At 35.3% G+C, this 72,089-nt stretch overlaps 1 protein-coding gene, 2 long non-coding RNA genes and 2 pseudogenes across 6 annotated transcripts; 4 read left to right on the top strand and 1 right to left on the bottom strand.

The window, feature by feature from the left end:
- The first annotated feature begins 2,157 nt into the window (after positions 1 to 2,157).
- LOC146916279 (F-box/kelch-repeat protein At3g06240-like) lies at positions 2,158 to 4,723 on the top strand (annotated as a pseudogene). Its single transcript, XR_015014953.1, has 3 exons — positions 2,158 to 3,128; positions 3,318 to 3,736; positions 4,330 to 4,723. The product of XR_015014953.1 is annotated as an F-box/kelch-repeat protein At3g06240-like (transcript).
- Positions 4,724 to 23,187: 18,464 nt separating this feature from the next.
- On the bottom strand, positions 23,188 to 24,142 carry LOC146916278 (protein FAR1-RELATED SEQUENCE 2-like; annotated as a pseudogene).
- A 7,571-nt stretch (positions 24,143 to 31,713) lies between these two features.
- LOC146916277 (uncharacterized) lies at positions 31,714 to 33,896 on the top strand. Of its 3 annotated transcripts, none has more exons than XM_085718372.1 (5): positions 31,714 to 32,173; positions 32,519 to 32,633; positions 32,733 to 32,796; positions 32,921 to 33,310; positions 33,811 to 33,896. In XM_085718372.1, the coding sequence occupies exons 3-5, from the start codon at positions 32,773 to 32,775 to the stop codon at positions 33,829 to 33,831; spliced, it is 435 nt and encodes a 144-aa protein (XP_085574498.1). In that variant the 5' UTR covers positions 31,714 to 32,173; positions 32,519 to 32,633; positions 32,733 to 32,772; the 3' UTR covers positions 33,832 to 33,896. The 3 variants fall into 3 exon arrangements, with proteins under 3 accessions (XP_085574498.1, XP_085574497.1, XP_085574495.1); XM_085718371.1 differs by having other exon boundaries at positions 31,716 to 32,173; positions 32,915 to 33,310; XM_085718369.1 differs by having other exon boundaries at positions 31,807 to 32,173; positions 32,915 to 33,306.
- A 13,394-nt stretch (positions 33,897 to 47,290) lies between these two features.
- Positions 47,291 to 49,399, top strand: LOC146916276 (uncharacterized). Its single transcript, XR_015014951.1, has 2 exons — positions 47,291 to 47,423; positions 49,175 to 49,399. It is a non-coding gene; the product is annotated as an uncharacterized LOC146916276 (long non-coding RNA).
- Positions 49,400 to 57,162: 7,763 nt separating this feature from the next.
- LOC146916275 (uncharacterized) lies at positions 57,163 to 59,271 on the top strand. The gene is made up of 2 exons (XR_015014952.1): positions 57,163 to 57,291; positions 59,045 to 59,271. It is a non-coding gene; the product is annotated as an uncharacterized LOC146916275 (long non-coding RNA).
- Positions 59,272 to 72,089: the final 12,818 nt, after the last annotated feature.

The following is a 72,089-nucleotide window of genomic DNA, read 5'->3' as shown; positions in this document are numbered from 1 at the left end:
TGCATGCTCAAAAATTGATCACTCATATCTTTGAATTTTTATTTGCTCATATTCAATAAATCATATTTCTTAAATATTACCATTCATTTGTCAAAAAAATATAAAACTATGAAAATTCGCTCACTCATTGCATTCATACTAATCCTAGCCAGAAACGTGAAGCTTTGAATTGTTTATCTTTCATCGACTTCGCAAATGATTTCTGAGTTTCCAATGAAGGTGGCATAAAGATGTCATTGGTCTTGTCAGATTCACGGATATCCAATTTCCCAGTTGCCCATTGGGATATATGTGCCTACATTTCCTTTTGAATCTGATCCATCCAAAGTTAGAACAGACACCACATTACGAGAGGCAAACCATGAACAACCTTAACCGATGCATTCCAGCTGAACAAGCAGAGAAACACTCAAACTGAAGTCATAAAAAGTGTAGGAGTAAAGCATTAATATGCAAACCATATATCGGTCAACATGTCCTGCACAGATAATATCCATTACACCAATTTGTTTCTCATTGCAAATTTTGCAGCGAGCGTCTGTCATCTGTTTCACCAGTAGAAAATCTAACATTCAGTAGATAATATTCACACAATTTAACAGATAACATAAGATTGTTGGTGTGGAGCAAAAAGTGACCTGCATCTGTTGTCGCTGATCGGGCTCATTCTTGGATATTTCATTGGCAGTCAAACCCTTCTGTAGTTCAAATATTCATTAAATAACCACAAAATAACCAGATTAATCTTTCAAACATTACTAGAAAGAACTTGTTTGTTGAAGCAATAACTATTTCATGATATGGTTCAGTTAAAAACCAAACAACACATGAGGTTTTCAATTTCAAAAAATCCTTTGCCCATTTTCCAAAGCACAAGCAATTTTATAAAAGAGCATTCTGATAAACTTATCTAACCCTCAAATCATTTTAAGATGTAACCACTATTCATTTACTAAGTTGATCTTCACAATACAATCGACCTTCAAAATATTCCAAAAAATAATAAATAAATATTTGACAAAGAATTGCAGCTAGAGTAGTTCATTTTCAATTAATTGTAGTACAATTTTATCGTCAATTGATCACATACGGCCAACAAATTATCGTACTGTTGATTTAACCAAAAAATGATGTATCCAAGAAAATTCAAGAAAAACAAATGGAAAATAAAATTTGTGTTTGTTTGTTGTAATAAAAAACACGTAGGGATATTGCATATTGTATGCAGGGGCCGGGGTTCGAACCCCGGATACTCCATTTCTCCACAATTTAATTGTGTGAGCTCGCCACTAGACTACTTGACCAAAAAAAAATATCACATTTAAAAAAAAATTAATTTGTTTGAACACGAATATATAAAAAAATTGCTATGAAATTATCTTAATATTCCGACATTTATTTTCTCTCCCTATAAAAGACATAGAAAATCTTTCAAAAAAAAAAAAACGAAAAAAACAGAAAAATATATCTTGAGATATTTACGTCAAATAAGAAAAACATTCTATCATTTTAAAAATAGCACTCCTCTTTTTTTTTTGCTCAAAAAAGAGGAGTGCTATTTGGTATGATAGGTTAGAGACGAAAACCGACAAATGAATACGTGTAAACGGTGGGAACAAATATACCTTTCGTCGGTTCTCGTCAGTGTATTGCTCGTAACATTGAGCATTTCTCTTTTAAAAAAAGAAAAGTGTATGTTAAGATAACTATGCCTGATTTAAAAACAATTTTAAAAAAATAAAAATAAATGTGCAAGGTTTTTTACTCGGTCTCTCACCTCAACAGATTTTTCCGCCGCTTAAGCCTCTTTACTCGGTCTCTCGTTCTCTCTCTCACATGGTAATAACACAACTTAATTTTCCTTAATTAATAAATTATATTCTGATGAGTCTCTCTTTACCAACGCACACTCCCATATGCTTTTGTAGTTCTTCAATTTCGACCTTACCCAAGGTACTTTCCTCTTTTCTATCATCACTTTTCCGATTTTATTTTTCAATAATTCTCAGATTTTCTTACGGTTAGCTTTTAATTAGTCTTTAATATGAATTGAATATGTTTTCCTTTTAGTTTCTCGTTTGGCCTCTATGGTAACTATATCAAATATGAATCCCTTTGTGTGTTTTGATTTACTTCTTTTGTTTATGTTCCTTTTTGAAATTTGGTGTAGCCATGAAAAGAAAAAAGGGTTCAATCACCCCTGTTAGGGCTAGCCAAAGATGCAATAAAGGAAAAGGGACAGTTTAGGAGGCAGAAAGTCATGAATGTTGCCATTATTTTGATATTCTTCCACCCCACCTCACCGCCCACATTCTGCTTCAACTTCCCATCAAGTCTCTTCTCATTTGTAAATGTGTGTGCAAAATTTGGAAAGGAATGATTTCAGAACCACATTTTGCTAAATTACACTTTGAGCGATCACCAATTAGTCTCATGATTCGAACAAGATATTATAGACGAGTGTCAAGAACCCTCTACCTTCTAGAGTGTGATCCAGAAAAGTTTGAGATTGGAGGCAACAATCATGTGAATCTTGAGCCTATATTCAGGCTTCCTCTTCGTGGTGATGTCAAATCACTTGGGATGAAAAGTGACAAGATAAAGAATAAATCCAAGCACCCTTATATAGCTGGCAACAGTGATCGTGATAAGTTTAATATTGTGAATTCATGTAATGGCTTGCTATGTTTGTCTGAACCAACTACCGGAAACCCTTTAGTGATCTGCAACCCATTCATGGGGGAATTCATAAGACTTCCTGAAGCTACTACAGTTCGTATGCCGAATGACACAGTTCGTTTAATAGGACAAGAAGCTGGTTTTGGTTTCTATCCTAAAACTAATGAATATAAAGTGATACATATTTGGAGGAGAAGTGTTATATGTGTCAGTTCCTCGGACTTTGAGCATGTGTTCCTTGTTGAGATACACACACTCGGAACACCAACATGGAGAAATATCAATGTGGATCCTCAAATTTCATTTTCATGTCTTATGAATCCCACTTGTGTGAATGGTGCACTTCATTGGATCAGATTTGAGGGAAAGGAAATGTCTATATTGTGTTTTTGTTTTGAAAGTGAGAAGTTACAGTCATTTCCCTCTCCCCCAGTTGCGATTGGCAGTCATCTCCGGGACCAAATTGATAAATATGGCTATTTGTCTGGTAACATACATTTAGCACACTACTAGAAAAAGCAAAATTAGAGAGGGAAACTAGTGACGGAAAAAATAAAATTTCTCACAAATTATTTGGTCGCAAAACTTAGTGACGGAATTAGAGAGGGATTTCATGTTTTCCCTCTCAAAATTTCCCTCACTAATTTTTGCTTTTTTAGTAGTGGCATGGGAGAATTAAAGGGATTTCTATACATTTCTGACTCAAACTTCTTCGAATATGTTACAATGTGGGTTATGAATGAATATAGCATTGGAGAATCATGGACTAAGATTTACCACATTGATGCTTTGTACAGTCCTTTACCGTGGGGTCATGTTTTGTGTTTTCCGGTAAAACACTTTGAAGAGGGTGCTGCCGTATTGTTATATCATTCAAGTGATTGTTTTACTTACTATGAGCCTAATAAATATGGAGTCAAGGGTTTTCAAATTCATGGGTATATTCTGCAAAGTATTTTAAAGGATATTTTGAAGTAATTCCACATATTCCAAGTCTAATCTCATTGAAGGATGCCGTGAAAGGAGAGAATATTGAGGTGTTGAATATCCATTCAAGGTAAGAATCTAATTTATAACTTAATTTTTCTGATTCGGCAATTGAATATGATGGTTGACAGTCCCATAAAAATCATAGTAATTAATTTTAATTATAAAACGAATATTCAATGGCATTATATTTGGAGAAAGGAAGACTTGTTAGGTATAGGTTTTCTCACTTAAGCTTATGGCATTTCCTCAATCATTTGCTTTTACAACTGATATATATATATATATATATATATATATATATATATATATATATATATATATATATATATATATATATATATATATATGGTGGTTATTTATGTTATAATTTTAGTTCTTTTTCGTTATCTAATAACTACTGCCTTTAATCACATATTGGCACTGACAATTAATGGAAATAAATTTATGTGGGGACAATTTTTAGTTATTAACTGCATGTAAATTTCATTCTATGTTGATGGAGGAGGAAAAAATGGACAGTTTACGTAATGTCAATTTTCGAATCTTCCTTAGCTACCAAGTAGTAAATTGTTTCTTGAGCTTATTCCACCCCCCTACAAATTGCAATTTTAGCTAATATTACTTAGTCATCGTTCCCTAATATTGTTTTCTTTTATATAGGTGTGGAAAGTTTAAATTGCTGGAAGAAAAAATTGTTATCTCGTTGTCTCAACAGATTGTTTGACTTGACAAACACGGATTCTTCATTATCTTATGTTGACTTGATAAATATATCTTCCTCTTCATCCGACGGTGAAGAATCGATGAAGAGTGTGTTTTCCAAGAATAGTATGTTTTCTTTCGCATTTATGGGTTATTTGGGTGATTTAGTTTTGATTTTTAGATTTTAGACAGTCCTTAACTTTTGAAAACAATGTTTACGGTGATGATCGTAGGGATATTCTTCTAGAATATACTACAGAAAGCAGGTTCTCAAGAAGACGCGTAACAGTTTCTTGCATAAATATCATGTCATTTTGGATTATGGAATATTTAGTACTTATTTAAAGGATAAGGATAATGTTGTTGAGAATAATGAAAGATGCAATATGATTCGTACAAAACCAAAACCATCATTATCTGATGAAGTTACTCATTCAATTATGAGGGGCACTGCAAAACTTTACCTTGTTGATTGATGGTTTCCAAATTATATCTCAAGTATCTTGTTTTTTCTTGTCTTTCTCGGAAAAAACGGAAACAAGAGCGAAAACTACATTGTTTCTTTTGTTTTCTCTCATGACATGTTTACAATCTGTTGTTTCTATTCAAAGAGACAATGGCATGTTTGATTCTAACTAATAAAAAATTGATGAACTGTTCTAACTTGTTTTGGTCTTTAATATGATACTTGTTACTAAATTTTTTCTACCTGATAGTACTATATTACTAGTTAATTTTTTCCAAACAATATTCTGCATCAATAACAGAAGATATATAGTATCATATTTTTCTAACTGATTGGGATTATCTGAAATCTGATTTTCGATATAAATCGTATCATAGATATCACTTAGCTTCCAAGCCTAGCATATGAATATTGTTTGCATTTCTATGAGTTTTTGTGAATAGTTATAGTTATTATTTTACTTAATATATTTGGTCCTGCCACCTTCCTACACTGCGTTCACTTATCTGGATCAACAGATTGTTTTTATGTTCATTTTATTATTATAATGGCATTAATGGTTGATTTTTTTGTCTTGACATTGTTATCTTTGCAATGTACTGTTGATCAACTTCATTTACTTTTAAGGAATTTTCATTCATTGCTCATATTTAGTGAGCCAGATCACAAACCAATGTAAGAAGGTAAGAGCTTTGAAAGTTGTTGTTCTTGTATATGGTGGTGTTTTATTTGATTTATTGAGCTTTGAAATCAAGCAGTAACTATATATACAAGTTTGCACATACAGTGTGATATAACGATTTGATCCAAATCTTCGCACTAGATCCAGATCTTCAATATAACGACCAAATCCAATCGCCAACAAGGTAACAAATCCAAACCAATTGCAGTCTACTGTCAAACAATGGAAAACTCCAAAATTTATAGCCTATCAGTCCAATACATTGAAAACACATTAGGTTAAGCATAGGAACAGTAACTAAAGCAAACACACTGACGGGTTTTAGGGACAACAAACCAGTGACAGTGATAGACCCTTTTGGGGTTTAAGACAAGCATCATGTCGGGTAAGATCCAAGTCCACCATAGCAACATGGCCGCCGAAAACTCAGCCATGCCGTCCTTGAAAGCACTAGATCAACCACGTACAACAGGCAACAGAACCCAAAAAGTTGATTCCATGAAGATGAGGGGCCGAAGCGTGACCGTGAATACATGCAACCTCTTCATAATAGAGTAATACTTAGCATTCAACATTCCTTCATATATGATGTTATTTGGTCTGCTATATCTATGTTGCAGCTGCATAATGTCTAAATCAGTGAATCTTTTTTTTTAATAAATGAAACATCAGTATCTGAAGAATCAATAGCATAATTGATGATTATTTTTTAGAGGAAAATGTTAATAGTTAACATGTTAGGGGGATAGGGACTTGTTATCAAAAGCCAAAAAAATGAGGACGACCCGACATGCTAAATACACCATATGCACATTCAGTATTTAAAGATGTGATAACATAGTAATTTATTATCATTCACATTTACAATTTTGATATTCAATACCTCTTGATATATTTTTAGGTAGTATTATCCTACCATTTCAAGGCAACTACCTGGCACTGCCACCTTATCTCATCTCCAATTGATCTTTTGTATAAAAAGGTGGCGAACACTCATCTTTCAGCATGATAATGAAATATAACTAGTAGCTCTTGTTTTTATTTGGGCATTACGATGCTACTAGTCCTTCTTGGAGTTTTATTTTTTCACGATAATTCAATTGATAAAATACCAAGTATGAAAATATAAATTAAATTTGCATATTATATTTTGAACCTGAAACTGTAAAAAGACTAGTGAATCAAACACATACATCACCCAATAAAAGGTGGCAACATGCCTGTTTGCTCATGGACAGTCTTAAACAGAGGTTGCGAGGTCTTGTAGACACTAACAACTTCTTTCATACCCATGGAACCATCATTACTCTTTGCAGTCTATTGAAACATGCCACCATTTATCTTTGCAGTCCACATACTAATCTTAGCCTCAAGTACACATATTGCTTCAACATTAATCTTTGCAGTCATTGCCTCCAAGTGCATTGAGAAGTGTACTTACACCTCTTAATCATTCCCAAGTGTCACAGTCCCCCCTGCCTCCTTTCTCTTTGCGTACTGCTCTTCTTCAGCAGCTTGTTTATGAGCATTAATGTAGAATCTGCCAATTCTATCTTCTTCACCCCTTCAGAATTTCTTCTGCCTCTTTTGGTTTCTTGTACAGCTTCAGGATTGCGTCTGGTGAATATTCGGCCACAACATCTCTACAAATACCCAATTATACTTCAGCAAAAACAAAAGGGTCCACTTCTGAAAATTATCACAAACACTTCATCTGACGGGGTCCTCTAGGTGGATTAAACAAAGTCGACAGAACAAAAAGCAAATTGCACCGAAAAAATTCAACGATGACCGGCAGCTCACGAACTGAACTAAACTAGTTAGGTTCCATTAATTTTGTGAACTATCTGCCATCGTCTAGTTCTTTTTTATTTTGTTTAACAGCTAGGTTTGGATTTTAGTAACAAATGTGATAAAATGTTTTCTTTTCAATTATAAATAGTAATCAGTAGAAAAATGGCCAACTTGCACTGTATATACATTGATGGTTTAAAGTAAGAGTTTGGACAATTTTTTTTAGAATGATGCTACATTTTTGAAAAAGAAAGCTACATGTTTTGTCTCGTTGTATTAAATAATTTAAGTTAATTTCTATTTTTTCTGATGCATAGACTAAGGGTTATCTTGATGGTGAAAGGAACAACCTATTAGAATATAAACCAAGTACAAGACCAAGAATATCTCTAAGAACATTATGGGTGTAATCCTTGACTATTTCATCACATATTACCTTGACATAAACATTGATGGCTCAATAATCATGTGCTTTTAAAATATGAAGATTAAAAGTGGATTTAAGTCTAAATTTTATTTTATTTTTGGTGCTAAAAAAAAAAATTCACGTAGTTTTAATCTTTATTAAAATTAAATTTGTTTAATCATTATTAAACTCTTAAAATTTGAAGAAATTTTTACATCAAAGCAAATGACATCCAAAAACTGATCATAATGTTAAGACTTCAAGGGTCTAAACTGGGTTGGATAATCACATTTTTTTTAAGCCAAAGATAAATATATTAAATAAAAACAAAAAGATACAGAGACTGGGGGACATTAAACCTGACCCAGGTACAACCCAATTGGGAATTCATCATGATAATACAGACCAAGTGGACTAACTCTAATCAATCCTAACAAACCAAACACTAATCACGGGAGCAACCCAGCGAACCCGCGTACGGGCGCGAAACCAGGTTACAAAAAAGATGAAAAGTGAACGTTGTAAACGGATCAAGAAGAGTTTTAAGTTGGTGAATGGATCGACCGTTAACACGGTATCAAAATCCACGTACTAGCAACCCCCTGAACAAAACAGTAGGTTTAGGAGCTCTTTCGAGCGTAACAATCCGAGATCAGCCATAAAACTGAGACGGATAAGAATACCGGAGAGTGGAGGTAGACCTGTCACCTTGAGACCTGCAGATCTCAACAGACCTGAAATAATCAGAGAATCAAGCACAAGAGTCCCAACATCACCAGTTTGACAAGAACAAACCCTTTCTGGTTAATAGAACCAGACCCTTTCGGGTTTATGAGAAAGAACCACTGCAAAAAGACACAAGTTTATAACCACCCAAACTCTGATCCAGCAAAACACAGTAAAAAAACAACACAAGGACAAACTGTTAGAGACACCAGCAAACGATGAATATTGTTGGAACAAAATGTGTTTGACAATGAACCTTAAAGAGTTTTGATGATAACAAGGTATTAAAAATTGTAAATTGGACTAGCTAATATTTGTTCAAGTGTACAAGACCATGGTTAAAAATTTATATCATAGAAAGGTTCTGAATGAGCAAATAAAGAGCAAAAGAAATCAACGAAATTGAAGCTTAGATGCTCCTGAAGGCAAAGTGCTCCTGAAGACTAAAGCGCTCCTGAAGGAAAAGTGCTCCTGAAGACTAAAGCGCTACTGAAGTCAAAGTGCTCCTGAAGACCAGAATTCCTGAAGCGTCACGTCATCAGAAGCTACATCATCAGAAGCTGCCTCATCAGAAGCTGTTTTTCACCAGAAGCTGAAGATCATCTGGATTTCCAAAATTCAAGGATTCAAGAGTTGTTTCATGGATCGAAATTCATCTAAAGACAGCAGAAGACTAGTGGAACTTTGCAATGGTCATTTCAAAGGTGTTTGAAGGCATTTGCTTGCAAAAGAAACAAAAACATTGACATTGTACTTTGTACGAACTGTACAACCCTTCTCCACTACTCTGCAGTTGTCCACGCTACAAGACAAGAAAACAGCTCCAGAATATGGCTATGCCTGCAAAGATGTTCCTTCACAATGGTAATGGATTTCAAATTGGTTCTTCATAGGACAACAACCAAATCAGACAAAAGATCATTGGTGAAAGATCAAGCTTCAACAACGACTCTTTTGATGTGCTGGCAATTTCACAACGTCTCTTTCACACCTCTATATAAAGGAGTGGAGACTTAGAGATTGATATACGACTCAACTACAATTTACAAGCGCCAAACCTCTGCTGAAATTGTTCTGCATTCACTTAGAATTTATGCTTCTCAAAGTTCATATCTTAGAAATTATTAAGTCTTAGAGTCTGTATCTGATTTGTTTTGTGAGCACCTCTGATTGTATATCAAGTGTTCAACCACAAACATTTTTCTTTGTAATTTTGTTTGTCATAGAAGTCTCTTGCAGTTGTGCTTGAGCATAGAAGTCTCTTGATTGTGTTCTTGAGCATAGGAAGACTCTTACAAAGTGTGCTTGAGCAAAGGAAGTCTCTTGCTGTGTGCTTGAGCAATTGTAATCAGATATTACATTCTAGTGAAATCTCCTTGGAAGTGCAAGGGGGACTGGACTACTTCCGGATTGTGGAAGGAACCAGTATAATTGCTTTGTGTCTTTCTTCTTTCCTTTCTCTCTGTTTTATTCTGCTGCATACGCTCCTGACCACTCTCTTCAGAAGCAGTTCTTCAAGCTTCTGAACTTAAGTGTTCTGAGTTTTAGAGAAAACGAAGAAACGTCTAACAAAATTCAACCCCCCTTTTCTTGTGTTTTTCTCACCTTCAATTGGTATCATAGCCTTGGTTCTGTTGATAACACCTAACAGTGTAACAGTCGAAGATCTGAGAAAAACATGTCTAGTGGTACTTCTACTTCTGGATTTGGACCTGATCATTCTGCTGCGGCTCATGATTACAATATTGACAACAAGAAATCCAGCGTAGGAAATATTCCTTGATTCAATGGAGACCATGAAGAGTTTTCTTGGTGGAAAACCAACTTCTATAGTTATGTCATGGGTTTAGACGAAGAACTTTGGGACATACTAGAAGAAGGTGTTGGTGATGACTTGGTTCTTGATGAAGAAGGAGCTGTTGTTGATAGAAAGAAACATACTCCTGCTTAGAAGAAGATTTACAAGAAGCATCATATCATCAGAGGAGCACTTGTCACTGCTATTCCTAAAGCAGAGTACATGAAGATGAGTGACAAGTCAACTGCTAAAGCAATGTTTGCTTCTCTTTGTGCTAACTATGAAGGCAGCAAGAAGGTCAGAGAAGCAAAGGCTCTTATGCTTGTACATCAGTATGAGTTGTTCAAGATGAAGGATGATGAAACTATTGAGGAGATGTAGTATGTGGACTTCAAATACTGAAGAAGAGTTATGTTGCTTCTCATCATGTGAGCAAGATACTCAGGAGTCTGCCTGCTAGATGGAGACCAAAGGTGACTGCCATTGAGGAAGCTAAAGATTTAAACACTTTAAGTGTCGAAGATCTTGTTACTTCGCTCAAAGTTCATGAGTTAAGTCTTAATGAACATGAGTCTACTAAGAAGAGTAAATCAATAGCTCTTCCATCCAAAGGCAATTCATCAAAAGCTCTCAAAGTGGTTGAATCTGAAGAAGAAGAACTATCAAGTTCAGATTCTGAACCAGACACTGCTGAGATCAGGGGCGGACCTGGCATCGGAATATCATTGGGGCACAATTTCTTTTATCAAATAATTAAATAATAGTAAATATAATAAGAAGTTATATTAAAAATAATTGTAGCAACTAAAATTACAAAGAAAATGCTCTATTTTCCAGTTGTTGAAAATGAGCTAAAATTACATCATTACTAATTGTTTTAAGAACATCTCTTTATATATATATGATACAAGAAGGTCATTTAACCATGGATCAACTTTAATTGAATGTAAGGTAAACATGTTTTTTGTCCTATATTTCTGAGTGTATATGTTAAACATATTCTAAGTCATGCACCATAGCACTTCAGAGACTCCTATATATATCTTCTGTCAATTTAACAAGTGCTAACAGACATAGGCGCATGCCAAAGGGAAGATCAACCAACTCAAAAGGCTTAATTTGGCATATAGAAATCTAAATTACAGTAATCCGAAAAGAAAAATTCACTAAGCAACTATCCAAAGGAGAACTTATTCGCAAACTTCAAATATAAGATATAAAATTGATTTTGAGATGTTTGGTAGCTCTTGGGTAGAATAAATTTTGTCTCCATAATTGATTCTAATTTAAATAACATTATGAATCAATCAATTATACACTACAGTCATTACCTAACCTAACCAACCTAATCTAACTTAAGCAATCAATTTAAGCTGTGTAAAATTAATCATAAACCCAATCAATATTCAAGACATAAATAATTTTCTACCATTTATGCATATGAAAAAGAAGGAAAAAGAGAAATTACCTAAAATTTAGATGACCTAGAATTGATTATACTGCTGCCTGCAGCTGGTGTGATGGAGGACTCATGAGGGGTGATGAATGGAATTGCATATAACCAGACCAGAGAAGGGAAGGGACGATATGGATTGATGGAATGAAAAGAAAACAAATCGCGTTTTTACAGATGAGAGACAGAATGGAAGGAATAGATGAGCGATGGAATGAAAAGAGGGAAGGTTTGGCAACGCGTTTTTACTTTTGTTTTCTGCATAATAAAAAAATAAATTGGGCCTGGGCTGGTGTGGCACTTGCCACAGCAGGCCCAGGCCAGGTCCGCCCCTGGCTGAGATGGCTATGCTCTCCAACAGACTTCAGTATCTGGCCAAGAAGAATAGGAAGTTTCTGACCAAAAGGGGTAACTCCAGAAGCTCAAGGAAAGAAGATCAGAAGGGATGCTTCAACTGTAAGAAGCCTGGACATTTCATTGCTGATTGCCCTGATCTTCAAAGAGAGAAATCAAAGGACAAGTCAAAGAAGTCATCTTTCAAACCAAGCAAATTCAAGAAGCAAATTAAGCAGAGTTTAATGGCAACCTGGGATGATTTGGGAAGTGAATCTGGATCTGATAAAGAGGAAGCTGATGAAGATGCAAAGATAGCTGTTGGGTTGGTAGCAACAGCAACTTCAGAAGCTGGATCAGATTCAGACTCAGAAGATGAAAACGAGGTATATTCCAAAATTCCCAGAAATAAACTTGTTGAGTCACTTAAAGAACTTCTTACACATTTTGAAGTAAGAACCAATGAGTTGAAGGATATAAAAGAAAAATATGTTGATTTAGTGAAACAACAAAAATCAACTCTATTGGATCTGAAAGCTTCTGAAGAAGGACTTAGGGGCTTTGACTTCATTTGTAAAACTTATGAAGACAAGCTCAGGTTCTTATGTCAGAAGCTACAAGAAAAGTGTAATGAAAAACATTTAAGTAACCATGAAATTGCTCTTGAGGATTTTATCTTGTCTGGTATTGACAGAAGCAGAGTTGCTTCAATGATTTACAGCATTTACAGAAACAATGGCAAAGGGATTGGTTTTTCAGGAGGGAAACCTAATGAAATCAGTCTCAAAACATGTTGTGAATGCATCAAGGAAGGATTGAAAACCTTCTTTGTACCTGAAGGTGCTGAGTTGGAAACTGTTGTTCAATCAGAACCTGAAGCTTCTGGCTCTAAGGCTAAGATTACTTCAAAGCCAAAGAACTCTAAGACAAAGGCTATGATCAACTCTGATTCCAAGACTTCAAAGATCAGGATTCTGAAGAGATCAGAACCTGTTCCTCAGAGTCTGATGAAACCAAAATATGAGGTTCTGAAGGCTAAGTCTCAGAAGAAGATAGTTACTGATCCTGAAGTACCAAAACCAAAGGTTGTAAAACCTAAGGTGATGGTTAATCATAAGCAACCCAACACACATCACAAGGTACAAGAAGTAAAGAGTAAAACTTCTAGTACTAACCTGAGAGGACCCATAAGACAATGGGTACCTAAATCTGAAAATGTCAATGTTGCAGGTATGTCTAAGAGCAAAGGAGAAACAAAGATCATGGTACCTAGACAGTGGTTGCTCAAGACACATGACAGGAGAGAAGTCTATGTTCCTCAGCCTAACAATGAAAGAAGGAGGAAGTGTGAAATTTGGAGGCAACCAGTCTGGAAAGATCATAGGTACAGGAACTAGTGGTAATTCATTTACCTCAATTAATAATGTATGGTTGGTAGATGGTCTTGAACATAACCTTTTGAGCATTAGTAAATTTTGGGACAACGGTTATGATGTGTTATTTGAGAAAGCCAACTGTACTGTAATCAACAAGGAAGACAAATCCATTGTGTTCAAGGGAAAGGGGGTAGAGAATGTTTACAAAACCAATTTTTCTGAATTGGCTGACCAGAAGGTAATTTGCCTTCTGTCAATGAATGATAAGAAATGGATGTGGCACAGAAGGTTGGGACATGCTAACGTGAGATTAATCTCTAAGCTTAGTAAGCTACAACTTGTCAAAGGCCTTCCAGACATTGACTATCATTCAGATGCACTTTGTGGTGCATGCCAGAAAGGGAAAATTGTGAAATCTTCTTTTAAATCTAAAGACATTGTTTCAACCTCTAGACCCTTGGAATTACTTCATATTGATTTATTTGGACCAGTTAGCACTGCATCCTTATATGGAAGTAAATATGGATTGGTTATTGTTGATGATTACAGCAGATGGACTTGGGTAAAATTCCTAAAGAGTAAAGATGTTGCTTGTGATGTATTCAGTAGTTTATGGACTCAAATTCAATCTGAAAAAGAAACAAAGATTTTGAAAATCAGAAGTGATCATGGTGGAGAGTTTGAAAATGAGCCATTTGAAGCTTTTTATGAAAAACATGGAATTGTCCATGAATTCCCTTCTCCTAGAACTCCACAACAAAATGGGGTTGTAGAAAGAAAGAATAGAACTTTACAAGAAATGGCCAGAACCATGATTCATGAAAACAATTTAGCAAAACATTTTTGGGCAGAAGCAGTGAATACAACATGTTATGTCCAAAATAGGATCTATATCAGACCTATCTTGGAGAAAACAGCATATGAACTCTTTAAAGGAAGTAAAGCCAATATCTCTTACTTTCATCAATTTGGATGTACATGTTACATTATGAATAACAAGCTCTACCTAAAGAAATTTGATGCCAAGGCCCAAAGAGGAATCTTCTTAGCTTACTCTGAAAGGTCAAAGGCATACAAAGTGTATAATTCAGAGACACTCTGTGTTGAAGAATCTATGCACGTTAAATTTGATGACAAAGAGCTTGAAGATAAAACTTCAAAGCAAGATGAAAGTTTTGTAGAGATACAGGTTCCTGAAGATACTCCAGAACCTGATAAGATAGCTGAATCTGAAGATTGTCCAGAAGCTGAAGCTCAAGATGAAGCTGCTTCTGATGAAGCACAAGACGGCTCACATCAAGCAGATCTTCCCAGAACCACATTCAAGCATAAGTTTTCACATCCGGAAGAGCTAATAATTGGAAACAAAGAAAGTCCAAGAAGAACAAGATCATACTTCAGACAAGGAGAGTCTATGATTGGACTGATATCAATGATTGAACCTACAACAGTTGATGAAGCACTTTCAGATGATGGATGGATCTTAGCTATGCAAGAAGAGTTGAATCAATTTCAAAGAAATGATGCGTGGGATCTGGTACCCAAACCTCAACATAAGAACATTATTGGAACAAAATGGGTATTCAGAAACAAGTTGAATGAGCAAGCAGAAGTAACAAGAAACAAAGCAAGACTTGTTGCACAAGGTTACAGTCAACAAGAAGGCATTGATTATACTGAAACATTTGCTCCAGTTGCAAGATTGGAAGCAATCAGGTTACTTCTTTCCTATGCAGTTAATCATGGCATAATATTATATCAAATGGATGTCAAGAGTGCATTTCTTAATGGTGTCATAGAAGAAGTGTATGTCAAACAACCTCCTGGTTTTGAGGATATTAAGTATCCCGATCATGTTTTTAAACTGAAGAATTCACTATATGGCTTGAAACAAGCTCCCAGAGCTTGGTATGATAGACTAAGTAATTTCTTAATCAAAAATGATTTTAAAAGAGGACAGACAACACTCTTCAGAAGGACCATTGGGAAAGATATTCTTATTGTACAAATATATGTTGATGATATAATATTTGGTTCTACTAATGCATCTCTTTGCAAGGAATTCTCTAAGTTAATGCAGGATGAATTTGAAATGAGCATGATGGGAGAGCTGAAGTTCTTCCTGGGCATTCAAATCAATCAATGTAAAGATGGAGTCTATGTTCATCAATCAAAATACACAAAGGAGCTTCTGAAGAAGTTCCAGCTTGAAGATTATAAAGTGATGAACACTCCAATGCATCCTACGTGCACCTTAAGCAAAGAAGATGAAGGAGCTAAAGTAGATCAGAAGTTGTACAGAGGTATGATTGGTTCTTTGTTATACCTCACTGCATCTAGGCCATATATTTTATTCAGTGTATGCTTGTGTGCAAGATTCCAGTCAGATCCTAGAGAATCTCATATGTCTGCTGTCAAGAGAATCTTCAGGTATTTGAAGGGAACAACTAATCTTGGACTCCTTTATAGGAAATCCTTAGATTATAAGCTAATTGGATTCTTTGATGCTGATTATGTTGGTGATAGGATTGAAAGAAAGTCAACCAGTGGCAATTGTCAATTTCTGGGTGATAATCTTATATCCTGGGCTAGCGAAAGACAAACAACTATTTCTATGTCTACAGCAGAAGCAGAATACATTTCAGCTGGAAGTTGTTGTACACAACTACTTTGGATGAAACATCAGTTGGAAGACTATCAGATAATTGCTAACAGTATTCCCATTTATTATGATAATACTGCTGCTATTTGTTTGTCTAAAAATCCAATTTTGCATTCAAGAGCTAAGCATATTGAAATCAAACACCATTTTATCAGAGACTATGTTCAAAAAGGAGTTTTAGATATACAATTCATTGATACTGAGAATCAATGGGCTGATATATTTACTAAACCTTTACCTGTTGAAAGATTTGATTTTATAAAGAAAAATTTGAACATGCACTTTGTGTCTGATTAAAAGCTTGCTTGCTCCTGAATAGGATTTTAGGTTCTGAAGTTAGTTCAGAAGATGTGGTCCATCAGAAGCTCTTTATTGAGGTTCTGAGGAAAATACGCTTCTGATGATGACGTCAGCATCTGAAGTTTAGAAGCTGGATTTTATGCTTCTGAATAGTAGAGTTAGTGGAATCGCTGGAAGTTACTTTTTGTAGTAACACTGGCCCTCTAACTTGGTAGTTACTCTGAAAACTTGTGACGTGGCTTATCTGTATTGGTGTATAACTTAAAAGGGCAATGATGATTTAATAGCTTTGAAAATACTTTCACGCGCCCCCGATGTCATTAATGCTATGTTTGTTTGTCTCTTTTGAATTGCAATCGTTTTTACTCTTAACACTTTGACAATTCACACACTACTCACTTCATAACAAACCCTTCATACTTTCAAACCACTTGCGAAGTAAGCGCAATTCTTAAAAACCCTAGAACCCCAAATCTTCTTCATCATCATTAATGGCATCCTCAAGCTTGAAACAACAAAGTGTTCCAGAATCTACTTCCAGCATGCAACACCATGGCGAATCAGGATCTGGCTCCGTAAGCAAGCCAAGAACAATGTCCATTCCTCTAAAATCACTGATTGTTTAAAAGGAATCACCAGTGGATTTCGTTTCTCTCAAAAAGTACAAGGTGGACATGGAAGCTTTGGTAGAAAATCAGAAGCTATCTAACTACTTTAAAATGCTGAATGGGCCGACGTACGAGAATCTTGTCAAAGACTTCTGGGTAAGGGCTGAAGTCTACAACGGGAAGGAGGCAAAGGCAGAAGAAAGACAAGCAGTGTCTAAGAAACCCAGTCTAAAGGGAAAGATGGGTAAGGAAAAGAATTTTAAACCGGTTAGTGGTTTAGAAATCAGGTCAGCTGTGATGGGTATTCTAGTAACCATCACAGAAGAAGTCATTGTTAAAGCTTGCAGGGTGGCTCCTGAAGGCATATTTAAGTGGGATGTCAAATCTAATGATATTCTACTAGAAAGCTACACCAACTTGCTGCTAGAAGGAAACTCAGATGCTAAAACTTCAGATATGGAGATTCATCACAGGATGCTGGTGAAGTTATGCACAGACTGCTTTTTCCAGAGAGGAGGAGGGTCTGACCAACCAAACCATGACCACAAGCTCGCAATTTACTTCATGGCAACCTTTGACAAGATTAATCTCCCAAGATACCTTATGCATCATCTATGTTGGGCAATCACTGAAGGTATCAGCAAAGGAAGAAAGCAAGTACCATGTGGGAGACTATTGTCTGAAATCTTCCACCAAGGTAAACTACTGGAGATTCAGAGGAGATCAAAGGATGCTTCTGACAAATGCTTGAAGGTGTCTACTGCTGAGAAGACTATCAGTAGCAGGTCCTTATATTTTATGAAGTTCATCGGGAAAGTTCCTCAAGATGAGAAGGTTATGAAAATTTCAGCAGCAGAATCAGATGCAATAATGGATTTTCCTTCCATCATTAAGGAAAGTGATCCTGAAGTCCTAGCAGGACTTGTAGCTGCTTATGACAAAGAATCAGGTGCTAACTCTCAGGATGAAGTTGCTCCTGTTAAAGCCAAAGGAAAAAGGGCCAGAACTCAAGATGAGTCTGATGATATTGATGTTAAGCTCAAGAAGAAGAAAGTTGTTGCTGCTTCTATTCCCAAGAAAAGAAGAAGTAAGGGAGAACAAATTACCACCAAGGAACATCTGGAACATGTTCTTGACAAGATAGAAGAAGAAAAGAATGAGCCTAAGAAGAAGAAGAAAAAGGCTGCTGCACCTATTTTCACTCCAATGGTTGAAGTGACTCCTGATATGGAAAAAAATGCTAAAGAGCAAGCTGATCAGATGTTAGCTGATCAGAAGAAAAAGGAAGCTCAATACAAACTGGATAGGGATGCAAAGCTCAAGGAAGCTGGACAAGATAAGATTGAGGATTTCTTCTTGGAGAAGATGGCAGAAGTTAAAAGCATTGCTGACAAAACTGCAGAAATGGCTATGAAGAAAGCTGATGCTTCAGAATCTGTAACTTCGGAGTCTACTTCAGAAGCTGCTGATGACTCAGTCAAGATTTCTCAGGTATCTCAAGTCTTCACCACATCTTGTCCTTCATCATCTATCCCCACTGAAGACACCTCAGTTTTAGACCTCTTAGAAAGTCACTGTAAAGGTGAACTATCTGGTGTAACCTCACAAACAGCCTCTGAAATAGCTTCTAAAGCAGTTGCTTCTCAAAAAGTTATTTCAGAAAGCCCCCAACACCATGCACCTGAACCACAAAAGACCTCTTCACCACAACAACAACCACCAAACCAAGCAACTAAACCACAAATGGCCCCTTCAACAATCTCAACTCAAACCCTTCAAACAGTTCCTAAACACACTGTTCCTGAACCTACTATTTTTGAACATATTGCACCTGAACCTGAACCAGTTGCTCCTGAACAACCTGTTCCTGAGCCAACCCAATCATCTACTATTCCTTTACCTGTTAAAATTGTCAAGGTAACTCACTATGATGGTGTTTCTGATATGGATTTTGATTCTGAGGATGATCAAGATGATCATGCCTCTGATATGATTATAGACACTGATTCTGTCCAACCAGCAACCAACAACCCCTTACCTACAAATGGCCAATCATTATTAAACCTAGCCATTGTCCCCACAACCTCACCTAAACTCTCTAGACAACCTTCACCACCCACAATATTCCTAGACCCTCATGTATTGAAAGATGTGTGTGAGGACATTGCTTCTGAATTGATCAAGCTGATAGAAGGAAGAAATGACTTGGGTCATAAGGTAAGTTATCAGAAGCAGTGGAGGAGACTGAAGGAACGAGTGGTTAATGTCATCTCAGCTCTGCATAATTCCTGCATTGAAGCTCAAGAGCAAGCCAAGCAGAAGCTGGAGAACTGGCTGAATGGAATGGAGGAAAATCTGGAAGACATAGAGGTCCTTGGTACCTGGGTGAAGAATCCTTTGAGCATCAGAGGAAGAGATCCTACAGATTTTCTTCCCAACTTTATTCATCCCAAGGATCTGGATCTGACATTCCTTTCCAAGGTTAACGTGAGCAATGTTGCACCTGATCTGGCTCTAGTTCAGAAGAACAAGGTGTTAGAAGAATGGAACAAGGAACTGGAAAGAGAGCTACAAGAGCAGAAGTTAAAGCTGATAAAGTTCGAAGCTGAAATGGAAAAAGCAAGAATCAGAGAAGAGAAATACAAGTCAGAGACAGACCGAAAACTTGCAGAAACACAAGAGATACTGAAGAAGATCTTAGAGAACCAAAACAAGTCAAACCCTTAGTTGCACACCTATAGCTTGATTGTGTTCTTTATGCTTTTGATATATATTATGTTATCTTTTGCTTCTGACTCAGTTTTTGCTACTGGTATAGTTTTTGCGTCTGATTATCTTTTGCTTCTGACTCTGTGTATATTGTTATTTAGTTTTTTTTTTGCTCTGATAATCATGATTGGTTTTTATGCTCTAATTTTTTTAAAGATGGTTTATATGCTATATTTTGTGCTTATATATTGCTCTAAACCTTTATTCTATGTTTTTCTCATCTCTTCTTTTTGTTTAATTCTTTTTGTTAATGACAAAAGGGGGAGTATATGTGATAGTATTTAAAGGCTCTGAGCCCCATTAATAATATTTGAAAATTTTGAAAAATTTCTATCATTTTTACCTGAAAGGTATAAGCTATGAACGAAAGAAGGAGTATCAAATTTCAAATAAAATTAATTGAACATTCTTCTTATCTAAAAATCTACTTCTTTCCATTTTATTTTAAGCTCTAATATTATTGTGCGCTAAAATGAATTTAATTAACCTGGATAGAACTTAGGGGGAGCTTACAAACCTCACCTTAAAGACTATCAGACTCAGGGTGAGTTAGAGCTTACAAACCTCAGACTCTGAGCTTACAAACCTCAGAACCCCAAAGTCAACTTGTTAATTAGATTAACAACAATTGATCAATTTTAAATACTATTGTTTGTCATCATCAAAAAGGGGGAGATTGTTGGAACAAAATGTGTTTGACAATGACCCTTAAAGAGTTTTGATGATAACAAGGTATTAAAAATTGTAAATTGGACTAGCTAATATTTGTTCAAGTGTTCAGAACCACAGTTAAAAATTTATATCATACAAAGGTTCTGAATGAGCAAATAAAGAGCAAAAGAAATCAACGAAATTGAAGCTTAGATGCTCCTGAAGGCAAAGTGCTCCTGAAGACTAAAGCGCTCCTGAAGGAAAAGTGCTCCTGAAGACTAAAGCGCTACTGAAGTCAAAGTGCTCCTGAAGATTAGTGCTCCTGAAGACTAGAAGTCCTGAAGCGTCACGTCATCAGAAGCTACATCATCAGAAGCTGCCTCATCAGAAGCTATTTTTCACCAGAAGCTGAAGATCAACTGGATTTGCAAAATTCAAGGATTCAAGAGTTGTTTCGTGGATCGAAATTCATCTAAAGACAACAGAAGACTAGTGGAACTTTGCAACGGTCATTTCAAAGGTGTTTGAAGGCATTTGCTTGCAAAAGAACGAAAGCGTTGACATTGTACTTTGTACGAACTGTACAACCACCTTCTCCACTACTCTGCAGTTGTCCACGCTACAAGATAAGAAAACAGCTCCAGAATACGGCTACGCCTGCAAAGATGTTCCTTCCCAATGGGAATGGATTTCAAATTGGTTCTTCATAGGATAACAACCAAATCAGGCAAAAGATCATTGGTGAAAGATCAAGCTTCAACAACGACTCTTTTGATGTGCTGGCAATTTCATAACGTCTCTTTCACACCTCTATATAAAGGAGTGAAGACTTAGAGATTGATATACGACTCAACTACAATTTACAAGCGCCAAACCTCTGCTGAAATTGTTCTGCATTCACTTAGAATTTCTGCTTCTCAAAGTTCATATCTTAGAAATTCTTAAGTCTTAGAGTCTGTATCTGATTTGTTTTGTGAGCACCTCTGATTGTATATCAAGTGTTCAACCACAAACATATTTCTTTGTAATCTTGTTTGTCATAGAAGTCTCTTACAGTTGTGCTTGAGCATAGAAGTCTCTTGATTGTGTTCTTGAGCATAGGAAGACTCTTGCAAAGTGTGCTTGAGCAAAGGAAGTCTCTTGCTGTGTGCTTGAGCAATTGTAATTAGATATTACATTCTAGTGAAATCTCCTTGGAAGTGCAAGGGGGACTGGACTACTTCCGGATTGTGGAAGGAACCAGTATAATTGCGTTGTGTCTTTCTTCTTTCCTTTCTCTCCGTTTTATTCCGCTGCATGCGCTCCTGACCACTCCCTTCAGAAGCAGTTCTTCAAGCTTCTGAACTTAAGTGTTCTGAGTTTTAGAGAAAACAAAGAAACGTCTAACACAATTCAACCCCCCTTCTTGTGTTTGTCTCACCTTCAAATACACGGCCACGGCACCCACCACAACCAACGACATGAATAACCACAACCACCACGATCCATACGACAACCAACGATCCGGAAGCAAGTTGAATGAGATAATCGTGGATGAAAAGAGGCCACCCCTGCAGCCGTCGTAATAGGAATAGCCATGACCGAGCACCAAAGCAAAGCATCTAGAGCCCAACACCTAAAATAAACAAAACACAAAAAGGAAAAAACGGCCAAAGAACAAAACACAAACGCAGATCCAGCTTGGTGCAACATCGCAACGTCCTCTGACTTTACAACCAAAAGTCGTACCAGACCTACAACAGTCAACAACAACAACCAGAGCAGATCCATCCACAGCTAGAAGTAGAACCGCAACTGGCAGCGGTGGAGACAAGGCCGACGACGGAAGATGCTAGCAAGAGGCGGCAAAGGAGACGATGAGCCACAAGCCAGAAACAAGATGGTGATGCCGCCTTGAAGGCTAGACATACCATCTGCTGCTCTAGATCTACATCGCAGCAAAAAGGTTTGGATTGGCAGGGGAGAAATGAAGTTTGTTGTTAGAGAGGTTGGCTTGGCTAGAGAGAGGTGGGAGTGTATAGAGAGAGAAAGTTTTTCTTAGTGGTTATCCAAAAAATCCACCTGGATAATCACATTAGGTTAAGAATAATTACACAAGTGAGATGGACACTGTATTTTCATCGAAATACCTAAGCCATTCGGTATATGGGTCATGCCACTTATATATTTCTCATCATCTACTATTGCATCCAATGTGAAACTTTAATTCACAATTAACATCTCTCCCTGAAATATGAGACTCTATGCATTTGTGCTCTGGTATCATAACCAAATAAGATAATAGAAGACATGACATGGTAAAAAAGGGGGGGTTGATTGTGGTCTCGTGAAGAGAGAATTTTTTTCCCTTTACTTCATTACATGGGCAACCCGGTGCACTGAAGCTCCCGCATATGCAGGGTCTGGGAAGGGGTCCCACCATTTGGTGTATTGTACGCAGCCTTACCCTGTTTTTACACAAGAGGCTGTTTCCAGGACTTGAACCCGTGACCTTACAGTCACATGACAACAACTTTACCAGTTGCGCCAAGGTTACCCCTCCCTTTACTTCATTACATGAGAGAAAAAAATTAAAAAAGAAAAAAAAATTCAACAAGAGAAATTATAAGAAAAAAAAGGAGTGTGTGCTTTGTCTGTTTAGGGAATATAGTGAGTTATTGGTAATTTTACAAGTTTATTGAAGAAGTTGGAGATTTTTAGGTAAATGTTTTACCAAAAAGTTAGACTAAATAAAAAAAGTCACATTATTATTTTTTTTAAAGCAATCCAATGAATATTGAATTCCATTGAACTTAACAAACTGAACTACAGAACTCACTTGGACCTAAAGCTGGCCTGAGTTACAAGTTTAATGGTCGGCAACTGTATTATTGCCCAATTTATCTACCATCATTCATTCACTGATAAAGAATTACAAGTCTAGATAACAGCCAATTGAAACTGACTCTCTTGTTCTTTAGCTTCCATCTCCTTCACACTCTCTACTATGTGCTGTATCTTCTTTGAAATAGCTTCATTATTCTCCTCGATGTACTCATATAACAAGTCAAGGTTCCTTTTATAGGTTTCAGATCGCTTTTTTTCTATAGCCAACTGTTGAGTTAGTTCTCGAACTCTGTCGTGTCCACTCGGATATTGCTCATAAACGAAGTCTCTTCTGCCTCTTCCAGGTGTCAGAGGATGTGTGTGCTCTTTTACAAACTTTGTTATAGACCATAGACCAGAATTTAATTTCCTCACCATAATCATTGCCCTGCAACCAACCCTTTGTTTCTGCCCTTTGCCTTACAATCTTTTCCTGCTTGTCGGTCATTCTGAAACCTTCTTTGTTACAAACTAGAGCCCGTCCAATAACAGATCCATCACGCCTTGATCTTGAGAGCTTACTTACACGTATGACGAATCCAACACGTGTAGCATATGAATTATAAAATGCATGTGCTTCGGCTTCGGATACAAACTCCTGGCCGATGTAGGGTTCATCAATTGTTCTCATAACCGATGTTACAGGAACTATTGAGGTGATTTGGTCCACTCCAGAAGAATCTAGAGTCATATTATCATCTTGATCCTGTTCATCAGTTGGATCGAAAGAACTGCATTCAATTATTTCTGTCAGCTATGCTACTATTGACCTCTCCCATAGTAGCATTTCTTACTGCCTCACCATTACTGGAGTCACCAATCTCAATCTCCATGATAAATTAGTGCGATGCAAATTGAAGAACTGAAATGATGAATTTGAAAAATAAATTGAATTTATTTATTTTTCAATGTCACATTATTTTCGAATTTCCAATATATCATATATATTCTCAACTCTGCAGAACACAATGCAGTTTTCCATAAATCCCACCAAAGACAAAAAATGAAGGAATTTGAAATCATATAGGTTGTATATAAAATATATAACGAAAGCAAATGACATCCAATAACTAAAATTTACGATAAAAAATTAAAAAAATAACATTCAAAAACTAAAAAAAAAAAAAACAGTTTATCATATTCTTGGGACTTCCAAGTGAGCCTATGCTGAATTAGATCATCATATTATGCCAATTACAACCATATAAGTGAGACTGATATCACATCTTTAGACAAAATCTAAAGACATTAGTGTAAGGTAATCACACTTATTTGATATTCAAAATCTACTATTTAATTCAATGTAGAACATAAAATCATACTTTACACATTAACCTATCTTAATCAAGTGTGCTACTATCCACATCTGTAATTATGTAATATAGTCAAATAAGATCAAACGGAGGCACAAAGTGTTCATGAATGTGGGTTTGAAGTGGATTAATGAAGGGAGAATTACGTTTCATTCTTTCATGAATAGAGAGAAAGGAAACTAGAAAGAAAAAATGAATACGAAAAAGGGATTTGAATATGATGGTATATGGAATAGAGTGAGTTGTCAGTATATTATATACATTTGTTGAAGAAGTTTGAGATATTTGGGTAATTATTTTATAAAAAAATACTTAAAAAAATGGCACATCATTTTAAAATATGTAATAAACATGTATTTTGTCAAACTCAACATAGCACATATATATTTTTCATTGTCACATTTGACCAAAGACGAAATTTGAAGAAATTTGAAATAATAGAGGTTGAATAAAAAATAACATGAAAGTGAATGACATCCAAAATTGAAATTTAGAATAAAAAAAAGTAAACAAATGACATCCAAACGCTAACAAAGTAGTTCATCATAATGTCGGGACTACAAATGGAGCCTACATTGGGTTGAATCATCATAATACGTTAAGATAAATCACACAAGTGAGATTGACAACACATCTTCACTTAAAATTTCTAATAAGTATGTATTTTGGCGATTCAGCATTGCACATCTACAATTTTCTAATGAGATTCCACCAAAGACCAAAGGGGAAGTAAATATAACATAATAGATGTTGAATAAAAAATAGAATCAAAGCGAATGACATCCAAAATCTAAAATTGAAGATTAAAAAAAATTAAACACTGATGTCTAAAACTAACAAAACATTTCACCAAAATGTTGTGATTTCTTGGGGAGCCTAAATTAGGTTGGGTAATCACAGTAGCTTAAGACCAACCACAAAAGTAAGATTGATAACATATTTTCACTCAAAGTCTTAAGGCATTAGGTATATGAATGAACTCACTTTTATTTCTCTTACCATCTACTCTACCATCTAATGTGTAACTTTAACTCACATATGACACATTAAAATCGCACTCTTAAGTGTGAGATTCTCTGCACCTGTAATTTGGTGACATATCCAAATAAGGCAAGACTAAAACACAACATGGTAAAAAACTTGGGTTGATGGTGATTTCTTAGAAAGGGGTTTATGTTCCTTTCTTTTATGAGAATAGGAAAAATAACGTAGAAAAAGAAAAGAAGATGAGAAAAAATTAACATGTGAGGAATGGTAAAGGAAAAAAATAAGAAGTGTGTGCTTCAATCGTGAAAGTATTTGGATTATGAAATATAGTGAGTTGATGTTAGTTTTGTAAGTTTGTTGAAGGATTTAGAGATTTTGTAATAATTATTTTACCAAAAATTTAGACTCAATTAAAAAAAGTGTCATATCATTTAAAAGTTTCTAATAAGCAAATGGTTTGTCAACTCAATAGAATACGTCTCCATTTTTCCATTGTCAGATTCCACCAAAAACCAAAGTCAAAGAATTTCAAACAATGAAGGTTGAATAAATAAATAGCAAGATAGAGAATGACTTTCAATGACTATAATTTAGATACAAAAATTAAACAAATGACATGCAAACAATGACAAAATGATTCATCGTAATTTTGGGACATTCTAGGGATCATACACACCGAGTTTAATCACCATATTAGACCAAGAGAAACCGCATAAGAAAGATTGATATCAAATATTCAACCAAAACCTTAAGGTATCAGGTATATGAGTCATCTCACTTATATGTTGTTCAAAATATACTCTTCCATCCAATATGGAACTTTAACTCACACTTGATACATGAAAATATCTGAATCAAGTGTGCAATTCTCCACGTCTGTAATTGAGAGACATAATCAATTAATGTCATAATTTTGGGACTTCCTAGGAGGCTGATGGTGGTTTCATAGAGGAAGGTTTATGTTCCTTTCTTTTATAAGACGAAAGAAATCAAATTAGAAGAAAAAAAATATGAAAAATGAATATAAACATGAGAGAAGATAATGGAAAAAATTATTGTGTGAGTATAGGAAATAGTATGAGTTGTCGGTAATTCTATGAGTTTGCTGAAGGGATTGGAGATTTTTGAGTCATTATTTTACCCAAAAATTAGTCACAATTAAAAAAACGTCACAAAATAAATTTTGAATTTCTAATAAACATGCATTTTGTCAACTCAGCATAACATGTATGTAATTTTCCATTGTCGCTTTCCGTCAATAGACCAAAAGTGAATGAATTTCAGATAATATAGGTTGAATGAAAAAATTCTCATGAAAGAGAATGACATCACAAAACTAAATTTAAAGATGAAAAATTAAACAACATCCAAAAGCTAAAAAAAATAGTTCATCATAATGTTGACTTTCGGGGGATCCTGCATTGAATTTGATCATCACATTAGAGTAAGAGAATACGCACAAGTGTATTTGGCACTACATTTTCACCTTAATCCTTAACGCATTAAGTATATGAGTCTTATCACTAAAATGTTATAATATGAAAACTCACACTTGAAACATTAATATATCTCTCTCTCTCTCTCTCTCTCTCTCAATTGTGAGACTCTCCGCATTCGGGATCCACCACCGAGAACCGCTTGTACTTCCCCACAAAGTCGAACCGAACTATGATATCATCGTCGAACCTCATATGGGAGCAACAGTGGATAGAAAACAACCACACAAATGAAAATAACAACACATCTTCATCCAATATTTAAAGTATGAGAAAATTCTAATCTATACTTGGCAAGGGTATCCATACTAGCATAAGTTATTTTCATTGGTAGTTGTTATACGGTGCGATCATGGGTCGAATATCTAGTTGCTATAATAATTATCTTGCTATGAGTATGAGTTATTATCTATATTTCTATATTATGTATAAATAAAACAACCCCCTTTCAGCTCTTTTGGGCTGACTTTTTCTCTTTCGAAAAATGCCCTCAATTTTTAATACAAATGACACATGTAAAAAATTGATAAGAATAAATTTAAATATTAAAAAAAATGTAACCAACACGATATGAATATATATGTCTGATTTTTTTTCTTTATCATTTAAATATTGTAACAAACTAAATGAGTATATTTATACTTACTTTTTTATTATCTCAATTATACCCTTAAACAACTTTTTATATAATAAAGATTGTTGTTGGTGTTATTAAAAAAAGAATTTAGATTATATTTTTTTGTTATATTGTTGGTTTGTGAGCTTAGCTCAGTTGGTATGGACAGTGCATAAAATATGCAAATGTCCGGGGTTTGAACTCCGGCCACCACCCAAAAACTATCGAAATAGATAATCATGGTTAGTCTGATTTGTTATAACTTTAAAGAAACAAATATTTATATTTTTCATTTTAATCAAAATCAAAATTTCATTAAAAAAAACATCATTTATACTAGGGAAATGTTAACCGGTGCCCCGGGGCACCGGTCAAGGAATCAAATATAGAAAATTTTACATTGGAACTTGTGTTGTCAACTCCTACTATAAAAAGTGTTATGTTTACTTTAAAATTTCCTTTTTTAGTTTTCTTAACCAGTGCCCGGAGGCACGGGTTAACATAACCCTTCATACTATTCAAATGTTAGTGTAATAAAAAGAGCACGTGCCCATTTTTTTTCTAGTTGCTATAATAAATACCACTTAGGTCCCCCCTAAAAAAAACTACCTATGATTATGTTAAAAAAAAAAAAACCACCTAAGGCTATATAGTAATTTTGTGCACTAGAGATAGGGTTTAGTGGTAGCTTAACCTAAAGCTTTTACACTAATCAAACTCTTGCGGCCTCTCACCTCTTCCGTCCCACACCTCTCACTTTGATCAGAACGTAACGAGTTGCACCTGATTTGATCGAAACAGTTCATTTGAGAACAAAGCTTTCTGATTTTATTTAGTCGTAAGTTTGGTTCATTTTAATTCTTTCTCACTTTTTTTACAAAAAGATGTTCACCCCTTCTTCTCACGATTGTTTTGGGTAGGTAAATTGTTCTTTCGTTGGAATTCAAATATTGCCTTCCTAACAAAGTGAACTAGCTATCTAGAATATCTTTGAACAATAGCCTAGAATCTAGAATACTTGTCCCTTACTTTCCATGTTTTTTCTTTTCAATCATAACACTACTACTTTATATGTTTTTGAAATTTAGTAGTAATTAACTAAAATTTTGTTGTTTGGTTGATTAATGAGAACATTCATAAAATATTGCAAATTTCTTGATTTGATGCAGGCCAATCCGGGAGGGTAGATGTCCTAAAAGGTGTGGATTTAGGAGTAAGAGACATGTGTGTTGGAGGCCAGGTGAAATGTGATTCTAGCAGCAAGCATATCTATGCTTTTTTACATATTTCATCGAAATCACGACAATTAGTAAATTAAAGCTTCACTTGCAATATTAATGAGCAACAATTTTGAATTGGAAAAATCTAACTCAAGATTTTGATTTACTTCACTTAACCTAGTTAATTTCTGTATAATTTATTCAAATATTTTACCTTTCTACCTCTAGACAAGTATTTTAGCACACTATTTGCATTTGATAATATACTTAAAATGGGTGAAAACTGTTAAGATTTTTGATTTGAGTTGGATCACATGCTCCTTAAATTGTAATTTGATTAGTTTTCTTCAGTGACGGTCAGTTATCCCTTACGAGATGGCCTCTGGAGTCAAGGGAGCTGTTATCAAAGCTCTCATTGTTGAATATGTAATTCTGAAATTCTGAATAAGTTTTGCTCAGGAAGCCTTCATCATTAATAGAGTTGATTAGGAACTCTTTATATCAATCCAGGAATGTTCTCAAACCGAGAAAAAGACGTGTGGCAGAGAAAATGTAAATGGAAGTGAAGTTGATTTGTCACAAGATGATGGGGAGCTGGAAAGCTGTAAGTTGACTACAGAAGTTCCTAGATCAAATGCTGGGAAGAAAAAGCAAAAAAAAAAAAAAAGAGGAAAATGGAAGACACGGAAAAGAACCAATTTGGTTGCTCTGACTTTACAAGTAGTCCGTGTGAGAGTCTGAGGCCAAGAACTGGGAAGATTTCTACATGCAAAAGTGTAGGGGACAACAACCAAAATGGGGAGGAAAATCCAGAAGCTAAAAGGACATGTAAACCTGCTGAAGCTTCAGTTCCTCGCTAGAATAAAAAATCCAATGTTAAAAGGCCGCATAACACTACTACTTGTGAGGAACTGAAGCTTTGGCAGGTTTACACGTCCTTTTTGCTACTGGATTTTCCTCCTCATTTTGGCTGTTGTCCCCTACACTTTTCCTGTAGCAATCTTCCGAGTTCTTGGCCTCAGCTTCTCACATGGACTTCTTATAAAGTCAGAGCAATCAAATTGGTTCTTTTCCATGTCTTCCATTTTCCTCTTTTTTTTTTTTCTTTCCCAACATTTGATATGGGAACTTCTGTAGTCATGCTTTCCAGCTCGCCATCATCTTGTGACAAATCAATTTCACTTCCATTTACATTTTCTCTGCCACACGTCTTTTTCTCGGTTTGAGAACATTCCTGGATTGATATAAAATTCCTCATCAACTCTATTAATGGGTTTGAGAACATTGTTGTATTAAATTTTATCATTTTTTAACATATGAAGTCAATCTACTTGTTTATTGAGATAGTGATTTTGCATGTTAGGACTGTTAACCGTGTAAAAAGTCATAAGTTTGGTTAATTTTAATTCTTTATCACTCTTTTACAAAAGGAGATTCACTATGATCTTTTTTCTATTATTTATGGTTGCAGACGAAGACACTGTAGAGGAGCCGCAAGAAGACGTAGCATGTAGACCCAAAGGTAGGTAGGAGAAAACATGATGAGTATCAGTGGACTTTGAAATCTGATTAGTGTTATTTTTAAAAGGTATTTTCTATTTGTTTGTCTTGGTTCTGTTTTACGGTGCAAAACTTGTTTGATCCTCAAAAAATTTCTTATTCTCTAATTTTATTTTGCTTTTTTAATGCCTAGACCTGGAAAATATCTTTGATCAATAGTCTAGAATCCAAATTACCTGGCCCTTACTTTTCATGTGGCGATGGATCTGAAGATTTAACTCACCTCTTTTATACTATCGTTACTTTCAATGTTTTTTCTTTTCAATTATCGTAATTTCTATTTGGCATTCTTGGGGTCGAGAGGCTGATAAGTATTATTTGTACTGCTGATCGATAATTATAACACTCGTACTTTCCAGATATCTGTTTTTGAAATTTAGTTATAATTAATTAAAATTTGGTTGTTTGGTTAATTAATGAGAACATTCATAAATTATTCCAACCTTATGGATTTGATGCAGGCCAGTCCGGGAGGGTAAATTTCCTATAAGGCGTGGATTTAGGTAGAGACATGCGTGTTGGAGGCCAGGTGAAATGTGATTTTAGCAGCAAGCATATCTTCGTGTTTTGTTACATATTTCATAGGAATCACGACAATTAGTAAATTAAAGCTTCACTTGCAATATTAATGAGCAACTGTTTTGAATTGGAATTTATCTAACTTAAGATTTTGTTTTACTACACTTAATTAGTCTAGTTCATTTCTGTATAATTTATTCAAATATTTTTACCTTTACCTCTTGACAAAAGTATTTTAGCACACTATTGACATTTGATGAAATACTTAAAATGGATGTAAACTGTATAGATTTTGATTCCAGTTGGATCATATGTTCCTTAAACATTAATTTGATTAGTTTTCTTCAGCGACTGTTAATTATCCCTTTCGAGCTGGCCTCTGGAATCAAGGGATCTGTTATCAAAGCTCTCATTGTTGAACATGTAATTCTAAATTTAGAAAGAGTTTTGCTTAGGAAGTCTACATCATGAGGTTTGTTGTACTAAATTTTATTATTTACACTACTAGAAAATATACATTTCACAACAGGATTTTCACATCAGTGGTAAAATACCTGATGTGGAAGGTAAAACAGTGGGGTATTCACAACGGTGGAATAAATGTCTGAGGGGAAAATTAGTAATGGAAGCTTTTTCACATCAGTGGAAAATAACACCTGTAGGAAAAAATAAACGCGGTGGCATGTTTGTAATTTGGATAAACTATTTCACTTTTACAATTTTCACTTTCCCTTTCCTTTTCACACTCGTACGCGTTTTCCTTCTTCACTTTCCCTCTTCGCAGAGAAACCCTAGTATCAAACCCTTCTCCTTCATCTTATCTCACTTTCCCTCTTCCATGAAAGCAAACGTGATTTATTTTCCCTCTCACACCATCCCTAACTCATCTCTTCCCTCATCTTATCTCACTCACACAAACCCCATCGCCACCGTTTCTCATCTCAGATCCGGCGTTTCAATGGCTATTCCTTCTTAGATCCGGCATTTCAATGGCTATTCCTTATCAGATTTGGCGTTTCAATGGAGATTCCTTCTCAGATCTAGCCACGACAATGTGTTCTCAAACTCAGCGAGTCACTTATTCTTTTAGGATTCGAAAAATCAGAACCAAAATCGCGTTGACAAGACATGTTGCCGTTGACGAAAAACTCAGAGTTCGCGATGGTTAAAGCTTACGGTGTTCGACAGGTTCAATCCAAGAGGTTTGTTTCCGATTGCTTGATTTTGTTTTCGATTACTCCGTCTCACTTACAATAATCTTTGTTTCTGTTCGACACCTTCCTTAATATTCTGTGTTTATCACTTTCTTTTATCTTGGTTTGGTTGTGCGCTCTTGGATAATTTTTCCATCCGCCCCTGCATATAATGTGTCTATTGCTACTTACCCTTATTTCAAGTGCTTGGTTTTAGTTGGTGTGAGCTGAGCTCTGTTTGAAATTGGTGACTGGGTTTTTTTAGCTATGCTTCATATTTATAAATGTGCCTTTGTATTTATGCCTCCTTCCTGTTTGATAAAATGTCAACAAAATTTTGTGCTACTGTTACAGAGACTTACAGTGAAGATGACGGTCTTCTGCATCTCAGTGATGATGATTTTTTTCTTCCTGGAAGTTCTAGTGATGAAGCTGACGCAGATGATGAATTGACAGACAAAAGTACCAGGTGAGCAAAGATGTTTTAGTACTTGGGTAGTTATCTCAATAAGTTTTTTGGAATTATATCGATGAAAAGTAGTGGATAAATTTTTTCTATTGGTTGCAGAGAGCAGGCTTCTAGTGCTTCTGGAAAAGCTGTGTCTGGCATGTCCAGCGATGAAAAAAATCAGGTTCGCCGCAAGAGTAACAACTAGTAATTTTTTGTTTTAATTTTCAATTTACTCTATTACCGAATAGATAGTCACACATTATTTTGCAGTTTTTAAATATCTTAGCCCATTTTTGTAGACGCAGATTTCTGCCAGAGCTTTGATGCCTCCTCCTCGCCCTTCAAACAAGTTGTCAAGGTTTGGGTCTGTAGGCCAAAATTCATCTAAACAGAGATCTGATATTTCTACATCCTGCTACGCATCAAACAGCAAAAGCAGCTCAGACTTCAGAGTAAGGGAACCCTCAAGATCAGGGACCAGCTCAGACTTCAGAGTAAGGGAACCTTCAAGAGCAGGGACCAGCTCAGAATTCAGAGTAAGGGAACCGTCAAGATCAGGGACCAGTCATGGCAGTAGTCTAAGCTCCAACTCTGATGCTCACAAGCCTCAGACAAGTCATGGCAGTAGTCTAAGCTCCAACTCTGATGCTCACAAGCCTCGGAGAAAGAGAAGACCTAAGAAGAAAAAGAAGCAGGTGCATAACTTTTGCTTGATCTAATATATGTTGCATTACATTTCAACTTTTGAAGTACCTTTCATTCTAACTGGAAACTTCTTTATATAATTTTGAAAGTCAAAGTTGAGACTTTTTTAAGTGGTCATGTGAGTATGCGACCATTAAAAGCTTTAAATTTTGATAATTCACTTATGATTGTATGATAAGGATTTACTCTTATCACTGGCTTTAAAGAACCCTCTTGAAATGCATTCCTATTTATAAATAAATTCACTTATGTCTTTTGTGTTCAGGTCCCCTACCTTTCTCGTATATTTTAGTTTAGTAACTTTTCAATTTTGCATTTAAAGTGGTGGATTTAGTTATTATTCTTTAATATGTCTCACGATTGATAGTTTTACAATGTGTAAATGCCTATAATAACTATTTGGGATCACAACTTCATGTTCATGTATTCGTTCAGTTGTGTTTGATTTTTATGTTGGTAACACTACTATCCATATCTATGTAAAATGCAGGTTTTTGGAATATGCGTGTAAGGTGTTTGACAAAATGTCCTGCTGCCTGAGGTTGGTGTAGAGAGTGATGAAATTACATTAGTAAGTGTTATATTTGCTTGTGCATAATTGCGTGTATCTGGTTCTGTTGATTGTGAAAGACAGATTGCTGAGAGTTCATAATTTTAAACTATATAAAATAGAAACTAGTTAATTTGAATTTATATAGTTTAAAATTGGTTAGTAATTAGTTTAGTGTTGTAGTGTCTCAGGTTGTTGGTGAACTAATGTGTACTTGAGATTTATCTCGTTTTTGCTTCTGTCAAATGAGTTATAAGGAATGGATGTCTATTAATTTAATTCTCAACTAATTCTGTGTTAGTTCACAAGATTTCAAGGCAAGACTAAATATTCCACCACTTGATATAGGAGTAGACGTGCTGCGGTGCCCGACACACGTCATTGTCCGACATCCATATGACACTTGACACTTGTAAGACAAGTGTCTCAAAAAAGTTATAGTAAATGAACAAATAAAAAGTTAAATATTATTGTATTGTTTTAGTGGGATAAGGCTTGGTTGTTGTTGTTGTTGTTGTTGTAGTTGTATTGTTTTAGATTTTTTTTTAAATAAATAAATTACTCAATTTAGATGCACATGTATGTATTTTGATTATCAATTTTGATCTTTTATAAATAAACAAATGTACACGTAGCAGTGTCGGTGTCTTATGTCTTCTAAATTAATAGTGTCGATGTGTCGGTGTCCTTGTTGTGTCATGTGATTATGATTATGATTTTATTTAGGGTTAATAGGTCTTTACCCCCCTGTAATATAGGTCATTTTCGGGTTTCCCCCTGACAATTTTTTTTTTTGATTTACCCCCTGTAAAAAAAATTTGTTTTGATTTACCCCCCTAATAGGCCAAACAAAAACGTAAAAAAAAAAATAATAAAATCGGTTTTTGTTTGGCCTACAAGGGGGGTAAATCAAAACAAATTTTTTTTACAGGGGGGGTAAATAAAAAAAAAATTACAGGGGAAAACCCGAAAATGGCCTATATTACAGGGGGGTAAAGACCTATTAACCCTTTTATTTATTTTTGTTTCATTTTTGAGTTTTTTCTTAAGATAATAGAAATTGTTTTATATGGGTAGATGATTTTGATTCGTGTTTTATTTTGGGTTTTTGTGATGTACATGTTAGAAGAAAGAAGGATATCTTAGTGAGCTGACCTCTATGGTGCAAAAGAGGTTCAAGTTTCCTGAGAACATGAAGACTTTGTGCCATTGCTCAGACTGAGTTTCTTCGCTAAAAACTCCTTCATGGTCTTGTTGTTTGCAGATTGATCTTCTTGAAGGACGAGTTTTTGTAATTGTTCTGTGTCATACAAGAGAAATAGCTTACCAGGTGTTTATTGGGACCTCAGTATAAGAAAGTTATGAAATTCTTTATTATTTTATTTAGGGTATATATGGTGATTGTAATTTAACTGTAATTGTGATTGTCATACAGAACCACAAATCAATGCAGTGTGTACTTTCCATTGTTTGATAAAAATGTTCTCTTAAATGCTTCTGTTATGTATTTTTATTGTCTATTTTCATTTATGAATGTTAAGGTATAATTTGGTAAGTTTACATACTATAGATAGAGTTGTATTTTTTTTTCATTTTTATTGTATGTTTGAATTATAAATAACAAAGCATAAAAATATTTATCTGCTTTGGGTTATAATTTGTTGCAGATTTGGTTTTGTTGTAAGTTTTTGCACATTAATAATATATTATCACTTATTTTCACATTGCTGGGAAGGTCAACCGATGTGAAATATGAATTTGATTAAATATGGGACTTAAATTCACATCGGTGAATCTTCTGCCTGATGTGAAATAATCTTATTTGACATCAGTTACAATAGTAGGACCGATGTGAAATCGTACGCTTTAGTTTAAATTATCGAATATCACATCAGTGATTGGCTGCCCTATGTGGAAAAGAACTTTTCACAACTGGTTCCAGCCCGATGTGAAATGTTGTTGACATACAACATCACCTTTAGTTACATCAGGTGGGACCCGATGTTAAATGTCGTTTTCCACTGATGTGAAATGTCATTTCTGTAGTAGTGTTATTACCATCTGAAGTAAATCTACTTATTTATTGAGATAGTGATTTTGCATGTTAGGACTGTTAACCATGTAAAAATGTATGCTACAATGAACCACTATTGTTGCTTCAAAATGGTCTATGTTGACAATAACTTTACTGTTGCTTTCAGGAAAGGGACGAGACATTCAGTTACAAAGGTATATGGAAATTTCCTACTAGAGCTATTAATGATATTGTGGAAAATTATTCTCATATATTTAAATGATATTGTAGAAAATGATATTGTAGAAAGTTCATGGTTTTGAATAATAGAGATGATTCAAAAAGAGACCATGTTCAAGAGCGACTCGGAACAAGATTTTGATGTCAATTTGATCTTTCATTCATTTAGAAGATTCTTTAGCCTTTTCCTTTTAATGGAAGAGTCTCAATTTTCAATTTTCCATCCGACATAGGATTTTTCTTTATGATGTGATTTCATCCAACACTTTCTTGCAGAACTTGCATCTTCACATGTTGAAAGTGATTTATGTTTCCTTATATTGCTAACTATTAAAAGCTGCAGAATTCTTTTAAAAGTTATGCATTCCTTGAGCCCAATACTTTCAAATCCTTCATGAGGCTATCTAAAGCCTTTCTATGATTGTTGCTATCTAATGCTTCAAGGTATCTTTGTCTTCAACTTCAATGAATTCAAAGAGACACTTTTCAACCTCATCCCACTTCCCTTTAAGTATCATGTCCTAAAAATGCTTGTAGTTGAAGTACCAATCCACTTTAATACTCAAATGTGTGCTATATTTGCCGTAACCTTTCTTGATAAAAAAAACTGTCAAACTAAGAACAAATGCTCTTTGGAGAGGTTAAACATCTTGATAACAATACTTTCTCTCTAAGTATAATTTGCCATTAACCAATATCAAAAATATACTATTTGAAACTAGTTATACTATCTAATAATACACTTTTGATAATTGTTAGTGAAATATACTTTAGTAGTAGGCAAGTAATTGCTATCAAGACTTCTAACCTGAGAGCTTGTGTTCTCAATGTTATAGATTTTTATGAGGAAAGTTTAATAGAAGTGTCACGCACGCTTGAGCATGAAAGTATGTTGCACTTGTACTAAAAGGATTTTGAGGATGTGATACTTAAAGACAAGTGGGATGAGGTTGAAAAGTATCTTTCTGGATTTACAAAAGTTAAAGTCAATGATGTAAAATGTTTTTTGAAATATGAAAACAAAAATACCTTGAAGCATTAGACAAAAACATTCATAGCAAAGCTTTATATATCCTCATCAATATCAGAAAGTTTAGATTCATGGAAGTATTTAATTAATTTGCTCACTTTTTGGTAGATATCTGTAAAGGAAACATGAATCACTTTCAACATATGAAGAGGCTGATATATATAATTATAGCACTGTATTAATTTCCATATATATAATTTTCATAGTTAGTTCTAATTAACTAAAATTTGGTTGTTGATTGATTAATGAGAGCTTTCTTAAATTATGGCAACCTTATGTAGTTGATGTAGGCCAATCTGATAGAGTAAATGGAAGCTTCACTTGCTATATCCTTGTGTTTTATTATAAATTTCATTGAAACCACGACAATCAAGAAATGGAAGCTTCACTTGCTATATTATTGTGAAACTGTTTTAAATTGGAATTTATCTTACTCAAGATTTTGTTTTATTTTACTTCACTTTGTCTAACTAATTGCTGTATAATTAATCAAGGATTTTATCTTTCTACCTTTAGGCAGTAATATTTTAGCACGCAATTAATATTTGCTCTGATACTTTAACATGATATAGAGATAGAGATTTAGCACACTATCAACATTTGCACAATTACATTTGCATAAAATGGGGGAAATCATCTAAATTTGGATTGGATCTTATGCCCTTCTGAGCTAGTCTGTGGAAGCAAGATAGTAGCCATCAAAGTTGTTAAGGATGAATGTGTAAATTCAGATCCGTGGAGAGAGTTTTCTTAGAAAGTCTACATTATGAGGTTTGTTGTAATAAATTTTCACATTTTTTACCATCTGAAGTCTGTCTCATTTATCTTGTGAGAACTTTTAACCATGTAAAAAATTATACTATGTTGAACCACTACCTCAACCTCAAGGAATATTGAGCTTTATGTCAAACTAGTCTATTTTGATAAGAACTTTATATGTTTCTTTTAGGAAAGGAAAGAAAGACTCGGTTACATGGAATATGGAAATTAGGAATGTATCAATTTCATACTTGAGGTTTTAATGAGGTTGTAGAAAATAATTCTCGTATTTCAAGTTTCAACAATGTTCCTTGGTTTATTTCCACAGAAGTAGATGTTTCTAAATAATAGAGAGTGGATTCATGGAACAGGATATTAACGCTGCCAATTTTATCTTTCATTTAGAAGATGCCTTAGCCTCTACCTTTAATGGCAAACAATTTCAATTTTCCATCTATCATAGGATGTTTATGTATGATTTCCTTAATATCATCAACCACTTTCTTTTTTGCAGAAAACGCATCTTGATATGTTGAAAGTGATTTATATTCCCCTCATATTGTGAAGTGTCAAAAGCTACATCAACTTTATATATAATTATGCATTCCTTTAGCCAAAGACTTTCAAATCCTTTCAATGATTGTAGTTGTCTAACGCTTCAAGGTATTTTTGTTTTCTTATTTCATAGTATATTTTGAGTGAATGTGATCAATGTCTTCAACGTTTATGAATACAAAATGATGTTTTTCAACCTCACCTGACTTGCCTTCAATTACCATGTCCGATAAAAGCTTGTAGTGTAAGTACAACCCACTTTCACGCTAATGCATGTGTTGTTTATGTTTAACCTTCCTCATCAATCATTTAAAACTTAAAACTGGAGAAAGTAAAACATTGCCCTTGTAGGACCGCCATGAACATCGCTTAAGAAGATATTTTCAATTCAGCCAAATTAAAGAGAAGAGAAATATTATCAATAACAAGCGTAACACGTGCATTAACGTGCCCGTCATTTCTCTTTTTATTGAAAGTATCGATATCATGGTAAAAAATATTTAAATAATGATAAAATTGAGAAACAAATGTTATACCAAAATACTCCCTCCATCCCTATTTCTAAGCACCTTTTGCATTTTTCACATTTCTTAAGAAAATTTGTTAGTGCAATTAATTTATCTATTTTGTGTGTTAATTACTAAATTGTCATTTGTTTGTATGTGTATTAAATTTGACTTTTCATATTTCAAGACAAGTTGGTAGTATTAAATAGGGGCATGTTTAGGAAAAAAATAATAAATGTGTTTAGTAATTTGAAAAGGGGTTTACGTTTAGGAACAAAAATAAAATAAAATGGGTTCTTAGATATAGGGACGGAGGGAGTACACTATATTTTTTTTTAATTGTTTCTATTGTTGTAGATTGTTCTTATTTTAGTTTCAAAAACTATTTTTTTAATTGATAATTTTAAATAATGTTATAAAAATAATTAAATAATCTAAATTAAGGGTAAAGATGGAAGAAAAAAAGTTCAACCCAAAATTGTGTATGTTTTTTTTTTTATATATTTATATAGAAAAAAAATGAAAATTGAATTGGGGTGAAACAGTTTGAGAAGTGTTGAAAAACCCTTGTACTGCTGCTGCTCTATTTGTTTCAGCCACCAACTTGATTGGCCTCTTCAGGTTTCGTTCTTCTTCTTCTTATTCTAATCCCAATTTTCTTATTCCTTTCCTAGAAAGAACACTTTACTACTCTCATGCTAGATTCCATTCCAATTCCAATTCCAATCATGTTGATGTTGTTGATAATGCTATTTTTTCATTCAATCGCATGATTCGTATGAATCCTACCCCATCCATCATCGAATTTAACAAGATTTTAGGCTCCCATGTTAAGATTAACAACAACCATTACCCCACTTCTATTTCCCTTTATCACCAACAGAATTATGCCTGATGTTGTTACTTTATGTTGAAATTTTGAGCCTAACTCATCCTTGCAAAACCGACTTGTAAGGTGAGAATTGTCTCCTCTATATAAATTCTTATCAAGAGTCTTATCTATCTTATGTGGGAATTGGATTTTTCCCAATACACCCCCCTCATGTCCAACACTTTTTGGGCTTGGTGTGTGAATAGGTAGGTGGCCTTTGAATTCGACAAGCTCTGATACCATGTTGAAATTTGGGGTCTAAATCATCCTTACAAAACCAGTCTGTAAGGCGAGGAATGCCTCTTCTATATAAACTCTTATCAAGAGTCTTATCTATCTGATGTGAAACTTGGTTTTTCCCAATACTTTCAACACTGTCATTAATTGTTACTGCCATCTACGGGAAATGGATTTTGCTTTTTCTATGTTGTCCGAGATTCTTAAGATGGGTTATCACCCGGATACCATTACCTTCACTACTCTTATCAAAGGTTTGTGTCTTAACAGTAAGGTCAAGGAAGCTCTTCATTTTCATGACCATGTGCTTGCACTTGGGTTTCGCTTAAATCATATTAGTTATGGGACCTTAATCAATGGTTTGTGTAAAATGGGGGAAACAAGATCTGCCTTGCAAATGATGAGAAAGATTGAAGGGAAATTGATCAAGACTGATGTGGTAATGCACAACACAATCATTGATAATTTGTGTAAAGATAAATTGGTAATTGATGCCTATGAGTTATATTCTGAAATGATTGCAAAGATAATTTCTTCTGATGTTGTTAGTTTTAGTGCTCTAATTTATGGATTTTGCATTGTTGGTCAACTAGAAGAAGCATTTGGTTTGTTCCATGAAATGGTATTGAAAAACATCAACCCAAATGTGGATATTTTTAATATATTGGTCGATACTCTTTTTAAGGAAGGAAATGTGAAAGGAGCTAAGAATCTGTTAGACGTTATGATGAAAAAAGGTGTAATACCGGATGTTGTTACCTACAGTTCAATAATAGATGGGTATTGCCTAGTTAATGAAGTTAATAAGGTCAAACAAGTGTTGTGCATTATTTCTTGAATAGGAGTGGATCCTAGTGCTCATAGCTATAATATCATGATTAATGGATTCTGTAAGATTAAAATGATCGACGAGGCCTTGAGTCTCTTTTAAGAAATGCGTTACAGAAGAATTGCTCCTAATATGGTAACTTACAATTCTCTCATTGATGGTTTGTGTAAATCTGGGAGATTCTCTTGTGCTTGGGTGCTTGTTGATGAGATGCATGATAATGGCCAACCACCCAATACATTCACTTACAATTCCTTAACAGATGCTTTATGCAAAATCCATTAGGGGATTCAACCAGACATGTACACATATAATATACTTATCGATGGACTATGCAAAGGGGGACGACTTCAGAATGCACAAGATGTTTTTCAAGATCTTTTGATTAAGGGTTATAGTCTATATATTCGAACATATACTATTATGATCAATGGACTTTATAAAATGGGTTTGTTTGATGAAGTGGAGGCCTTGTTGTCAAACATATACTATTATGATTAGGGGTTAGAGTCTAGATATTCGAGTTTGATCGACCCCCCCTTCCATGTGACCATCCACCATGACAACCTTTTCTTCCATGGAGCTTCGATTTGAAGCTACCACCTTTGTCCGTAAATTTAAGCCCATTTGAAAAAGAATTTTGTTCTTATGTCTTATTTCAAATTATTAGAAACATTACTTCAAATACACCCCTAATTAATACTATTTAGTGTCTTGAGAGACGAGAAGTCAAAGTTTAGCACATCCATTTACAAAAGAATATTATAGGAACACCTATACACAAAATGGACACATCATATATATTACTGACATTTTTTGTAATATATGTGAAAGGTGGACCAACATTTTCTGAAGGGTTCTTTGGATTTCAATATAATTAGGGGCCAATTCTGATATTAACAGGGGAGGTGACTCGCGACAGGTGGACCGACATGTTTTCAAAGAATATAATCCAGCATGATTTAATGTTTCTGCTTATGGTCGTTGGCTCTGCTATAAATGGATGATACCTTGTCTGTCTGTAGTATTTGTTATCATGTGGTAGATATAGATCAATAGATGATAGAGATAGTCCAATACCAAAAGATTGCGACACTCCATGGAAACATTTATGATAGAACATTATGATGGAAGGATTTAAAAATAAAATTAACTAATTATTTAGATTCAAATTTTTATTTAGACATTCTTTATTATGTAAATTATGATGTTTTTCGTTCCACGCAACTTACCTCATTTTGATTGACCGGAAAAAGCTTTTGCTTTCATAATTGCTTATTTCTTATGACGTGTTAACATAATGACTAGTGTTAAAAACATAGCCTTGTTTATTTGTATCGTTTAAGTTGTCTTTGGGATTCAAAACTATTTATGTTAATATATTCTTTTGAAGTCAGAGTTGTATAATCAACTGTGTTCTAGTGTTAATCTTGAACATAGTTATATATAAAGAGTGTAGGAAACATATATAAGAAATAGGGTGTGGGAATTTTGGGTACTTGTGAACTTATCATGTTGTCACAATTCCCTCTATGTCGGAAGATTTAATTCCTCGAATGTCTCAAGGATGAAAACACAATGTTTACTTAGTTCCTAAGCAAACAGAACTTACAAAGATCTAGCTACTTGAGATAATGCACATGAAAATCCTTGAGATGCTAAATGATAACAAAACCTGATGAACATATGATATGTTGAAGTATGGCGGTAAAAGGAAATAGTTTTAATGCTTACTTTGCATTCACCAAAAGGACTTGCAAAACATGCCTTTTATTTACTTGGTAAAAATTATAGAGAAGATTTCATTCGCCATTGTCAAGTGGTTGTGCTTTTGTGTTGATTAGAAAGTCCTTAATTGTGTTAACAAAAATCTAATATCAGTCATATAAGAGCTGCTCGATGAATTGGGAGGCACAAGTTAAAAAGCTAAACATAGATGTAATTTGTTAGAATTTGTGTATTTAATGTTGTGAAATTTTAACAATTTATATTTCCAATACAAAATTTATTTGATATTTCCTTTTTTAACTCCTTAGCTTGTGCCCTTAGGGCACAACTTAGCATGACCCATAATTAAAATAAAGCTAAATCTTAACCCTTAACGACCAACCTTTATTGGTTTGTCTCTAACAACACAGGAGAAAGCTTCAGTAAAGTACAACATAGGTGAAACTCATATTTTGAAATCTTTGGCTCGCATCGCTGCTTTTGATCCTACATCTTTCTTCTTGTGTGCCTGTTTCATCTGGCATTGGTTGTTCTTCGAAATTAGAAGGATGCCCAGGGTTCAAAGAGCTCGAGCTCAATGCAACCCTTCACTTTAGAGACATCCCCTCATTCTCTGTTGTCTTTGTTGCTTCTCCACCAACCCCAAAAGGTTGGGTGGGATGGGGGATCCATGCTAAGGTCTCCGAGATGATCGGAGCCCAAGTCACTGCCTTAATACTTACAACCTTAAATCTTACCGTTTTGTCATTGTGGGTAAGTTATCCATAGACCTTTTGGATGCTAGAGCAGAGCAAGTTGGCGAGGTTTATTAACTATATGCCACAATTAGGGTTCCTAGCAACATCTAATCAATAAATCATACCTGGAGCGTTGGATCTTCGGTGACAGAGGAAGGGATATCGAAATGGATGCGAAGGATAAACCTAATTTCAAGTGGGGCAAAGGAGAATTGTACTTTATTGAAGCTTTCACCTGTGCTGTTAGAAACATAGCAATAAAGGTCAGTCATTAAGGTTTAAGTTTTAGCTTTATTTTAATTATGGGCCATGCTAACTTGTGCCCAAAGGGAACAAGCTAGGGAGTTAAAAAAGGAAATAACAAATAAATTTTGTATTGGAAATATAAATTGTTAAACTTTTACAACATTAAATACACAAGTTCCAAGAAATTACTTCTGCGTTTAGCTTTTTAACTTGTGACTTAAGAGCAGAAAATAACATTTCCCTTTAGTATGATGTAATGAACCTCTTGTTGTGTGCATCTCAATTTTTTTTCGTTTGCTTATAGGACTCCTTTATCTGCATTAGAAGATAAAAACTATTGTTAAGTAATAGGGATATGCTGACCTTAAATTAGATTCTCTTTTAGAAAAACTAGAACATTGATACAAGTTTTTTTTTCTAATGCTATTTATTAATTGATGATAAGTTACCTGATTGATTTTTCAATATGTGATTTTCAGTTGCAATATTGTTTCGCTCTCAACTGAGCATCTTAATTTTGTATGATGAAAGTCCTGCAATTGGCTTCATTGCATCAGACTAAGTTAACTGCATGGACTCGTTATATCTAGTATAAATTCATTTTTATTGTCTTATTTTCTATTTTAGGTTGCTTCAATTTGACTACGGTATCTTGAGCAATAAAAGTTGGTTGAATTTGCATGGGGTGGATGAACCTTTGAATTAAAGAAGCTGAAGAAGGCTTAGGAAGATTAAATACAGTGGCAGCTGGTTTATACAGGTAAGAATGACAAAGAGATTAACTTAAGGCTTTGATAGTTTTGTAGGGTTACCAACAAGCTTAGAGGTAATAGCAGTACCATATTTTTATCTTTGTAGATGACTCTACACTTCATTTTTTTATGTTAGTCGAGAAAGTCTGAATGCAATTGGGTGTCTCTGTTATTATTTAGATGTTTGTCTGCCATCTAACTTTAATAATATCGGAATGAGAATTAGTTTTTTATTTTGATGTTTCAAAACATAGACCTAAAAGAAGTAGCTTATTAATTAACAAGCCTTCTGTATTACTATTTCTTGTCTTATAACATATTGTTAAAGTGAATTATAGAATACGAGATATAAATCAACTGTTATGAATTTCATTTTTGCTTTGGTTTAATTACAACTCAGTCTTCCTGTGTTGAAGAGTTAAGCTGAAGGTTAATGAACTTCACATCTATTTGGCATCTAAAAGGGTTTATTTGTTCTTGATACCTTTACGGTTAGTTTACATGTTTTGACGACCTTTCCTGTTCGAAGGCTTCAAATATCTTAGTTGATTTGATTTTAGGCTTAAATTCCTTTTTGGTATCCATTAGGTACCCGCAAAAAATACCCACAATGTGTGTTCTGATTGTTGGTATGGATGGACATTGGAATTAAATAGGTTGAGGAAGGCTGATGATTGGGGGTAGAGAAGAGGAAGATGTAGTTGAGTGGGAGTTGGTTGTTTCATTTGAGATTGATGAAGAGGTTTAGAAATGAGGTAGAGCTAGAATTGTGAGACAGAAATTGACTTCAACAATTTGTTTGTGTTATGATGTCAGTAATAAATTGGATAAGAGACTATATCAAAGAGTGGGAAATAGAAATGAACTTATTTTATCTATTTGTGTCAATTAGAAAAATTAGAAGATCTTTATGGGGTACTTTTCTGGTGCTATCTTGTATCCGGTATTTTTATTATGGCTTAATTGTAGTTTTAGCCCCCTAACTTTCCCAAAGTTGCGATTTTAGCCCCCTGAAAAAGAAAACTACAAAACCGCCCCCTAAGTTTTGCAACTGTAGCAGTTTTGGGCCCCCAAGGCAAAAAAAAAATATATAAAAAAAAAGACGTGGCACCTCACTTAGGGTGCCACTTCAGCGTAGACTGAGTCAAAATTAGCAATAATCAAATCAAATTTATGTTAAAAGTAGTCAAGTTGAGCAATACTATTGTACCTCATAACTTATTAACCTCACTCTCAATAAACCAGATTCACGTTGTAAGAATAAAGTAGCCTCAGCTTCAGATTATACTACATTTCCTTCAAAAGCATCAACTAGTCTGCAGTAAAACAAAAAAATGAAGAGTTTGAAAATGATACAAATTCCAAAATGCACCTGCCATCTTCTGCATAAAGCAGCAACTAGCTGCACTGTATGTGACTCGAGTCTACTTAAGTTTATTTGAACACTTCTGAGAATGTTTTCACCTTCTTCATCATACACTTTGTGTTAGAATGTGCTGCATATTTCTAGAATTCTCTAGAATGCATTAGTAACCTATAGAATGTTATAGAATGATGTACATGCCTAGATTTCTCTAGAATAGTTTAGTATGTTTTAGAATTAATTAATACTAAACATGTAGTATGAAATGTCATGAAGAATCTAGAAAGAACTATCTAGAACATGACATCCACACTATAAATAGGCAAGCATGTACTCATTTGTAATCAATCCAAATAATCTAAATAATCCAATCAATCCAATTTGGAGAGCAATACAATATATTCTTGCTCCAAGTCCTCACACTACTATATTTCAACTATCAACTAAAGCCTTCTTCACTATCCAACTACACTCTAAACTATAACTACTACCTAAAATACTAACAGTGGCATCAGAGCTACGTTCGATCATATATTGGGCGTAGAAAATTTATCCACCTAAATTCCAACCAAACCCTCCTTATATCCTACAAAATTTCTAAACTATTCCCTAAGACATGGCTAATACCATTCAACCATCATCTATGATTATCCCTACTTTCAATGGGGAAAACTATGATTTTTGGAGCATTAAAATGAAGACATTTTTTTGCTCTCAAGATTTATGGGATATTGTAGATGAAGGATTTACTATTCCCGCAGACATTTCAACTCTTAATGCAACTCAGAAAAAGGAGTTGAAGGAAAATAAACAGAAAGATGCAAAGGCATTGTTCTTTCTGCAACAAGCGGTAGCAGACAGTATCTTTCCAAGAATAATGGGAGCTACAAGTGCCAAAGATGCTTGGGGTACACTAAAGGAGGAGTTTGAAGGAAGTGACAAGGTACGTGCCATTAAACTTCAGACTCTCAGACGTGAGTTTGAGTTATACCAAGATAAAAGAACTAGTGAGTCAAATGAAAACTTACGGGGATAGTATTCTCGACCAAAGAATTGTTGAGAAAATTCTAATTTCTATTCCTCGTAAGTATATGATGCAATTGTTACTACGATTGAGCAAACCAAAGATCTGTCTACTTTGTCAGTGACAGAATTAATGTAATATCCCGCTTAACAGTAACGGAATATTACCCATTAGACGCGTCAGAGGACAAATGATCATGGAAATGTCTATTAATGGCATAAGTCAGGTATGAGCTAGATATCAGAGATTAAGTGTTATAGAACGTCAAGTACGACGGAAGATGTTTTTATGAAATATCAGTCAAGCATGGGCTTATGTGTCAGTGTCAGGTAAACACGACTAAGGCGAAGGGCAAAGTGGTAAAATGTCGCAAGTGACTATATAAGGCCACAAGGGCCATTTTTCTTCATTTCCCACTTCACTTTCTCTCTCTAGATTTTTGGGAAAATATTTCTCTCCTCCTTCTCTCTAGAATTTCGCCTCCCACTCCTCTCCAAGACATGCAATCTTCCTTCAATACATGATCAAGTATGGTTTGGATAGCTTAGCAACCAAGAAACAAGTGGAGGAAGAGATTAAAGCAAGGTTTGGAGGAAAGGGCTATAGATCAAGCATGAAGCAAAGCTAGGGTTGATGCTTGGAAATTGCAAGGATCATGTTAGGTGAGTTCCATAGATAGATTACCACCCTTTGGGTTGTGCAATTCCATGTATAAAGGATTGATTCATGTTTATGAGGGGATTAGAACCCTAATACTCTTTTGATAAATTCTTGTTGATTAGATGTTAAATTGCCATGAAATATGTTTATAAATGTATATATATGTTGCTGGATGATTATGGTGCATTGCAGGATCAAACTGAACAAGTTTTGGGTCAAAACTGGAAATTTGGTACCACAGACCCGAAGAACTACGCTATTAGCGAAATCTACGCTAATAGTGAAATTCTCCAGGCAGGCCACGCCCCAGGTGCGCTAATAGCGCAGGCCTCTGACCTTGCCAATATGATTTTGGCCTGTTGGTCCATTTTAGGGTCGGTGGTGCATTCTGAAGCCTTTCTTTCGATGTTTTACAACTTTATAACCCCAAAACAACATCTAGGCAATGCACATAACATCAAACGATTCTAGAAATGAAAATCATGGCAATCTTAACATGAATGGCAAGAGTGATTCAAGAGAGTTTAGCCGAGTTACTCGGGTAGCAAAGAACTAGGCATGGGATGAAAATAGAGCCTTGACATAGCTTGTCAAGAACTAGAATAGTTAGTAAAGAATAGAATGCTAGGCATGAGTGGTATGCTTGACTAGAGGCGAAGATATATAGAGTATTCTCTTCGTATAGAAACTAGAGAGCCATACGAGTATGGCAAGACGTGAATTGATTAGACATCTCTTCACATAGCAAGTTAAACAAGCATATAGTTTACCTCTAGTTGGATCGTATAGGCATCCGAGGTAAAAGAGATAGCTAGCATAGATTTAATACTCATGCATATATATAGACCAAGACTTTAAAGTTAAGGTGCCATGTCTCTTGTGTCCATACTAGGATGGCTCAAGGGGTTTCCATTAGGTGAAACGGGGTTAGCCGTAAGGAACCCACATGTCACTTAGTAAGAAAGATGTAGTGGTCGTGTCTCTTGTATCCACACTAGGTTGGTGCAAGGGGTTTCCATTAGGTGAAACGGGGTTAGCCATAAGGATCCCGCACGTCACTGCAGGAGTGCCGTTGGTTATACCTTAGATAGGTTTCCATCGGATAGATAGGGATTGCGCTCGGGGTTACTCCACTCGGGGCTTTCCGTAAAATGAACTCAGATAATAATTGTTTGTTAAACGCTAACTTTATGAATGAACTTGACTATGCATATTTATTAGATATATTTATGTTATGTCATAGAGCCTTGACGTAGATCGTCAAGAATTAGTAGAGCCTTGACGTAGATCGTCAAGAATAGTAGAACATAGACGTAGATCGTCAAAACTAGCATGATAGCAAGATAGAATATGTTGTTAGATACAACATAGTTATGCATAGAGCAAGAATAGAGAAAGATATACCGATGACGATCTTAGGTTCCCTCTAATCGTCCGGTTTAGAATTGTGTCATGATTATAGTATGCTTAGGCCTCGATACGTAGAGCGTATTCTTGGCATTGCGGTTTTAGATTCTCCTTGACCGCCATGACACGTATAGGAAGTGAAGCCTATAACAAGTGAGATAAGACTACGACGGCCCTAGTATGCATGACCGTCTAAGTATGCAAGTCCCCACACACGTATACTCAACCGTCAGGTTGTATTTTAGACACGTGGTGACTGTAGGTTTCCCCTGAGGTTACCTATAGCCTAGGATTTAGGGGAACTCACTGAGACATTATGTCTCATCCCAATCCTTATTTGTTTCAGATAAACAGGTTGGATTAGCAAGCTAGTAGCCGAATGGATGATGCGACAAGTGTTCGTTCGTACCGCTGCAGGATGAGGTGGTTATGCAAGGACGCATTCTTTATACTTTAGAAAAGTTGAGTTGTATTATTATGTACGAACGCATTTGGTCGTATATATATATTCATTCGTAGTTGTTTTGTTGTAAATTTTAATGTATCCAGTACTAATCTAACGCACATGCTAGACTTTTTAGATACGTCTAGTATGGGTGTTACATTTGGTATCAGAGCAGGTCGATTCAGATTGTGCCTTGGGTCATTAAGTTACAACAAAGGTAGTGGGACCATTGGGTTCTGGGTAAATGTTCTAGTTGTTGTTGTTAGTTGAGCCTGATCAACTCAATTTAGCATTCGACGATTAGAATGGATGCCTAAGAGCTGAGTAGGACCCTGGAGGAACGAAGCATGTGAAGAAGATGCACCGGAAAGTGTGAACTTAGAAGCAAGAACTCAGAATGAGTATTAGTAAGAAGTTGATCGTGCCAGTAGGTGGCCGGTAAACTAAGCAAGTAGAAGTATGAATCCTCCAGGAATGTAAGGCAATGTTGAGAAGGGACGTTTAGACAGCGTTGGGTAAGTTGTTGATGATACTTCGTATACCCATAAGAGAAGGATATGAAAATATCTTAGCAGGACCTGAAGCTTCAGTAAGGGTCGTAGTTAGAACGGAAATTGTATTCCAGAAGGTAAGCGCAAGGCTACAAGATAGAGAGCAGTCGACGTAGGTTGACGGGATTAGTAGACTCTCAGGAATAGCGTTATGTTATTGAGATTATGGACTTGAATGTTCAAAGTGAACAAGGTTCTAATGTTCGGGAAGCTACGTTAAGTGGTAACGCAGAGAAGTAAGCTACTCGTAGTAGAAAAGGATTCAGTGAAAGTTTTATGTTATCAGGAATGAAGCATCAGTTTCTAAAGTGCCGAGAATTGTATCGAATTAGGTTGATGCTTGCCATGCATATATTATAGAATGTTTTACGATGCTAGGAAAGAATGATGTGCATTAGGTTACTTGAGAAATAAGAATTTTCGTGCAAAGAATGTTTTTCCGGAAAATTGAGCTGAAGAAACTCATCAATAGCGAACCAGGAGCGAAATTTTCGATTTTCCCGAAAACTTTCAGTTCGTCTCTAGGATCTGCAATGACTTGGGGAGTTGTCTTCACAATCTTTTATGCGACGAAAACCTTTATAACATCAAGTGACAAATGCATATCACATCCTAAAGTTTCCAAAAGGGAAAGAGGCATGGGCAATCATCAACGAAAATCGAATCGGTTTAACGCAACTTTGGAAGTTAATGTGACAAGAGTTAAGAATGAGTTTAGACCAAAAGTTTAGAGGCACCAGTATCTAGAATGGAAGTCACAGATGTGAAGGCATGAAGAAAGAGTTAAAGTGGTGAAGAGTTTTATGAAATCGCAAGGTTCTTGAATTTTGCGGAGTTATGAGTATCCCTCAAATCTATGTTTTGCTTGATGAACTTGCGAAGGCTCGTTAGGATGCTAAATCGTAAAGTTACATGATTTTAGAAAGATATACACATAAGGGTGATTGAAGTTGACATTTTTGAAATACAAATGAATTTTTGTAGGTACCGGTTTGTTACGACTCGTGTAGTATGTGCTACACTCACTAGGACTAAGATTTGAGGACACATACGTGTTATCAACTCGTCCTGAGATTTTAGAGTAACGACTGGGACCTAGATTCAGTATATGTTTTATATAGTTGAAAATCATCAACGTCAATGACCCGTGTGCTAATTTACGAAATTTTCTTAGAAAGACAAATTAACGAGCAAGCACAGGAAGGATTAAGCAAAACATAGTATGCGAGATACGAAGCTACAATGTTAGATGCATAAGAAAGTATGTCCGAGTGCAAGACGAGTCTACCATGGGAGGTTGTAAGAGCGTTTCATGGAATAGTAGTTATGTAATTGCAAAGATGTGCTCCTTGAGTTAAGTTGCTCAGGAATAAGAATAACTATGACATTGATATGTCCAGAGGTAAGTTTCCTTGAGATTCAATCTTACCAGCAAAGAGTAGAACGAGGTTGCAGAGTAACATGCAACATAGAAGTATCGAGCAGAGTTCAAGCAGATGTTGAGGTGATAATAGAAAAAGAATAAAATTTCCCTCGTCTCAACGGATCAGAGTATTGGTTGAGGCCAATCGGTGGAAATCAGAGTAGCGCAACGGAAGTTAATTACTTAAGTTGCGAACAGTAGCCATGGAACATGGAAAATTGGTAGTAAGAAACTTCGTGAAGAAGTTCAGGATAGCATTGCAGCTTTAGTGAGAAGTATTATGTGGAAAGCGAGGAGTTCTCGTTATGTAAGTAAGTATAGATGCTTACGCAGCCAATATTGATTAAAGTGAAAGTTTAAAGAAAGCATCTTCACTCAGGTAAGATGAGAAAGACTAGAGTTACACAGACGAATTAATCGGGTTGCCAATTTGGTGATGCCGAATGCGCAGAAGAGTTGTTGGTTAGCCAGAAAGAGTATGTGCTATGTTAATGGAGTACGATTTATGAGTTATGCCTGACGAAGTACATACCCTCTTATACCATACTTGTTAAATGATAACGATACTTTCTAGAATGGTGTCAAGCCACGATTTTATAACTTTTAAAGATAAGATTGGTATTGAGGAACTTGGGAACGATGGTTATTTTAAAAACATGAAATTTCACATTCTTAAAACTAAAGAGATACGTCGTAAGCGAGTAAGCTCACTTAAGACGTACAGACTTCAGGACCAGCTTGTTAGAGACAAGTGTGAAGGAGAGTCGTAAAACCTTTTTCAGATATAGAGACTCGTCCTGTGGTTCTGCAGTACTAGTATAGACTCAGTTTTAAAAATGATATTTTTCTAGTCATGTATTTATTCGTTCCAAGAACCTATGTACCAAAGTTTAGAAACTCTTAGAAACAAAAGCTAGAATGAGTATCGTTATTAACTAACAAGCAATGGCGCTAGAAAGTTTGCCAATACTAGAGATAAAGTTTTTATGAATGAATGACAAGGCCCATGTGATATTAGTGTCATACGGGATGCACGGATTTGTGCTAAGAGTGTTCAATGCAAGTGCAAAAGGACTTAGTAGAAAGTTTCAAGAGTATGTGTGTTATACCCTAATTTTGGACCTAAAAATACTTGTTCAACTCTTCTTTTCTTGCATTTCAAGTCATTTGATTTGTCTCTGATCAATTACATCTTTCTCTGCATTTTATTTCAATATTACTTGCAAAATTCACATAAAAGGGCATTTTAGTCATTTCCTATGTTAAAATTTCTTTCAGTTTTTTAAAAATTGTTTGAGTCCTTTCAAATAGTTTGAATAAGTCTTCATTTCAATTCTATGTCAAAATCCATTTCAAAAATTGCATTTGAAGTCATTTTGAGTCAGTTTAGCCCTTAGGGGCATTTTAGTCTTTTCATGTGTTAAAACTCTGTTTAAATTCTAAAAATTGTCTCTGAGTCTTTTCATTTAGTTTAAATAAACTCTTTCTTCAATTCCCTTGTTAAAAATCCATTTTTTAAAATTGCATCTGAGTCATTTTAGATCGTTTTAGTCCCTAGGGGCATTTTGGTCATTTCACACGAAATTTCGACAGAGAGAGGTTACTTTAAAGTACCTCATTTAAGTAATTGGTTCGTTTTAGTCCATTTGTTGTTTTTTATGGGTTTCACTTTACGTTGTTTTCAAATTAAACTTTTTTTACCAATTTTATTTTTATTACATTTTAGTCCTTTTATTTTTTGCACCCTAGTCCTTTTATTTTTGGTCAATTGCATTTCAGTCCTTTTAAAGTCCTTTATTGTTTTTGCAGTTTGGTCCTTCATTTGTTATATTTTGCAGAAGAGTCCCAAAGTCTTAAAAAATTGCAGATTGGTCCCAAGAGTTTGTTACAAAGTCCAAGCATACGTGGCAGCAAGCTATTGGTCCAGAAGGCCATGTGTCAGCCTATAAAAGGCCACCTCACTGGGCAAGTCAGGGTCAGTCCCATTCACAACGCAACAACTCAGCAAAATTGAGGGCCACATCACCAAAAACACTTTTCTTTCTCTCTTTCCAGAATCATCCAAGATCAAACCCAACGAATTCAAAGAAAAGAAGATGAATATTCAAGAACATTCATCCCCTTTCTAAACCCTAACCGTTTTCCAGCAACACTATCCAACACAAAATTCGTACCAAAATTCATCATCGAACACGCAGTTCAACAACAAATTCCACAAAAGACGAATCAAACAGCTTCAATTTCTCAATTGATTGAGAATCATTTCGATTCTCAGATATCTTCAACGAAGATTCATCATCGAATCATCGTCCTCTCCCTGCAATTCAAACCCTAAGGTGATCACAGGAAGAAGACAGTGAGAGAAGAGAAGAAGAAGGATTGAATTCGAAGTGAATCAGAGAGGAAGAAGACGAACAACGTCGAGGCACTTACCAGAAGCTTAGGGAGAATCCGAGGAAGTTTTCATCGTCTTCTCACTCGAATTTTCATTCGAAATCAGGTAAGCATACGAATCCCTCTCACTTTTGTGTTCAAATCATCATCGAAGGATCCACAATCAAAATAAACGGTGAAACAAGATAGATCAACAAGTCCTAAGACATGTTCATTCGAAAAACTGAAAAAGCTTGAAAAGATTCGAAGTTCGAAACCCTAAAACATAGATCTGCAATGAATCACCGTTTATTTTGTAAAATTAGGTGTGAATTTGCAGTCAGCATGAAAAATGATACAGATTAGGGTTTCGAATTGACGAACGGTGAGAACACCAATTAAGCCTTGATTTTCGAAGAATATACAAAAAGATTGAACGGAATCCGTCGTTCTCATCGGAGAAGACGACGATTCCGTCGTTCTAGAAGGTTTACAAGGTGTTCATCACCGTCCTCTTGATTTAATGGCGCCGTTAGGGTTTCATGTCGGAGAGAAGAGAGAATGAGAGAGATATGAAGAGAAGAAAGAGAAAAATGGTTTGAAATGAAAATAAACCGGCTCCTAAACTTTTATAGGGAGTGAACCAGACCGGTTCACCTGAACCAACCTGGTTCGCTCCCCAAACCGTCTTCTCGTCTTTTTCTCACCGTTGGATCTGCTTTCCAATGACATGTACGTCCAAGATCTTGTGTTTCCGTGCACCTTACCATGTTTATCATGTGCCACGCACTCTCAACCCTTGGATTTAGGGTTTGAGAAGGAGCTGGGTTGATCTGAGGGCTACGAAGTAGTTGGATCACCCAGATCCAACTCAAATCCTTGGGCTTGGGCCTGTGTTTGCTGGATTTCGTTTCCTTGCTAGTTTCTTGCTATTTTACACTCTGTTTTGGCTTTTTACACCTCTGGTCATGCTCAAACTTGTCTAGAAAATTCTATAAAAATTTGTGTATGTTTCTTCTTAAATTTGTAATGTTTTTATGCAATTTGTTTACTGAAAGTCTTGGTAAAAATATTAGTACATTTTTTGCTTTATTTCTTGAATTGATGTGAAAATTCCTATAAAAAACACCTAATTCCATTTTAATTTCTTGATAGTTGTTTGTGGTACATATCACTTGAATTTTGTGAGTTTATTGCTACTGTTTGTATTTGATTTTGCTGCATGTGTGTGAATTTTGCTTAATTGCTTGGTTTACAAGTCATGTTTGTGAATAAATAGTGCAAATGTGCCTAAGTTCACTTGAAAATATAGGGTTCACCATGTGGCTTTAACTCTCATCTTAAGAACTGAGTATAAACCTTTAAAAAATGCATGGGACTATGAGAGTTATGAGCTATGTGATGCTTGTATTTCATGGGTGAATTTTTAGTCATATTTTGCACTTTGTTTTGGTTTATTTTGTGTTAGGTTCCATGCTTTTATTATAGTATTTTTCTTGCCTTATTTTTTCTCCATATTATCATGTGCTACTAACCATTTTCTTGTGTTTCATGTTTCATACATCATAAGCATACTCTCTCTCACACTTTCTCATCCCATTTCTTTACATTTCTTTTGCTTTTAATTCATTTGTGTGGGATTAAGTTCTCACAAGGAAGTAGTGTGTATGTAGGTGAAGGATGTAATATGGACAATGGACTCTAATAATGTACACCGACACAAGCACCGACACATGCACACACATCACTTTAGGTATATAGCTAGGATATGCATGTTTAGATGTATGTTTAGGATTGTATGTTTAGATGAATGTTTAGGATTTACACTTAGAAAAATCAATTTTCCAAAAAACTTAAACAACTTCACTCAAATCATTTTCTTAATAAACCTTGGGATCAAAATCCCATTGATTTTCTTTTCATTTTCTTAATCAAATTTCAATGAAAATTAATCATACTAGACTCCTTTTGCAAAATAACTAATTCAACCTCACAATTTCACAATCTTATGCCCTTGAGGCCTCTCTCTCTCATTCTTCAAAATTCCAATTTTCAAACTTAAAATCAACCAACAAAAACAAAAACATTTTTGAGAAGAACTACGGTGGATTTGATCCCTTAAACGGGTACGTAGGCAAGGAACCAAAATTCCTTCAATTCAAATAAAATAAAAATTCAAACACATTCTTCTCCCTCCAATTCTTCACTTAGAAAACCTTTAGGCTTAATATCATCTTTCAAAATAGCATTTAAAAATAAAGCGCGCGCGTAGAAAATGAAGACGGTTCCTATAGGATACTATAGTCGTTATGGGTGCCTAACACCTTCCCGTAGCGAAAACAACTCCCAGACCTCGATTCTCAAGGGTTTTGCTTATTTTTCCCTTCCCAAGAAAAAATTAGATATCAAAGGTTAAAAAGGTTCAAACGTAATCAATGTTTGACACCCGAAAAACCAAGATAAAACAATGTGAACCGCCAGACAGGTTAATAGATTGTCAGATGAATCAGTGTAGTTGAGTTCACTTCTTCATGCCAAGCTAGACAAGTTACCCATGAATTGCAGTACAGGGAGATTATGAAGAGATAGAAAGGTTTCATAAGACTATGATTAGAGATGAGTAGAATCATCAAGATAAGTAGCAACAGTAAGAAGCATAAATCGCAATGTGCGGTAAAACAGATTATGTATGCATGATAAGATGTATACATGGAAGATGTGTTAGATACACGTAAGCACTGCAGGGCAAACCTGGATATCAGTAGAACTCTAGTTTAAAGGCAAATCCTGAGTGATTCAGATAGAGAAAAGTTACGTAGATGCAGAGTTCATGCTAAGCAGAGAAGGAATAGATCCGAGATAAGCAATCCTCTTATAACAAAAGTTAGTTTTAATCACTATGTTCTCAGACAGTTCTGTGATTTTGATAAAGATAGTAAGATTGAAGAGACCATATTCAATCATATACAGAATAAGAAAGAGGATAAATTGCATGCTTTATTGAGAAAAGTATTCTTCAACCTTCCTAGAGTGGTTTTGATCAGATATTGTACAACAAAAACCAAAGGAGACAGATTTTAGTTGCGATGATTGTAGATGATTTCTAAATTTCGAGGACGAAATTTTTTCAAGGGGAGTAGAGTGTAATATCCCGCTTAACAGTAACGGAATATTACCCATTAGACGCGTCAGAGGACAAATGATCATGGAAATGTCTATTAATGGCATAAGTCAGGTATGAGCTAGATATCAGAGATTAAGTGTTATAGAACGTCAAGTACGACGGAAGATATTTTTATGAAATATTAGTCAAGCATGGGCTTATGTGTCAGTGTCAGGTAAACACGACTAAGGCGAAGGGCAAAGTGGTAAAATGTCGCAAGTGACTATATAAGGCCACAAGGGCCATTTTTCTTCATTTCCCACTTCACTTTCTCTCTCTAGGTTTTTGGGAAAATATTTCTCTCCTCCTTCTCTCTAGAATTTCGCATCCCTCTCCACTCCAAGACATCCAATCTTCCTTCAGTACATGATCAAGTATGGTTTGGATAGCTTAGCAACCAAGAAACAAGTGGAGGAAGAGATTAAAGCAAGGTTTGGAGGAAAGGGCTATAGATCAAGCATGAAGCAAAGCTAGGGTTGATGCTTGGAAATTGCAAGGATCATGTTAGGTGAGTTCCATAGATAGATTACCACCCTTTGGGTTGTGCAATTCCATGTTTAAAGGACTGATTCATGTTTATGAGGGGATTAGAACCCTAATACTCTTTTGATAAATTCTTGTTGATTAGATGTTAAATTGCCATGAAATATGTTTATAAATGTATATATATATGTTGTTGGATGATTATGGTGCATTGCAGGATCAAACTGAACAAGTTTTGGGTCAAAACTGGAAATTTGGTACCACAGACCCGAAGAACTACGCTATTAGCGAAATCTACACTAATAGCGAAATTCACCAGGCAGGCCACGCCCCAGGTGCGCTAATAGCGCAGGCCTCTGACCTTGCCAATATGATTTTGGCCTGTTGGCCAATTTTAGGGTCGGTGGTGCATTCTGAAGCCTTTCTTTCGATGTTTTACAACTTTATAACACCAAAACAACATCTAGGCAATGCACATAACATCAAACGATTCTAGAAATGAAAATCATGGCAATCTTAACATGAATGGCAAGAGTGATTCAAGAGAGTTTAGCCGAGTTACTCGGGTAGCAAAGAACTAGGCATGGGATGAAAATAGAGCCTTGACATAGCTTGTCAAGAACTAGAATAGTTGGTAAAGAATAGAATGCTAGGCATGAGTGGTATGCTTGACTAGAGGCGAAGAGATATAGAGTATTCTCTTCGTATAGAAACTAGAGAGCCATACGAGTATGGCAAGACGTGAATTGATTAGACATCTCTTCACATAGCAAGTTAAACAAGCATATAGTTTACCTCTAGTTGGATCGTATAGGCATCCGAGGTAAAAGAGATAGCTAGCATAGATTTAATACTCATGCATATATATAGACCAAGACTTTAAAGTTAAGGTGCCATGTCTCTTGTGTCCACACTAGGATGGCTCAAGGGGTTTCCATTAGGTGAAACGGGGTTAGCCGTAAGGAACCCACATGTCACTTAGTAAGAAAGATGTAGTGGTCGTGTCTCTTGTATACACACTAGGTTGGTGCAAGGGGTTTCCATTAGGTGAAACGGGGTTAGCCGTAAGGATCCCGCACGTCACTGCAGGAGTGCCGTTGGTTATACCTTAGATAGGTTTCCATCGGATAGATAGGGATTGCGCTCGGGGTTACTCCACTCGGGGCTTTCCGTAAAATGAACTCAAATAATAATTGTTTGTTAAACGCTAACTTTATGAATGAACTTGACTATGCATATTTATTAGATATATTTATGTTATGTCATAGAGCCTTGACGTAGATCGTCAAGAATTAGTAGAGCCTTGACGTAGATCGTCAAGAATAGTAGAACATAGACGTAGATCATCAAAACTAGCATGATAGCAAGATAGAATATGTTGTTAGATACAACATAGTTATGCATAGAGCAAGAATAGAGAAAGATATACCGATGACGATCTTAGGTTCCCCCTAATCGTCCGGTTTAGAATTGTGTCATGATTATAGTATGCTTAGGCCTCAATACGTAGAGCGTATTCTTGGCATTGCGGTTTTAGATTCCCCTTGACCGCCATGACACGTATAGGAAGTGAAGCCTATAACAAGTGAGATAAGACTACGACGGCCCTAGTATGCACGACCGTCTAAGTATGCAAGTCCCCACACACGTATAATCAACCGTCAGGTTGTATTTTAGACACGTGGTGACTGTAGGTTTCCCCTGAGGTTACCTATAGCCTAGGATTTATGGGAACTCACTGAGACATTATGTCTCATCCCAATCCTTATTTGTTTCAGATAAACAGGTTGGATTAGCAAGCTAGTAGCCGAATGGATGATGCGACAAGTGTTCGTTCGTACCGCTGCAGGATGAGGTGGTTATGCAAGGACGCATTCTTTATACTTTAGAAAAGTTGAGTTGTATTATTATGTACGAACGCAATTGGTTGTATACATATATATTCATTCGTAGTTGTTTTGTTGTAAATTTTAATGTATCCAGTACTAATCTAACGCACATGCTAGACTTTTTAGATACGTCTAGTATGGGTGTTACAATTAATAGGCTCACTAGAAGCTTATGAGCAAAGATTGAGTAGGCATGACGATGAGACAATTGAAAATGCCTTTCAATCAAAGCTTAAATTACGGTCTCAAAATAAAGGATTTGGAGGAAACAAGAAAAATGGAGAAAACTCTAGAAACAAAGATTTTTCTTGAAATTTCTCAAAGAAAAATCAAGATGATTATCCTCCATGTGGCATATGCAAGAGGACCAATCATGCCGAGAAATATTGTCGATGGCGCGGAAAACCACAATGTGGATACTGTAAGAAATTCGGACATGTGGAGAAGGACTGCTGCAGCAAAAATAAGCATCAAGCAAACTTCGTTGAAGACCATGAGTGTGAGAAGGGCCAAAGTGACTATGACCAACATCTTTTTTATGCTACACAAGATTCCAATGATGAATTGAGTAGAAATTGGTACTTGGATAGTGGTTGCAGCAATCACATGGCCAGAGATGAGAGCATCTTCAAGGATATTGATTACTCTGTCAAAGTAAAGGTTCGCCTGGGAAACAACTCAGTCGTGGAATCTAAAGGCAAAGGCACTGTGATGGTGGAAACTAAGAAAGGTACGAGGTTCATCAATGATGTCTTACTAGTCCCTAATCTTAAAGAAAATCTTTTGAGTATTGGTCAAATGATGGAGAAAGGATATATTATACACTTTGAAGGAGACACATGCTTAATATATGACAACAATCAAAAAAGGCAAGAGATAGCCAAAATAAAAATGGAAAAAAGAAATAGAATCTTTCCAATAAGCTTCAAATATACTACTAACATTGCCTTCAAAGTTCAAGTTGATGATTCATGGCTATGGCATCGAAGATTTGGTCACTTCAACACTCAAGCATTGAAGATGTTATATCAAAAGAATATGATGAGAGATCTCCCACGCTTGAAGGAAAATAATGAAGCTTGTGAAGGATGTCTTATTGGAAAGCAACATCGATTGACATTTCCAACTGGAGAAACTTGGAGAGCTGAGGAGTTGTTGGAGTTGATACACACAGATGTTTGTGGACCGATGAGGACACCCTCACTCCACAACAATAGGTATTTCATCCTCTTCATTGATGATTTTTCAAGAATGACTTGGGTCTACTTTATGAAAGAAAAATCAGAAGTTTTTGGAATATTCAAAAAGTTTAAGACCTTTGTCGAAAAACAAAGCGGAAAATGTATTAAAGTTCTCAGAAGTGATCGTGGCAAAGAATACAACTCCCATGAGTTTGATAAGTTCTGTGAAGATGAGGGCATCGAGCGACAACTAACAGTCGCATATTCTCCACAACAAAATGGTGTGTCGGAGAGGAAAAATCGCACAGTCATGGAGATGGCTCGATCGATGATAAAAGATAAAGGACTGCCTAATAAATTTTGGGCTGAAGCAGTTTACACTGCTGTCTACATACTCAACAGATGCCCAACCAAGGCAGTCAATGACAAAACTCCAATTGAGGCTTGGTGTGGCAAAAAACCATCAGCTAAACATCTAAGAGTTTTTCGATCTATCTGCTACATACATGTTCCTGCTCAAAAGAGACATAAGTTAGAAGACAAGAGCATACGTGGAATATTCTTGGGATATAGCACACGATCAAAAGGTTATAGAGTCTATAACTTACAAACAAAGAAGCTCATTGTCAGCCGAGATGTCAATGTTGATGAAAATGCTAGCTGGAATTGGAATGAAGAACAAGTTGAGAGAAGCAACATCACCATTCCAATACCACAATCAAACATAGAAGACATAACAGGTACAACTAAAGAACCAGGTACGCCACCTTCACATTCTCAACAAGAAACTTCTTTAAAATCTACTCCAACAAGAGTGGGATCACTGGTGGATATATATGAAACTTGCAACTTGGCTAAACATGAGCCTAACAACTATGAAGTGGTGTCAAAACCAGAATTATGTGCCAAAGGCAATGGAGGAAAAGATCTAAGACTAAGAAAATCTTTGAGTGGGCATAATAAACATCCTCGAGCATGGTACACAAGAATTGATCAACATTTTATCAATCGAGGATTTGGCTAGATCAAGATTTGAGCTACTACGAATTATGCTTGGAGTTACCGAAATATGCATCAAGGAGGAGTGTTAGAATGTGCTGCATATTTCTAGAATTCTCTAGAATGCATTAGTAACCTATAGAATGTTATAGAATGATGTACATGTCTAGATTTCTCTAGAATAGTTTAGTATGTTTTAGAATTAATTAATACTAAACATGTAGTATGAAATGTCATGAAGAATCTAGAAAGAACTATCTAGAACATGACATCCACACTATAAATAGGCAAGCATGTACTCATTTGTAATCAATCCAAATAATCTAAATAATCCAATCAATCCAATTTGGAGAGCAAATATATTCTTGCTCCAAGTCCTCACACTACTATATTTCAACTATCAACTAAAGCCTTCTTCACTATCCAACTACACTCTAAACTATAACTACTAAAATACTAACACTTTGCTTCCCTTAAATCCTTAAATGTTGGCCTATGCACATTAAAAGAACTACCTCAGCTTCAGTTTTATTAGTAATAGTAATAAAAACACAACACATTTATGCTAACATAACTCACTTGATAGGGTGATGTGGCTACAATATCACAGACACTAAAAGCAGGACAACCTCAACGTTGAAAGATCATCAATATTTAGTTCTGATTGATTAATGATGAGGCTGTTGGATATGTATGTATGGCTTCATTGAATTTCATGTTATTTGTGCTGTGCAAGATCTTTTGTCAATGAAAGTTCACACATGCAAGCTTTTTGTTTGATCTGTCAGCAATCTCCTTCCTTTTAAATGTTAATTGCATCTGCAACAAACAGTTATGTTGGATTTTATACTCTGTCTATGTATGCCAGATATTAATTTCATTTCTATATCTGTTATTAATGCAAACAATTTTAGCTTCAGTCACTTAATTGTAACATCTCTAGCTAATTATTTATTTTCATTAGTTACGGCTGTCGGTTATAGTTAGCTATGTAACAGCACTACCTTAAATAGATGTGAAGTAATTACATGATTCCTTATTCTGATCTCACCTTTTCATTCTCCTTTTTTTTTAGTCTAACTAGTCAATCTATTGTCTAGCTTCTACATGGGAAGGGAAAGCTCCGAGTGTAGTCCATGTTTAGGCTTTACGATAGGAATCAAACTCTTTGGTTTCAAGGTCTTAATTGCTTCATGCTGATGCTGCCATATCCAGGAGGAAAAAAGAGTTTACTATTTCCATTTGAACAAACAAGGCTTTATTACTTTGTTGCCTTTTATCTATTGAAAAAATTAGTATTAGTCTAATGTGTTGTTAACGGCAGAGAGCGTCAATTCTCTCACGGAACAGTAGGATATTTATCCTTCTGTATTTTTTATTTGATTTTCAGAAATGATATACTCATTGTTTTCTATTACTGATCTGTTTCTTACATTAATTCCATCACATTCACTAAAAATGAGGTGAGAAGTATCTGGTTAAAAGTCAATTTTTATCTTCTTTCAAATATTGAATGTCTTGATCTTAATTTATGTGATTGATTCAGCTGATGCACAAAATTTGGCAGGGCCTGAATCTGTTCTTACACTGCAATATTAAGAGATCGGTATTGCAGTGTTATTAAATAGCGATTATAGTGGCACTATAGTCCCTATTGTCCCGTGAACGCTATTTGGTACAAAGTGTTGTTAAATAGTGGCTTTAGTGATTCTAGAGCATTGTAGCATAGCATAATTTGAACAAAATGCTATTTTTTCATGATCCGCGATCGACAACACTGATAATATAAAGAAATGGCATGACTTTCCTATGATGGCTTGTGGTTTGTTTCTGGAACTTTCTGTCTTTAAGTATATGATGGTTAGCCCTTGGTTCTGCTGTCACTGCCTTGAAAGTAGGAAGGTTTGACAGGTTTTGTATATACGTTTATTTGGTATTTACTAGTTGCTTTGATTATGGTCCTTTAGTCTAGAATAAAAAAAATTCCTCCCTTAATTTTTTTGTATATGATTATTTGGTATCTATTAGTTGCTTCTATTATGGGCCTTGAACAGTAAAATAGTTGTTTTTTTTTTTATGAGCTAGAAGTACCTTTTAAGTGAAGAAGTTGAGGAAGCCTTTGAAAGATGTGGTACATCACTTGTAGCCGGTTAATGCAGATGAGAGTGACAAAAAGCCTTACTCACTTAAATGCGATATAACTGTTGAGCTAGAAGGGTTACGAACAAGCTTAAGGGTAATATAACCATTGAGAAAGTGCAATGGATTTCATCTACAACTGAATCTTCCTCAACTGATAATGATATGTGCTTAACAGTTGAGATGAAGGTTCATGAACTACACACCTATTACAAAATGGTTTATTTGTGCTTGGCTGCTTGCTATCTTTTAGGCTAGTTTACATGTTTTGACAATATTTCCTGTTACAAGGTTTCAAAAACCTCTTAATTAATTTGACTTTACCGCTTAATTTAGCAAACTGAACCATCTTTATCACACTAAATTCCAAATGATAAACCTTTTATGAAAGAGTTTGGAGTTGAGTTCTAATTTCAAGTACAAAATAACCTTTCAAATCATGAATTTGATTGAATCACTTTTCAGTTGTTTAATGGCTTAAATTGATTATAAGGTCTGCTCAAAAGTGCTTCTTTATTTCCTTTATCTTGCTATCTTAATTTCATGTTTAAAATAATCTGAATTTCTCTTATTTTGTATGACTAAGAAGCTACAAAACCATTGGCAGCAATGGGACAAAAAAGAAAAGAAGGGCAATAATTTAATTGTGACTGGCTTGATTATTTAAGTTTTCTTTGATTATTATCACAGCTGCATTTTTTATTTGGTGCCATTGTTTCACTTATTTTGGTGACAAGGAAATGAAGGTTTTACAAAGCTGACATATACAAGAGGTACAGCGAACAAGCCACTTGTTGCGGGATAAGCATTCTCTATATTGAAGTATAGTAGAAACACATTACATTGTATTTGTATATCATTAGTTTTTGTCGCACCCTTCAAACTCGAATATATTTCTTAGCGAACTACGCACCTTTGGCTTGGAGGCACTGTAGAACTTAGACAAGGTAACTAAATTAAGTTTCTGATTTCTCTTTTGTCTGTTTCTTTGTATATTGATCATTTCCATATTATCATTAATAGATTTGTTATCAGTATGTTTGATTCAAATTGTTGTGTGGTAATGTTACAAAAATGTTGAATTTGATTTAGTATATATAACTTTAAATACTTCTCTTAGAATATGATGTAATATTTCTAAACTATCAATTTTATTTCCAATTTTTTCTTTCGAATGGAGGCTGGATATCTTTTTTTTTTTTTAATCATAATCATTAGGCTATTGTGAATAATTAATTGATAATGAAAAACATAGGGTATAGAAGTTTGTGTCAAATTTGTAAGTATCAGTATGTAGTTTCAAAATATTAATTACATGGTTTAACCTCTCCCTTGTGTGTGTCTTGTCATGACATTTGCATGCTGCTGCATCTTCTGCACTCGCAACACACAGATTATAATGCTCAGTCATAATGATTGGTGGAAGGCATCCCATGAAGAAAACATACATTGTTGGATTTAAGAATAATGGGGAGATTACCACATTACAACTTTAGATATTGGTCAATACGTTGTTTCACCCTCCCTCTCTGGTTTGTCGTTGTTAATGTTTACTTCATAACTTTGGGTTACGTGCCACCACTCACGCGATCTTCTCTTTACATATTTCTCTTGTATTCTTACATATTTTATTAAAAAAAAAAAACATGTTTGTGGGGGGATTCGAACCTGCACCCCCTTGCTGCTTTCAAACAATTTAAACCACTAGGCCAGGTAATATTTTTTCTACTTCCTGAAACCGTTTAATATATATTTCATAGTGGTTTGTCACCCCCAACAAATTTACTCAAGATCCGCCACTGCGTGCCACATTTGTAGGCTTTGGTGATAGTTTCAACTTCATATATCCATTTACCTTTCGTACACTAATATTCTTTTCTTTTACTTACATGCATGTTCGTACATCTGATCTATCCAATTACCTTCAATCAGTTAACTCGTAGAAGATTCATTTAAATGATGACTCCAAACTTGAACTTGGAACCTGAAAATCATTCTGAAGACTTTAATCAAGTAATTTGCAATATATCCTTCCAAGAATCACCCCATGATAGTTAATTAAGGATCAATAGTCACTACATATAAGAGCTGCTGGAAAAACTCACATTAATTTCTCATGTGCAAAGTAGGGTTTCAATCGGTGGTTGCATCTTCACCCTATATTTATTAGTTCTCACTTGACTGCATTTTCTCTTCCGGTGCACCATCGTGCTTGCACCACCATCATACGATCATATAGTCATCGTGTTTGTAGCAAGTATAGGTATTTGTTATTATCCTCTTCCAGTGTTGTGAGACAACAGCTATAGCTCCGATATGGCATAGAGGAATTTGAACAAACCGCTATTTACCGACAACATTGTGCTCTTCAAGTTTCATGTTCTCACTTCAATGATGTAGAATATTTTTACTACAATAAGTGTTTTTTTTTGTGTCGCTGTTTCTAGGGTAAAATCAGAAGTCGAAAAGCTGTATTAACATAGTAAATCAATTTAAATTTTACTAATTATTGAATCTATCTACTTTTATTTAAACCAAAATACGAGTTAGATTTCTATCTGAAGTGTTAGTAAATATACTTACTGTAATGGGAATTTCTCATATGTATAAATATATATAATATTGACAAGGAGATAGTAGCATGAGGAAAAACTATAGTAAATCATGTGTATCTTTAGATACTTTAAAGGTTATCCAAAAATCTTTCCTATTGCTTTGTATGTGGTTATTCTGTGCTTAGTCAATGCCTATTTTCACTCAAATTATTGTTACTTATTTAACCGTGAGTTTCCCTTTTGTTTGCTGAGTCAAGGACACATCTCTCTTATTAGTCATGTTCAGTTTTGTTGACCTAGTATGCCTTGCTAAATATAAGGAATTCACCTTCCACGCTTCAAATACTCTATAGTCATGTTATGAGTGGTTTACCAAGTTTATAGTTCTTTCTCTATCTCTCTAACCGTAGTAGCCTGAGTTGCAAAGTAGGCTTATTGATCCTTGTATTTTGGATACCAACTACCTATTTTGAATGATTTCCTCCATCCTTTCCAACCACCCTCTCTTTTATTTCATTATTATTAGCATGGAAATCCTATAGAATTCTCACAAACCAGCCTCTCACTTTTCAAAAGTATTCACGGCTCCCTCTCCTCATTAATTATCCAACTCAAAACAATTTTCTCAATTTATCGCGCAATTCATGGTATCTGTTTCTGTCAATTTTGGTTTATCCCGAAACTCTCGATCCTTCTTCATATGAGAACGGCTTTGATACGGTTTAGAATGGTGGCTTAGAACGGAAAACACACAAGGTAAGGGCACTTCCCCATACAACTCAAAATTAGACATTGGATTAGAATTCTGTAAAGTATTTATATGTTGTTTGTATGCTAAAAAGAAAAAGATATTAATTTACGGTGAATATTTATATTGTTTGTATGCTTGAATAAATTAATAAAATTCTTATTTTTTTAGTATATACGTGAATATTTTACTTCCTGAAGAACAATGCATACAATGATATTTTCCTTACTTTACGGTGAATAGATTAATGTAAGTTCAATGTGGAGCATATATATATGACTATATTTCTTGGAGGAAAATGCTTAAGTCTTATTTTATTTTCCAGTACGGTTAAAAAGATTTGTAACAAGCTAAATTGGTAGTACAGGTATAGTTAATTAATTATTGTAGCTAACACAGTTAGGATGAATTAAGTTGATGAACAATGAAATTTGCTTATTATTTCATGAAATTTCCTTCAGCTTCTTCCACTTTTTTCAAAACTTCCTTCAACCTCTCTTCAAAATCTCCCCTACTCTTAGTACCAACAACTAAAGTGCCCATATCTAAAGCAAATATCCTTGCATTAGCAAGATTTCCAAGATCTGTTTACCATTTTCATGATCTTTTTTACCTCTACCTATCCTTTGAGCCAACCTTCAACAGCAGTTTTTCCTACACCTGGCTCTCCTACAAGAATTACAAAAGAAGGTGGACGATTCATTGTTCTCACTATCACTTCAATTTTAATCAAAAGTCATGTGTTGTTGTTATGTTCATTTCAATATTAGAATGGTGTCAATGGATGATTTTTTTGTCTTGACATAGTTATCCTTTATCTTTGCAATGCATTGTCAATAAACTTCATTTACTTTTAAGGATCGTTTTTTATTCATTGATCATTTTTAGTGAGTAATATCACATACCAATTTATCTAAGAAGGTAGGAGATTTTAATGTTAATGTTCTGGTATATGTTATTGAGTGTTGAAATGAAGCAATAAGTATATTATATCTTGGAAAATTTTTTTGAGGTAAGTTTTTGATAGTTATGGAGGTTTAGAGAGAGGTTTAGAAGATGAAAGAGGGTTGTGGTTTGTGAATGAATGGAGAAGAAGAGAAAAATTGAAGTTATAGGTGGGTAGGAGTCGGGCACGGCCGTGCCACCCTTGGCACGGGCCGTGCCAACATTCGGACTTTGGCCTTCAAATTTTCTTAAAAAAAAACCTGGCACGGCCGTGCCAACCTTCTGGTCACAGGGCTTCAAAATATTTCAGCTTTTCTTGAATCATACTTGGACAATTACCTACAAAACAACTTAAAACAAAGAAAAACAAACAAAAGCAATTAAATGCGTGGGTTGCCTCCCACGAAGCGCTCTTTTATTGTCATTAGCTTGACGGTCAATAGGTTTCTCTATCCTATACCCAATCTTTCACGAAGGGACAATGGCAGCAAACTGACACTATCTCCCAAGTCACACATGGCTCTTTCTATTTTCTCTGATCCTATGACACATTATGGAATAACGCTCTGGGTCCTTAAGTTTAGATGGCAATTTATCTTGAATTATTTCAATTAGTTTCCTAAACTTCTCATCTAACTTAGACTCATCAAACCTTTGTGGTAAAGGAGTGTTTGGATTATATGGTGGTGGAATGTTAAGCTTTTCACTCTCTACTACAACTTTCTCACTGTTTGGTTTTTCACTCTCTAACCCAACCTCAATTGTCTTGGTTTCTACAACAGGGTCCTCTAATTTCTTATCATCCCTAAGTGTAATAGAATTTATCGGGCCTTTGTGGTTGGTTTCAGTTTGACTCGGGAAGACTCCGGAGGGTTGTGGGGAAGAGGTTACTTGTTGGGCTACTTGAGGGATTTGAGCCTCAAGCATTTTGTTGTGAGTAAAAAGAGAATCCACTCTATTGAGAGAGTCATTCAAATTTCCAGCTTTGACTTTAAACTCTTGGTTATGCCTGATGTTATCTAATTCAAAATTTTCAATCAAAAGTTCCAAGTCGGATTTTTGAGGGACTCCTTGGTTGATAAAAACAGGTGGTGTTGTTTGTTGTCCAAAATTTTTTTGAGGGTTTTGAAAAAAAATTTGACTATTCCTAAACCCTTTGGTTAAATTGAGCAACTTGCTCAGGATTTCTAACAACACTACCTAGTTGACATTCAACACCGGTATGACCAAATATTCCATAAACTCTTGAAGGAGGCAAAACAGGGGTAGAAGTCCATTGATAGTAGTTTTGAGTCATGCCTGAAATCAAAATAGTTAAAAGATAGAAGAGGAATAAATAAATAAATAAATTAAAAGAGAGAGAGAGAGAAAGATATTTTTTTATTTTTTATAAATATATATATATATATATATATATATATATATATATATATATATATATATATATATATTTTGAAACAAATATAAAACGAAAATAAAATAAAATAGAATAAAGATTTTTCTTTTTTTGGTCTAACCACTATTAAAAAGTTAATCAAATTACAACAACTCCACGGCAACGGCGCCAAAAACTTTGTTGGAACAAAATGTGTTTAACAATGAACCTCAAAGAGTTTTGACGATAACAAGGTATTAAAAATTGTAAATTGGACTAGCTAATATTTGTTCAAGTGTACAGGACCATAGTTAAAAAGTTACATCATTAATTGGTTCTGAATGAGCAAATAAAGAGCAAAAGAAAATGAAGCTTAGACGATTCTGAAGGCAATACGCTCCTGAAAGTTGAAAGCGCTCCTGAAGTCAAGCTGCTCCTGAAGATAGTAAAAGCGCTCCTGAAGAAATAGTGCTCCAGAAGAATAGTGCTCCTGAAGACAAGAGGTCCAGAAGCCACATTATCAGAAGCTGCATCATCAGAAGCTGCATCATCAGAAGCTGAAGAAGCTGCATCATCAGAAGCTGCCTCATCAGAAGTCATTTCACCAGAAGCTGAAGATCAACTGGATTTGCAGAAGATTCAAAGATTGAAGAATCTACATTGCAAAAGCTGTCTATTGGACTCGAAAACACAGCAGAAAATTAGTGGAACATTGCAACGGTCATTTCAAAGGTGTTTGAAGGCATGTGCTTGCAATTTGGACGAAAGCGTTGACATTGTACTATTGTACGAACTGTACAACCACCATCTCCACTACTCTGTTTTGTGTCCATGCTACAAGACAAGAAAACAGCTTCAGAATACGGCTTCGCCTGCAAAGATGTTCCTTTGGATAAGGAATGGATTTCAAATTTGTTCTTCATAGGACAACAACCAAATCAGGCAAAATATCATTGGTGAAATATCAAGCTTCAACAACGACTCTTTGGTGTGCTGGCAATTTCACAACGTCTCTTTCACACCTCTATATAAAGGAGTGAAGACTTAGAGTTTTGGCAATGCAAGAACGCTGAACGAAAGACTCACAACATTTTTACAAGTGCCAAACCTCTGCTGAAATTGTTCTGCATTCACTTAGAATTTCTGTGTCTCATAGTCATATCTTAGAAATTCTTAAGTCCATTGAGTCTGTATCTGATTTATATTGTGAGCACCTCTGATTGTATATCAAGTGTTCAACCTTAAACAATTTTCTGTGTAATTTTGTTTAGTTAGGAAGTCTCTTGCAGTTGTGCTTGAGCAGGAAGTCTCTTGATTGTGTTCTTGAGCAAAGGAAGTCTCTGGCTTGTGTGCTTGAGCAAAGGAAGTCTCTTGCTTGTGTGCTTGAGCAATTGTAATCAGATATTACTCTTAGTGAAATCTCCTTGGAAGTGCAAGGGGGACTGGACTACTTCCGGATTGTGGAAGGAACCAGTATAATTGCTTTGTGTCGTTCTTCTTCTCTCTCTCTGTTTTTATTCCGCTGCATTTAGATTCTGATCATCACTTCAGAAGCTGTCTCACTTAGCTTCTGATCAGTGTGTTCAGTTTTTAGGAGAAACGAAGAATTTTTCAAAACACAATTCAACCCCCCTTCTTGTGTTTTTCTCACCTTCAATTGGTATCTAGAGCCTTGGTCTGTTGTGTAACACTTAACCGTGCAACAGTCAAAGATCTGAGAAAAACATGTCTACTCCTCCTCCTACTGGTTCTAGTGATACTATCTATAAAAATGTCTCACATGATTATAGTGATAGTAAGAAATCCAGTGTTGGGAAGATTCCAAAATTCAATGGAGATGCTGAAGAATTCTCTTGGTGGAAGACCAACTTTTACAGTTACATCATGAGCCTAGATGAAGAATTATGGGATATTCTGGAAGATGGTGTTGGTGATTTAGTCCTTGATGAAGAAGGAGCTGCTGTGGATAGAAAGAAACATACTCCAGAACTGAGGAAACTCTACAAGAAGCATCATATTATCAGAGGAGCCCTTGTCACTGCCATACCCAAAGCAGAATACATGAAGATGAGTGACAAATCCACTGCGAAAGCTATGTTTGCTTCTCTCTGTTCAAATTATGAAGGGAGCAAGAAGGTCAAAGAAGCAAAGGCTCTCCTGCTTGTACATCAGTATGAGTTATTCAAGATGAAGGATGATGAAACTATTGAGGAGATGTACTCAAGGTTTCAAACCTTAGTTTCTGGGCTACAGATTCTAAAGAAGAGCTATGTTGCTTCTGATCATGTAAGCAAGATACTCAGAAGCTTACCTGCCAGATGGAGACCAAAGGTGACTGCCATTGAGGAAGCTAAAGATTTAAACACTTTAAGTGTCGAAGATCTTGTTAGTTCTCTCAAAGTTCATGAGTTAAGTCTTAATGAACATGAGTCTACTAAGAAGAGTAAATCAATAGCTCTTTCATCTAAAGGCAAGTCATCAAAAGCTCTCAAAGTGGTTGAATCTGAAGAGGAAGAACAGTCAAGTTCAAATTCTGAACCAGATGCTGCTGAAATGGCCATGCTCTCAAACAGACTTCAATATCTGGCCAAGAAGAACAGAAAGTTTCTCGCCAGAAGGGGTAACTCCAGAAGCTCAAGGAAAGAAAATCAGAAGGGATGCTTCAACTGTAAGAAGCCGGGACACTTCATTGCTGAATGCCCTGATCTTCAAAGAGAAAAGTCAAAGGACAAGTCAAAGAGGTCTACATTCAAACCAAGCAAATTCAAGAAGCAGATTAAGCAGAGTTTAATGGCAACCTGGGATGATTTGGGTAGTGAATCTGGATCTGATAAAGAGGAAGCTGATGAAGATGCAAAGGTAGCTGTTGGGTTGGTAGCAACAGCAACTTCAGAAGCTGGATCAGATTCAGACTCAGAAGATGAAAACGAGGTATATTCCAAAATTCCCAGAGATGAACTTGTTGAGTCACTTAAAGAACTTCTTACACATT

This window comes from Medicago sativa, chromosome 6 (assembly GCF_051527215.1).
Source record: "Medicago sativa cultivar Bolivia chromosome 6, Bolivia_mono, whole genome shotgun sequence".
NCBI lineage: Eukaryota > Viridiplantae > Streptophyta > Magnoliopsida > Fabales > Fabaceae > Medicago > Medicago sativa.
Note: the sequence above shows the minus strand (reverse complement) of the source record. Positions and strands in the feature narration are given on the sequence as shown.

Bases quoted from the DNA above. Each gene is read 5' to 3' on its own strand.
- LOC146916277 (XM_085718369.1), top strand. From the start codon at position 32,773: ATGTCCAGCGATGAAAAAAATCAG. The intron at 32,797-32,914 runs GTTCGCCGCAAG...CCATTTTTGTAG, and splicing joins CCAGCGATGAAAAAAATCAG to ACGCAGATTTCTGCCAGAGC. The intron at 33,307-33,810 runs GCAGGTGCATAA...TGTAAAATGCAG, and splicing joins AGACCTAAGAAGAAAAAGAA to GTTTTTGGAATATGCGTGTA.